A 72,089-nucleotide genomic window follows, 5' to 3' on the forward strand; every position below is an offset into this window, starting at 1 on the left:
GACCCATCTCGCTCATAAACAGCGATCTGAAACTACTGGCCAAAATATTGGCTACTAGATTACAAACCCACATACCCATACTGGTACATCCGGACCAAGTGGGGTTTGTGGGGGGGAGAGAAGCCCGAGATAACACCATCCGCACCCTCTCCCTGATACACGCCCACAATCGGCGACCGGAGGGCCTTCTCCTGCTGTCTACGGACGCGGAGAAGGCCTTCGACAGAGTGAACTGGACCTACCTCTTCCAAACCCTCACACGCACAGGACTAGGCCCGGGCATTATGGGGTGGATAAGAGCGCTATACACGCAACCGTCGGCCCGAGTAGTGGTCAATGGAGCACTAACAGCACCTTTTGACATACACAATGGCACCCGCCAGGGCTGCCCCCTATCGCCAATGCTCTTTGTCCTCGCCCTCGAGCCGTTCTTGGTAGCCATCAGAAACAACCCGGACATTAGCGGAATACCCTTAGGAAAAACACACCACAAAATAGCCGCATATGCCGACGACCTACTATTCTATGTAACCAATCCCGAAATAACACTCCCTAATATCCTTAAGGCCTTCCAAGAATTTGGCAGAATCTCCAACCTAAAGATTAATCTTACAAAATCCTCAATACTAAACATTTCGGTACCCTCACAGAGGGAACGGCCACTACGCCAACACTTTACACTACAATGGGCGAACCAAAAGATCAAATATTTAGGAATCTGGTTAACGCGAACTAGCGGGGACATGTACAGGGAAAACTTTATCCCTATCCACACTAAATTCCGGGAGGAAATGCGAGAATGGGCATACCCACATATCTCATGGTTGGGGAGAATTCAGGTAGTCAAGATGAACTTCCTCCCCCGGCTACTATACTTATTTCAGACCATCCCCATGATAGTCCCACGCGCATTCTTCGCATCACTGCGGACAGCCCTGGGTCAATATGTATGGAATGGTAAAAGACCCAGACTCAAACATACACTTTTGACACAGCCCAAGAACAAAGGGGGACTAGCCCTACCAGACTTCTTCCTCTATTACAAGGCATGCCACCTCCTACGGATCATTGAGTGGACTAAAACTGGGACACGAAAGCTGTGGAAGCAGGTAGAGACACACATGATAGGGACTCCCGTCGAGGCCCTACCGTGGCTACCCCCAAGACCACAGACGAAAGGGACGGAAGACCCCACATACACAAGAGCCACTCTCCAGGAATGGCATCGCGCCAAAGGTAGGCACAGCCTAACGACATACCCATCACCCCTACTCCCACTGACACACAACCCAGCTTTCCCCCCAGGAGCGGACCCGAAAGCATTTCGACCGCTGATCCAGGACCCCACACCTAGACTCCAACATGTTTACTCAGCCAGGGGCCTCAGCTCACTCAACGAACTGAGAGCGACCACGGAACACACACTCCTCATGCGCCTGAAACACAGACAAATACAGAGCTATATAGCCACTCTCCCACAAGGGGAGATACTAACGCGCCCCCTCACAGCCTTCGAAGAAATCAGCCTAAACCCAGACCCAATAGCCCATGGGGTATCTGTCATCTATACTATGCTCCTGACACAAACACCAGTGACACAACCGAACTTCAAAGGGAAATGGGAACATGATCTAAACCGCACCTTTACCGAGACTGAATGGGAAAAAATCTGCTATTTGACACACCACTGCTCCACCTACAGCAGAACGCAAGAGACGGCATATAAGCTACTGACTAGATGGTACCGCACCCCAACGACACTAAACGCTATAACACCAGATCAATCCCCATTATGTTGGAGATGTGGTAGGGCAAGGGGTACACTGCTACATATTTGGTGGGAGTGTGACAAAATAACCCCGTTCTGGCAGGGCATACATGCAATGACGAAACAATTTTCCGACAATCCCCCCCCCATGAACCCGGCTGAAATGCTACTACACCACACTAGAGTACCCCAATCCAAATACAAAAAAGCAATGACTATACGCATCCTCAACACGGCCAAAGCAATCATCCCACAATACTGGAAAACACCAGTGACACCATCACTAGAGGTATGGTTCACACAAATGGAAGAACTGAGGTCCCAGGAAGACCTCTATCACTCAGCCAAAGACACGCACCAATCATATCTCAACACTTGGACCCACTGGCTATTGTCGACAGCAACTCCGGACTTTAGAGACCGGCTGAGACACTAGTGAAACTAGGAGAGAAAGGGACAGACGCCTACCGACGACCTGACGGCAGACAGACAACGGACGACCCGACGACCTAAACCCTCCCCCTCCCCTCCCCTCCCCCCCCCCCCCTCAAGCCCCTGAAGGGACCACAACCAGAGAAGTAAGGACGTACTGCACGCAGAAGGCCAGCTAACGGACCACCCTAAGTCAACTACTGACATGGGTATCGCACCTACCGACGCACAAGGCATAGTAGGGCCACAAACCAGTACACAGATAGAACTAGACATACAGAAACCCTACTACAAGGGAGACAGGGAACCCAACACAAGACCGTAAGGAAATACCTGAACTACATCACCCCTTCCCCCCCCCCTCCCCCACACAGTAACCAGACAATCGGATAAGAGCATCAAAAGGATCTGCGAATCCATTTCAACAGGGGGCCTGCGAGCCCGCGTATCGACTATATGTGTTAACGTTGACAACTTTACAACCGGTTGCCACAAGGCACGGTACCTACTTACTAATAAGACATGCCTGTATTCGGAGACCTGCGAGTCCCACATTGTTACCTTTTGCTACTTTCTAATATTGTAATACCACTTCATATTATTGAAATACCAATAAAAATATATTTACAAAAAAAAAAAGAAAACTTACCGAAACAATAGATCGAAGAGGACCCTAATCAAACAAGCTTACAGTCTATAGGAGGTGGGGTATATAACACATTAGGACAGGAAATAGCAATCAAATAAGGTGGTAGTGAAGCATAGCTGGAGGAGAGAGTAAAGTGCTGCCCTTTAAGAGAGAGCAAGAGACAGGTATGTGAGGTAGCCGTTACTCTGGGAGGCCACAAGCTTTCCTAAAGAGATGGGTTTTAAGGCACTTCTTAAACGATTGAAGACTAGGGGAGAGTTTCATGGCAGTAGGCAGACTATTCCATAGGAAGGGAGCCGCTGACAAGAAGTCCTGCAAGTGTGCATTGGCCATACGGGTGTGAGCAGCGGACAGGAGATGGGCACAGGCAGAGCGGAGAGACCAAGGGGCAGACGTATGGATCTGTGAAGAGATATAAGAGGGGCTAGAAATGTTCAGTGCTTTATTGGTATGGGTTAGCACTTTGAATTGACTCCTATAGGATACAGGAAGCCAATGTAAGGACTGACAGAGGGGTGAGGTGTGAGAGGACCGACTAGAGAGGAAAATCAGTCTGGCAGCAGCATTCATTACAGACTGTAGCGGGGCAATACGGCTTTTGGGAAGACCAATTAGGAGAGAGTTACAATAATCAATGCAGGAAATTACTAGAGCATGAACAAGCTCCTTAGAAGCATCTTGCATAAGAAAGGGGCGGATGCGGGCTATGTTTTTAAGTGACACGTTGCAGGACAGCAGGGGAGAGGTCCGGGGAGGAGAGATATATCTGGGTGTCATCAGCATACAGGTGGTAGTGGAATCCAAATGAGGTAATAAATTTATCAAGAGAGGCAGTATAAAGAGAAAATAGAATGAGACCAAGGACAGAGCCTTGGGGGACTCCAACCGAAACAGGACGAGGGGAGGAGGTATTATTAGAAAAGGAGACACTGAATGAGCGTTGGGAGAGATAAGAGGAAAACCACGAGAGGACAGAGTCAGAGACCAAGTGATTGGAGAGTTTGAAGAAGGAGAGCATAATCAACGGTGTCAAAGGCAGCAGAGAGGTCAATAAGAATTAGTATGGAGTAGTGGCCTATAGATTTGCGATTAGGTCATTAGTAACTTTGATATGAGCAGTCTCAGTAGAGTGGAGAGTGCGGAAGCCAGATCGAAGAGGGTCAAGGAGAGCGTTGGAATTGAGGAAGTGAGGCATACGGGTAAAGACATGGCTTTCCAGAAGCTTTGAGGAAAAAGGGAGCAGGGATATGGGACGATAGAGGGGAAGGAAGGGTCAAGAGATGTTTTTTTTTCAGGATAGGTACTACTGTGGCATGTTTAAGGGCAGCAGGGACAACACCAGAAGAGAGAGTGCAGTTGAAGATGTGTGTTAAGGAAGGCACAAAACAGGGGGAGAGAGATCTGATAAGGTGAGATGGGACAGGATCGAGCAGGCAAGTGGTGGGGCGAGAGGAAAGGAGTAGCACAGCCACCTCTTGTTCAGTAGCCAGGGAGAAAGTCTGAAGGGTAGGAAAGGCATGATCAACGTGTGGTTGAGAAAGAGAACGGTAAGGTGGGGAAAATTCTTTCCTTAGCTGTTCAATCTTATAGGTAAAGTAGCATGCAAAACTATCTGCTGTAAGGTTAGTTTGGGAGGTGGCCACAGCAGGGGTAGGATGTTAGTGTCACCTCCCAGAATTACCTCCCACCTATCATTTTCGTGCGCCTCTGTCATAATAATATTCCATATTAATTAAGAATGATTGATCACTATTGAGCAAATCAAACTATTATAGATAGTCAAGATGGCGTCGGTACACAGTACTGAAAATGTTAATACGCATGCATAGCTTTTTAGATAGTTATGAGAACAGAGATAAAAAACGCACAGATCTGGCAAAACATTGTTGTGGGACTGAAAGTCTGGCCAACTGTAAGGTCCCATCCAACGCCTTTGCAAAGTTTTTCCTGGGCTGCACTGATAAGAAGATTTGGTGGAAAAGTACAGACTATTCACCCCATTGATTATTAATAACTTGTAAAAAGACGAGAGAATTTGGAACTCATTGGAGTACTATCCACCTGTAATACGGATGCGTATTGCTGGTTCTGCTGATTTCAAAGTAAGAGAGGATCTTCTTCAAGTCTGACTGCCAGTTCTCTCAGTCGAGTGCAGCAAGCCTCTCTTATGGTGATGTATTAAGCTGTTTCTTTGAGCTGTTCCTTTAAGCTGAAGTATTATTAATTAAGTCTTTGTTAGTCAATAAAGTTTGTATTGATTATTCATAAGTACTTGATGTCAGTGTGTTTCCCTTTCTCAAATACTCAATTCACTTATCTCGAATAGGGTTTTGGTGCCCACCAATATATTTAAAAATCTTAGGGTACTTGATTATTGCTTTTTGATATTGTTGCTTCATGAATTTAATAATTAGGCACAACAGCCTCCAGCACTGCTCACTTGCGTGCCGTTTAGGGATTCGGGGGACAGAGTGACGTCATTACCCGGCTCCCAGTACCACCTCAGGGACGCTAAGGTGTCCAGCTCTTGGCGTACCTCCTGACTATGGTGCACATTACCCCTTGGGTATGCATACCACAGGGTGAGAAACTATGTCCTAAATCATTACAATCTAGATATACCGGAAAGAGATGTATGTGAAATCTGCCATTGGACAGCATCCTACATATTTGGTCGGACTGCCCTTAGATTTGCTTATACTGTGACCAGGTCTTACTCACACCAAGCAAAATAACTCACTCACTTACAATGCAGAGTATAGAGATTATAAATCAGCTATGTCCATTAAAAATGATTCCAACCCCCAGACAATTATTTTCGATACTGTTAACAACTGCCAAAATAAGGATACCCTTAACGTGGACAAATTCCACCTCTTCCTCATACAGCGACGGAGTATCTTGAGTAGAGAAAATCTGCATGCATCTCTGAATGACAACAGACCCTATGTTAAAAAAAAAACAAAAAAAACTGTGTCTCTCTGGTTGTATGTACTTGACTGCCAGTTCGTATACTTACATCATACTATGGACCTATTTTCTGTCACTATACTTGTTCACAATTGGTCACCAATATCCTATACATAATTTCAAATCGAATAATAGTGTACAGTAGTCTGGTAGTATCCATATCCCTAACATCCATTGTTTTGTTTTTATTTCCCCCTTTTTACCACCCTCGTTTTGTTTGGTATATTATCCTCAGAAATGCTGAACTGCTGTTTTTGCAACGTGAGAGATTGTTTAAAAGGAACAATCAAAGCCAACCAGCCACTCCCCTGCCCAAGCCTTTCATTTTTTAGGATTTCAGATAGTGTATGGACAGGGTGCGCGTAGTGCTCAGCCAGCACTAGGAATCTCCCAAGTAACATAACTTGGTTTCAATAAAGTTGTTATGGTACCCAAACTTTCCATCCAAGTGTTCTAGCAGCATAGGAATAACACCTCAAGGACAACACGAAAATGTGATGTGTTGGAACACATGGGTGTGGGAGCTTCACTCCTCAAACAAACAACTCTCCAGCCTAAATCTCCCTACACCTGCAGTGGGCTGGTAATCCTAAAATACAATTAAATAAGAAAGTACACTCAGCCCTTAGCAAAAAACACAACCCCTGCTAAGATCTTTGAGAAAAAGACCAATATACACCCCTCAGCTAGCTATTAATAAATAAAGCTTTGTAAAACCCGCCCCCCAGCTCAGAGCACAACATGGCAGCGGCTCTCCCAACCCCAACAGGGATTCATAGCGCGGACTTTGCTGGGCGTGGACTGATGACGTCAGGGCGGTATGTGAGAGCGAGGCTTGGAACACATTGAAATCCAGTGAGCGGTCCGCGTGAATGGTTTGACACGAGAAGAGGAAAGCGGTGACCGCCCGGTGGGAGGAGGACAGGACAGTGAAGTAAGAGAAAGACCGGAGATGGCGGCAATCAGCGTGTGTTTAATTAAACAGACCGCCTTACCAGACACTGTGCTCTAAATATCGGCGCAGACAAAACATCAGCTGGTGTAACACATATAGTAACTGGATCTCAGAGCCACACTGCTAGCAGGCTTCCATTTATACTGCTCTGATAGCAGCACAGCTCTGATAGTATGCATGGTGTAGGGTAATGGGCTCCCTCACTAAATTAATGTAACTATTGCAGCTGTCCCTGGCTTAAACATAATGTGGCTCCATGTAATCAGCCAAAATATAGCAAAAGTCAATTGTTACACAGTGTGTGTGTCTAAGTTACGTTTGTAGGGATCTTTCGGTACAGTAATTTATGTGGTGGAAGCCCCAATTTTTTTTTTCCATTTTCTTTTCTTTTTGGGGCTCCACTCTAAACTCTTGATTTTCCAGATTCTGTATGCTTTCCCGCACACAAATATAACTTATTGATGATCCTTTGTGAAAAAAGGTGCCCTTCAATATGTTACCTATTTGTTTAAAGAATTATTATTAACATGAGTATAGCGCCAACTTATTCCGCTGCACTTTCCAATATTATGAATGGTGAAATTTTAACAATAAATGAGATCATTGCAAAATGTTATAGGAACAACAGGTTGATGAAGACCCTGCTCAAGCGAGATTACAAGCTAGAGGAGGTAAATCCGCAACAAAAACTGCATCATAAGTGGTAGCAACTATGCAACAAGGTGAGAAAGAAGCAGAACTAGAGATGACAGTGGAGTGTGGCCTTTTCAGAGAAATAGGTTTGTGAAAGTTACTCTGGGAGACCATGAGCTTTTTTCAAGAGCTTGGTTTTGAGGGACTTCTTAAATGATTGAAAAATATGGGGGGAATCTGATGGGGTTAGGCAGACTGTTCCAAAGGAAAACAGCTGTCTGCCAGAAGACTTACATGCGCAGATTTAGCATTAAAGTTGCAGCAGCGGAAAAACCAAGAAGTATACCTACGAATTGGTGAAGAAATGTAACAGGATCTAGAGCTGTTGAGAGCTTTATAGCAAAGGGTTAGCGTTTTGAATTGGCTCCTGTAGGGTGCAGGAAGCCAATGTAAAGCTTGACCGAGGGGGAGGTGTGAGAGGAGAATCAGCCTGGTGGCAGAATTCATTACAGACTGTAGTAAAGCAGTACAGTTTCTGGGGAGATCAATTAGGAGAGAATTACAGTAATCAATCTTGTGTAAGGAAAGGATGAACGCAGGCAGTGGTTCAAGGTGGAATCGGCAAAATGTGGCAACAGACTTTACATGAGGTGTAAATGTGAGACCGATCTTGCAAGGACAGGCTGATGCAGGTACCATCAACTTGCAGGGAGAGTGAAAGATGAGTACTAGTATTATAAGGAGGAAAAATAGGATGCCCCATTTTAGAAGGATTTCATAAAACGAGACGACATCCAGTCAGAGATGGAAGAAAGGCAACTGGTGACAGATTGTAGGAGAGTGGGAGAAAGATCAGGGAAGGAGAGCTAAATCTATCTGGGGGTGTCATCAGCATACAGATTGTAGCAGACTCCAATGGAGTTGGTAAGAGGCAGTGCAAAGCAAAAACAAAATGGGACCAATAACAGAGTCTTGGGGGACAGAGGCAGGACAAGTGGATGAGGTATCATTGGAAAAGGAGACTCTGAATGAACTTTGGGAGATAAAGGACAAGAACCAGGAGTTGGTGTTAGAGACCGCGGGATTGAGAGTTTGAAGGAGGACATGATCAACAGTCAAAGGCAGCAGAGAGGTCAAGAAGAATTGGTATAGAGAAGTGGCCTTTGAATTTAGCTGTGATTAGATCGTTTGTTCCGTTTAATCAGAGCAGTCTCAGTAAAAGGGCGGAAGACGGATTGAAGAGGGTTCAGGAGAGAGTTGGAATTGAGACAGCAAGTCAGGTAAGGAAAGACAAGTAGTTCCAGAAGTTTTGAGGAGTAATGTAGCAGGGATATTGGACAATAGTTGGAAAGAGAAGACTGGTCAAGAGATGACTTTTTAACGACTGGTACAACAGTAGCACGTTTAGGGGGAGCGGGGACAATGCCAGATGAAAGATGGCAGTTGAAGGTATGTGTTAAGGATGGCACAAGAAGGGTGAGAGGATGGGAAGCACAGCCGCTTCTGGTTCAGTAGTTTGGAAGAAGGGTAGGAAAGGCACGGTCCAAGAATCAAGATAATTAACCCAAAATACAATGCTTTGACTAGTTAGAGGGACACTAGACACCAGAACTACTTCAGTTCATTTTAACTGGGCATAGTTTTGAACCGCTTAAAGAAATATCGGAATCACCAGGACCGTTACAGCCTGTTGTAGTGACCATGGTGCCAGGAGTGTCTAGTATCCTCCAATTCTAATAGTCAAACTGTTTGCAAGAAGTTTGACAACTTTCCTTGAATTTTCCATGTACCCGCTGCCTTGTGTGTAGAGGTAAACTTCTACAGGGAGCTTCTATTGGTTCTACTGAGCTTAAGGCCTGTGTTGTGTAATGCCGGCTCTTTGGCAGAGAACTTCAGCTGAGTGCTCTCTGCCAACGAAAGCCTCCATGTACACCTGGACTAGGCTCCGTGCAAAGCTTCCCAGCAGTTTGGGCGCACACTAAGTAAGTTGTCAAACTGTTTGCAAAAAGTTTGACATTTTACCTGAGAGGGCACCAGTGTAATGGTACTTTTAAGAAGTCATTTAAAATATTTTATCTTAGTAATTTAAAAAAAATTCTGGTAGGTATTTATTCATTGCTAATGTCACCTTACATTTTTCTTTGTTTGTTGTGAGAGAAGTATTAAGACATGGTTATTTGCCAACGTGTGAGTGTTTGGAGTTTGTCAAATGAGAACTGAAAGCATGGCGGTTTTGCACATTTTTCATTTTAGCTATTTAAACCTAAATTGTGACGTTCTATCAATTCACACTAGTAAGTAACCCTTAATGAAATGTTCTTAACCTGATGCTCTCCTACTTCAATATCACCATGTTATTCTTCACTTGTTTCTTCAGCTTCTGATGACTTTAGCTTATGGTTTCTGGCAGATACCATATCATTTTTATATTTTCATACAGAGACTCAAATCACCGATTTAACAGAACTTTTCACAAGGTCCATCACGGATTTAGGCACAATAACATGCCTGCTCTCATAATCCATCGCAATGGATTTCTGTTGGGGAAATTCAAGACCAATGCTCATCCTTTGCTATTTTTGCTAGTACTTCCTTTCATGTATATCGTCATACTAGGTGTTTTTGTTTTTTCTTTAAAGGAGCACTCTTAACATTTTAAAATATATGTGCTAAAATTACTGTGTGTGTGTGTATGTATTTTAAAACGGGTGATCTTAAGCAGTAACTATTTACCAGACTTGTGCTGGGCAAATACAAATAGTTAATTCAAAGAAATTGTGGTTCAGGCAAATAATATGTCGATCTAGCATTTCAGAATTGCAGAATTCTGATGAACTCAATTTATTTGAATTCACAAGTATAATCTCTAACCAACCGCTGTTTATTTTTTTTGGATCTTATGTAATTTCATCATTTATTTATTTTATTTTTTGTTTGTTTGTTTTAGAAATGTCAGACTTGCAAAGTCAAAACACTTTCTTCATCGACACAACCATTAAGAGGAGGAAAGAAGCCAATGAGAAGAAAGTAATTTTGGCATGGGCTCTCCTGAATGCATCATTAGCAGGGATGCTTTACTCAGAAATGTGAGTCCAATGTTCCATTATATATATTTTTAAAAACGATTTTAAAGAAGTAGCACGACATAGATTTTTCATTCAAGAATATTCCTAATTATTGTATGTTGTTTGATTTATCATAGGTCCGGTAAAATGATTAGTTCATACTTCAGTGTTTCAGACTGGCCGCTGTGGTACATTGGTAAGTCAGATTTCCTGGTTTTTGTCATCAGCCAAAAATAGGTCAAGCCTTATAGAACATAATGTGCATCCATTTCAAAATATGGTGATGTAAACACCTACATGTTACCTCCTAATTTGATTTGGATTGGTGATAAAAATGTTCAAGAGACTGTTTTATGCTGATTTACCTCTGTCTCTCACATTAATTGTATATGAAAATACTATGGAGACAAAAAAAGATAATTGGGAAAGGTTTAAAGGGAAACTGTCACTTTTCTTGAGCTCTGCCTTTTTCTTTCATTGGTTAGTCAGGGTTAGTCATTCTCCATGTCAGTTATGCTTCCAGCTAAGCTACTTTGGAGTTAGATTTTAAATTCTCCTTCAATTCTCACTTTAATAAATAACCCAGAGTATGTAGAGTTGGAGAGACAGAATATATATTTAAAAGAAAAAAAAAAGCATCATATAAATGATTTCTCAATCCATTTTAGTTAGGGCACACTGCACTAGAAAAAAAATAAACCAAAGCATTGTTTAACACACGTAATAGGTGTTTTATTTCAATATCTTAATCATGAAATGGGCAAAAGTTTGTAGAAACTCAGTAGCTTGCCTTTTGGTTAGTCCCCACTCAGGGAGCGCCTTGTAATGCAATGCAAAGATCTGGAGTTGAAACTATACCATTTGTGGTATTTGTCTACTTTAAAAGATGCTAAGTGACAAAGGGAATTTGCAAAACCCTTTAAGCATGTATTGCATTTTAAAGAAGCAGACTAGAGACCATAACCACTACAGCTCTTTGGTGCAAAACATATGTGAAATTCTATAACCGATTAGTCCATCCAACTTTGAATGGCAGTGAAAGACTACGTGCCCTAGACCACGGCTTGACAAATCCCAGGCCGCGATGTCCTGGAACCTGGATTTGTCAGCCCGTCCCTCCGCTCTCGTGCAAATCTCTGCTCGCCAGGAGAAAGTGAAGGGAACTGTAATTATTTCTCCCGGTGCTAAGGCCAGGTAGGGCAATTGCAAGGTGACAGGATAAAGGTTTAACATAACTTGGCAGGGCAGAGCCCACAGCCTGTTTTTCCCATAACCAATGCAATCTGCTATAATGGTTATGGTGCTTAGAGTGCCTTTTAATTCCTGTGCGAAGACCAGTACTGAAACTGTATAAAATAATCTATTTTGTTGTTCGCCAGGATGTTTGATTACATTTAATTTTGCTTTACTAATTCTTCCCCCTTTTACCCTTCTTTCTCATCTCCAGAATTAGGTTTTGCATTTGTATTCAGCATGAATGCACTGTATGATTTTTGCCATTATTTCAAATACACAATGACCTCTCCGAGCCTTGCTATGAGTCCAACCCAGCAAAAGCTACTTGGAGTACCTGACTCGTGTAAGTGTGAACAAAATAATGGTAAAATATATGCCACTGCCTTTTAAATTCTACTCCTGCTGGTTGCCATTAGAAAATCGTCTAATTGGTGCTTCATAATTTTAATTCAGTTTTATTTATTTCATTGTATACTGTATTTGAAGTCTGACTAAATTAACACTATAGTGTTAGGAATACAAATGTGTATTACGAATGCTAGTGCCCTGGTGACCGCGTAGGTGGCTGGCCCCTAGCTATAGGGAGAAAAAAGTGCTGCTGTCCAAACTCCTGAGCTGAGGTCATTGAAATAAATGCAATATTTTTAAGCTGCATGGTGAATTTGGGATTTGGGGGGTGGATGGGGGTGGGGAGGGGGGTAAAGTGTTCTGGGGCACCTATAGTGTCCAATTTAATGGTTTTTATAAAGAAGCAATGAATTAGTAGTGTGTAGTGATTGCCACGCATCATAACTGAGTCATCATAACTGATCTCAGAAGAGGGGAAGCAGTTGAATTACAGGCAAGTTTAACTTAAGGACACGTGCCATGTCATGATTTCCTTTTATTCCAGAAGTTTGGTCCTTAAGGGGTTAAAGGATCAATCCATGCACTGTAACCACTAACATATTTTCTAATACAATCTACGTTTTCAGTTGTTAATGAAATCTTGTGATATGTCCTTATATATGCAGGAGATGTGCTGCTTGTAAGGATATCTATATTTTTATGTATTCCTTTTATATAGCAGCAGAACATGCACATGGGTGAAGACATCCATGGTAGACCGATAACCACTTATTGGACTTTAAAAATGTCCAGTAAGGAATATAACTCCTTCCCACTTGCAAGTTATAACTGATTCATCTCCTCATACCTCTGCTCAAACAAGTTGATGTCTGAGGGACATCTTGGTTAACTATATCCTTGCCAGGCATCAGAGTCTTCTGTGTGATGACTTATGTGAGCAGAGTTTAGCCTTTTAAGCAGTTTTCTGGAATGCATGTACATGTGATGTATTTGACTGAGAATCACAATGATGCTCTTGTAGTAGTTTGAAGGTATCAGTGTGTGTGCCAGAATCATGATGACATTTCATAAATGCTTCTGCAAGCCTATCTGACTGCAGGATGAGTGTCTGTATAGGAACAACATGTCACTCAGCCCCTCCACATAAGAGGTCTTTTTAGAAGAGGAACTATAATTTTTTTTTAAAAATATTTGACAGGTGATTCAAAATACAGCATGGCATTATTGGTATACGTTAAATCACCTGACATAGCAAGAGAAAACATCCCCATGAGAAATAGCCTGAACTTTTGAAGTTTTAGGTTAGCAAGAGTAAAGAACCATTAAAAAGCAGCTGCGCCAGTGCATCAGAAAATGTTTTGTGTTCAGTGAGTTCGAAAAGAATGCCTGTATGTATGTTGCAGGATTTAGTAAATGGGCAGATATGTAAGGGTCTACCCCTAACCAAAAGGAGGCAATGGGATGGGGGGGGGAAGGGGTATGAATACGTTCACTGATATGGGTGGACGTGTGAGAGTAAGAAAACCATGCACTTTAGGGGCTTGGCAATAAAGCCTTTTCAACCAAGGCAAACTTTAGATGTCAGCAATGCAAAACCGAAAGAAAAGAGTGACCAAGTGAAATAAACAAACAACAGAATAAATGAACAGTAGGAAGAACATGTAATCCCCAGAAACACAGGGCGTGAGAATTCACAGGGCAACTTCACCACTCCCTAACGCAGTATCCTTAGTCGGGTTTCTCCCTGAGTCCCCAGCATCCCCTTGGAACAAAAGTAGTCCCTAAACTGGGATCCCACTCATGGGTCGTGGGCTGAACAGTCATCTTAGGGCTGATGGTGTACAGGCCTAGTGACTGTAGGAATGTGAAGGGCTCTGCAGCCATAGAGAGCAGGTGGCTTGTTATGTGACCATAAGGGACCGGGACGTTCCTTACCGGTATTCTAGGCCTGCTCTCTGTAGTTTAGTGATAGGTGTGGGAGATCTGCGCCACTGTAGTGTGGCTATGGTTAGGTCTTGGTAGAAGGTTAGAGTTTCCTCTTCAAAACTGTATGGCGTCTTGCCTCGAAGAGCTGACATAAGGAGGCTTTTAGCATGTGTAGAAGGGCACCTAACTATAACCTCTATTTCCACGGTATGTGGAGCATGTTTGGCTCGCAGCATGCCCCGTTCAAGGCAATCGTCTTGGCCTGCGCAGACAGAAGTATTGATGCAACTAGACGACAAAGGCAATGTGGAAGTTCCTCATGAGTAATAGCATCAGGGGTGCCCCTTATTTCTATGTGGTTGCGCGTGTTGTGGTCTTCCATAATGGCCATTTGTGTAGTGACATATTGTGTAGTACCTTGGACATATTGGAGGTATCTGACTGGGTTTTGTAGAGTAGATAGGGCTGCTTGAAAGTCTGAGATGTCTCCATAGATCAAATTCGGTCTGAGAGCGTTTGAACGTCCACCTTGACGGCCTCAATATTGGCAGCAGGCAGTTTTTGCAGATCCTGCAGGAGATTATGAATGTCAAGTTAAGTGGCAATGGCAGAGGACTCTGGGATTAGGGTGCAATGTTCTGGAGTTGGCAGACCTCTGTTGATTAGGTGGGCTTTCAGTATCAAGTGAAGGTGGTAGCCTCTGTCTGTTCCGCGGCGGCCATCTTATGTTGCACCTAGTTTTTGAGTAATGCACCATGATCATTTTAAATTTGGTGACCGGAATAATGGCATCAATTAGTCGGAGCCCACCCAGAGGAAAGATACGGACTACTTTCTGTTCAAAGGGCAGGATAAGACTTGTTTTAGAGTGGTTTTGTGGTAGCCACAAAATGTGCATCTGCCTTGGCTGAACAGCATGCTCCGCTCAGGAGCTAAAATGTTTATATAGTAAAAGAACTCTTTATGGTAGGAGAGCCATCTACTACTTTAATACAATTAAGAAAAAGTACTTGAACAGTGCTGTCCATTCTTGCTACTCTGTATAAAAGATACTAGATTATAGATTTACAGGAAAAGTCTTCAACTTCTTTTTGTTGCATGTATGTCTAAATGTATCTTTTGTTTGTTGCACCTGATGTCATCCTTAAATTGTCACTGTGGAATATGTTGTAAAATAACTCCTAATTTATTACAGTTGTACAGGCCTCTCCACCACGAGATCTTGTGAAAAATGTTCCAATGTCTACGCCATCACCCAGCATGCAAGGCCAGAATGTGTTAAGCTTCAGTCCATCCCGATCACCTAGTGCCAACCCAAAGTTTTCTAATAGCTGCATTAGTGGGTACAGTCCTCCAATACAGACCATGTTGCCTAGTAGTGGTGGTTCCTTTTCATCTGCTTTGCCTTATTCATCAAATAGTAGCTTCTCCAAAGTAAGTGTACTCTAGAACTTGATTTAAGCATAAAATGCATATCACTGTTGAACTTCTGTCTGCATGCTCTAGCCCTAAACATGGCTGTTATATCATCAGTCTCGGAAAAACATTTCCTTGTGCTCCTGTTATACAAAGCAAATAAAACTTTTGTATTTTTAGTAGTTCTTTTCAAAAAGTTCACTTATTGAAGTAGAAACTTAATTTAATTATGCTTGTTTTGGTTTGTGTTTAAGCATAGTGTTATATGTTGATTAGGCTAGTATTAAAGGAATACTCTACCCAAGTAGTCTTGCATTTTTGCAAAGAATACCTTGCACCAATAATATGCATTTGCGTGGCTCATAACTGCAACAGAAAGTAAGTCACTGGAGTTATATCATCTCAATTCTGACCTACCTGCGTTAAACTTTGTCCTGGTCGTACTTGGTGTGTGTGTGTGTGTGCAGCTTGTGCACAACCTCCAACAGAGCCATTAACTATAGAAGCAGTGTTCTCTCTTATAAGACATACGTTTATGAAAAAAAATCAAACCCCATTTACCAGAATGAGTCTCCCAATGGGTTGGAAGAAAAGTTAGATAGAAACACCTGAAATGGTCATATTTCTTAGATGGGAATTCTGTATGTAGAATCCTGTTAAAGAAATGTCTCTGCCAATTATCATGTATGCTTAAATATTTATAAGATTTTTTTTTTTTATTTTATTATTATTTGTGGTCTTTGCTATTAGATGCAGAGTTACAGCCCTGCTCCAGGCTCACCGCAATATGCAAGCAATCATGGTCTCGCAGAAAGCAGTGGATTGAGGTCTCGATATCGTTCTTCACCATGTGCCTATAGTTCACCAAAAGACAAGGAAGATTATATGACAGATCTGAAGCTGTTGGAAACATTTCTTAGATCTGAAGAGGAGAAACAGCAACGCTCTCAAATTGGTATTACACTAGACTTAAGATGACGTTACAACTATCTGTGCTTTACTGAGCTAATTTGTTCCATACCTCAAGTCAGTTTACGTTAATCTGACAATCCAGTTGCCTTCATTTTAGGTAAAATTTGTCGGTTAGTCAAGAGGGGCGAGGAGAGATCAGGAGAGGACAGATTTGCGTGTCTTCCACATAGAAATGATATTGGAAGCCAGAGGAGCTAATGAGTTTACCAAGGGAGGCGGTGTAGATGGAGAACAGTAGGGGACTGAACCTTGGGGGACACCAGCAGAGAGGAGTTTGGGAGAAGAAGCAGAGCCAGAAAAAGAAACACTGGGAGAGGTAGGAGGAGCACCAGGATAGAGCAATATCTTGTAGACCGATATTGCGGAGGATGAGAAAAGACTGTTGATGATAAATGGTGTCAAAAGCCACAGAAAGGTCAAGGAGAATCGGGATACAGTAGTGACCACGAGATTTTGCAGTGAGTAGATCATTGGATACTTTGGTCAGTGCTTTTTCCACAGAGTGCTTAGCACGACTGAAGCGGGTCTAGCAGAGAATTGAACTTGAGTAAGTCTGTCAATCTCACATACACAACTCTTTCAAGGATCTTTGATGCAAAAAGTAGTAGCGAGATAGGACGGTAGTTGGATGGGGTGTTGGGGTCAAGGTTGGGCTTCTTTAGTATTGGGGTTACAGTTGCATATTTGATGGGCAATGTAAATCTGCCAGAGAGGAGAGAGAATTTTAGTAAGAGGTAAAGAAAGTGAAGAAGACAGAGTACAGATGAGATGTGAGGGAATACGATCTAGGGATCAGGTGGTGAGGCAGGAGGGTTGGAGCAGAGCAGAAACCTCTTCCGCTGTAGCAGGTGCTAATGAACATAGAACAGCAGAGGGAGTGAGGTTAGGGGAAGAAGAAATATGAGAGATCTCTTCTCTAATTGTAGAGATCTTGTCCGTGAAGTGTGTTGGAAAGTCTGAAGCGGTCAAGTTAGTAGATGGAGGAGGAACAATAGGGCGTAGAAAAGAGATAAATGTGTGAAATAGTAATTTGGGTTCGTGGGAGAGTGTGATTATGAGGGTATTGAAGTAACTTACTTTTGCAGAGAAAAGAGCCAAGCTGTATGAGCGCAGCATAAATTTATAGTGGAGAAAGTCAGACGCACAGTGAGACTTTCTCCAACAGCATTCAGCAATTCTGGAGCATTTTTGGAGGAATCGAGTCAGTTTGGTGTGCCAAGCTTGATTTTTGGGTCGCTTGCTGCATTTAAATGTATGAGGTGCCATGATGTCTAGTTGAGAGGAGAGGGTGGAATTGTAGGAGGTTGCAGAGCTAGGACAGGTGAGGTTTGAGATAGGTAAAAGAAGAGTTTGGAGGTGAGTGGGAAATGCTCTAGGTCAAGACATTGGAAGTTTCTGTGAGACTGATGTTCAGATGGTGGTGTCAATTGGGTCTTGGGTATGCCAATGTCAAAAGTCAGCAAATGGTGGTCCGATAGAGGAAAAAGAATACTGGAGAGATTAGAAGCAGTACAGTATATTATGAAACCTTAGGCTTATACTAAAGTGACAATTGCTGTATTTCAAATATGAAGTCAAAGTAGCCAACCTGGAAGCATAGCTGACTGGGAGACATTTCTGCTGCTTTGGTCTCGAATTTAAAATCCCAACAATTCTCTCTTTAGTAAATAACTCTAACAAATATTCTATGCTGTAGATTCAAGCCCTATCTCTTTTTAAAACTATTTATAAAAAAAAATAAAAAAAAAATTTGTATACGGCTGTGGGTTTAGTTTTAACTTTTGAATACTTTATACATTATATTTCCTTCATAATATTTTATATCTTCCCCCATAATAGGGATAGCGCACAAGCAACACAATATATTACTACTGGGTTTCTTTTTTCTTTTTGTTTTTTTAATTTTCCATGAATGAGTGTTATGTTTTGAGAACAGGCAAGGTGTCCTAAGAATACATTGCAAACTTATTCTGACGCAGTAGTGTTAAAATCGTGAGAAATAGTACCTTAGAATGGCATGAAACACCCATTTTAGGTTCAAGCATGGTTAAATCCCTTCTGGTATTGGGAAGATATCAATTCCTGGGGTTCTACTTAGTCATCTGGGACCCTTGAAATCATTGTGGCTAAGGGTGAGGACTACCCACAGGTCTGGGCATACTGTCAATCACTGATTACTGTGTGGCCTGCAGGGACTTCCTAAATCTGCTGTGATCGGGAAATCCGAAATAGCTAGCTAGAATTTTCCTAGAACACTGCTGAAATCAGCAAAAAGTGACATTGTTCAGTATGGTGGCACGGTGTCACTTCACAAAATAGCATCTATGGGGTATAGAGGGGCCTTTTAAAATGAGGGCATTTTGTTTTCTTTTGAACAAACATACATGGTCTATAAAACTTGCCATGCAAATAAATTTTCATTTGAAAAACATTAATTCTAATAAGCAGATTTTGCTTAAATTATTAATAGAATGGTTAAATGTAAAATTTGGAAATGGCTTTTTGTTAAATACCCTGGGGGAGGTGGACAAATGTTTGGTTTGAATACCATGACCTTGAATAGTGGTCCTATAACTGCCAATAATTACAATTCGAGATATGAGGCCTTTTATTATTGTGACTAAGTGAATGTACATTAACCCCTTAACGCCGTTACGGCATTCAATGCCGTCGCGCTTTATATTGGCTTTAAAGCCGTTGCGGCTTTCTGCGCCAGGAGGTAGGTAGGTAGATATAATATATATATATATATATATATATATATATATATATATATATATATATATATATATATATATATATATATATATATATTTATTTTTTATTTTATTTTAAAATATTGAAACAAAATTTTATATAAATTATATATCCATATGTAATTTCATTCTAACTGTATTTTGTTATTTAATATATATATATATATTTATTTATATTTATTGGTAACAAAATACACTTAGAATGACATTCTATATATAAAATACAAATAACCGTGTGTGTGTGTGTGTGTATATGTATATATATATATTTACATAAAAGATTACATTAGTATACACGTAGAATTTAAATACATATATGTGTATATTTAAGTAATCTTTTAACATAATTATGTGATTTCATTAATTAAAATTTGATTGACATGCCTGACAACACAGGGAGAAAGTGCTGAGAATTTAATTCGCAAGCACTATATTTGACCCTGTAACTCTCCAAGACACCATAAAACCTGTACATAGGGGGTGCTGTTTTACTCGGAAGACTTCGCTGAACTCAAATATTAGTGTTTCAAACTGGTAAATTGTATTACGACGATGATATTTTAAGTAAAAGTGACGTTTTTTGCATTTTTTTACAAACGAATAGCACTTTTATGGACTATATTATTGTTGTAATATGTTTTACTGTTTTAAAACACTAATATTTGTGTTTAGTGAAGTCTCCCGAGAAGAACAGTAGAGAGTCACATATAAGGCTTGCATTTCATTTTTTTCACATTTTTTTTTTTTTTCACATTGAAATTTGCCAGATTAGTTATGTTGTCTTTGAGAGCGTATGGTAGCCCAGGAATGAGAATTACCTCCATGATGGCATACCATTTGTAAAAGTAGACAACCCAAGGTATTGCAAGTGGGATATGTCCAGTCTTTCTTAGTAGCCACTTAGTCACAAACACTGGCCAAATATTCGTTGTTTGCTTTTTTCACACACAAACAAATATGAACGCTAACTTTGGCCAGTGTTTGTGACTAAGTGGCTACTAAAAAAGACTAAACATACCCCACTTTCAATAACTTGGCTTGTCTACTTTTTCAAATGGTATGCCATTAGGGGGGTAATTCTCATTACTGGGCTACCACACCGTCTCAAAGGTAACATTACTAATCTGGCAAATTTCAATTTGAAAATGGAACGTTCTAGATTTGACCCTGTAACTTTCCAAAACACCATAAAACCTGATAATGGGGGTACTGTTGTACTTGTGAGACATCGCTGATAACAAATATGTGCATTTTTTTTTTGCAGTAAAACCTAACAGTATTATGACATTCACAGCTAAAATGGCAGACGGAAATACAAATTTGAAGAAAAATCTTATTTTCTCACATTTTTTTTTACATTTTATTCATAATAATTTATGTTCCATATATGAAAAGTTATTGATAAATTAAAGCCTTGTTTCTCCTGAACAAAATTATATATAATAAGTGTGGGTGCACTTAATGTGACAGCGGTGAATTACGGTTGAACAGAGAGCGCAAATTCCAGTTTTTGTTTACGTTTTGTTTTGATCAGAACGTGCACTATTGACTCCGTCCTGAAGGGGTTAGGGATTTTGTTTTTTACTTGCACTTTTGTAAAAAGAAATGATATAAGTAATACTCCCGGGGGAAAAAAATATTTATTAAAATGTAATCATGCTTAATGTAAAAATGTTATATATAGATAGAGATATAGATAATTATTATTATTTTTTTTTCAAAATTCCATCGGTCCTTTTAAAAAATTATGTATAATAAGAGTTGGTGTACTTAATGAGAGTGGAATGTTAAACAAACATAGCACATATACCAGGTTTTGAAGTTGGGCAGTTGCCTTGGTAAACAAAAGTCCCCAAAACGCAAAACCTTTATTAATATGCACCACATTTTATCTATTAATTTTCCCTTCATTAGTGGTTTAATTTGACGTACAAAGTTGAAAACTTTTTTTTTTTTTTTTTTTTGTAGGTAGTCCAGATTCCACTTCACCTTCAAACAGTCCAACGTTTTGGAATTACAGTCGTTCCATAGGAGACTATGCCCACACTCTGACAAAGTTCCAGTACCAGCTAGCCTGCCGCTCTCAGGCACCATCTGCACATAAGGATGAAGTAGATCTTAGCTCCAAACAAGCAGCAGAAGAAGTAGGAATAAATTAATGATTGTTTATTTGCAAAACAAAATTGATATTTCACAATACATTTATTCTCTATTTACTAGAACAATGTGTTTTAGTTTTTGGTTTTATATATTTATATATCTCATCTTATAAGTATGTTCAGATTTCATTCCATACAATGTTCTTATGAAGTGTCCATGCCATTAAAGTACTACTTCAGTATGGAAACAGAAGAAAACCCCTTCTCTACTAGTCTGGTTCAACCAAATGGAGGGACTCAGATCGATAGAGGAGCTGACCCTGACATCCACGACTAACCCAACAATCTACACCGACATATGGACACAATGGATCCTAGAGACAGGAAAGGAAGACTTTCAACGTAAACTCCGATACGACCACCTACCTGATGCTGGCCACTAGGAATCCCTGTAGACTAAACAGAACCCAGACGTCAATAGACAACTGACTTGCCAGGACACCACCAAACATCCCGACCCCCCCCCTAACCCACAATGACGCCAGACCGGACACCTCTCACCCCTACCCCACCACACCAACCAAACTGACCGAGAGGGAGAGACGGGGGAATGGGCACCCCCGACCGCTTGAAGGGCTAAAGTTCCAGGAGGGAGACGGGGACTAAATGAGAACGAGGAAATCGTACTCGACCTACAGACGCAACACAGTGGGAATGTGATACACACGCAAAGGGTGACACGCAATCTACCCTATAACAACTGAGGGGAAGACTGATCCGATCCCTGACACAGAGGGCCTCAAGAGTTACCCCCTCCCCCACACCAGCCACCCGAAGAGTTGATACCGATAACATAAACACACAGGTACCTAATACACAGGCAACACACAACACCTACCCTAGAGTACGACAGGTAAAGAGACCTGTGAACGTGTGTTCTGGGGAGCGGAACTCGGGGGAGGGCCTGGGGGAGGAGGGGGGAGAGGAACAAGATGCTTAATCAGTGACTGAACTGTATCTTGAAATTGAGGCCTGCGCGCCCCCCCAAAAAAAAAGCCATGCACCTAATAATGGATCCGCGAGTCCAATGTAAGTTGAAAAGTAATGTATGCTCATGCACACCCCACTGTGCTTACTATGTAGGTTCGGTATACGGCACATCCCTTCCTAACACACTGATGCAAATGGAAACCTTCAACTTGCTGACATAATTTACAAATTGAAAATCTCAACCAAAACGAAACTTAAAAAAAAAAAAAAAAAAGAGATGGGAGACCTGCGCATCTCCAAAGTATGAAATACACATAACTGCTGAAACCTGCGAGTTTCGAAACGTACAAGTGAAATGTTAAAACTAAAGACTGCAAAATGGAGACCTGCGAGTCTCAATGTTACTTTTTCTATTCGAAAACAAATAAAAACATATTTACAAAAGTACTACTTCAGACACCCACAGTAAGATTTCAAACTGTTTTGCAGCATCCCTGCATCCAGTCTTCTCCAGCATGGCAAAGCAACTACATTCATTGACTCAGGGCACTCTGCTGCATAAAGCAATACGGCTTCCCTTTTTGGAAAAGGCCAGATGCAGTGGATGTGGTAATGGGCACCCGGTGGGACTTGTGTAAGTTGTCAAACCTTGCTAAAAAGGTTGGACACACTGATTGAAATAACTCTTGAATGGATGAAAGAACACTTATCCATATTTGTGTAGAGAAGTTGTCTTTCAGTTCATTCCCCCATAAGATGATATATGGCAATAGTTAATGCCGTATCCACATCATGTAGAGAGGCTTAGAGTGCTGGACGACATAACGCAAATAGAGGTTTAGCTATAGAGTAAACGTTGGAGTATTCCTTTAAGGCCAAGACTATAATCATTGTTGGGCCGCGTGACCATGAACTGTCAAATCATGCTAGGCTTTGTCAGACACACATGTTCCTTCCAGTGTGAGATGATGTGCTTACAGGAACACTATAGTTTTAGGAATACAAATGTTTATTCTGAAGACTATAGTGCTTGAGTAAATATTTAGGTTACTGGCCCCCGTCTTTGTGGAGTTAAAAGTTGTTTAACTTACATTTTCTCCATTGCAGCAACAGTCTCACTGCAGCAGTCTAAACAAATTTAATAATTATCAGTAAGAGGAAATACTTTGTCTTCAACATTTTCATCTTTCTAGATTGTGTGTGTGTGTGTGTGGTTGCAGGTTCAATTTTGAAAATTATTTTTTCTTTTTCTATAACTACAGGTTTGGGCACGAATCTTAATGAATCGGCATCTGTTGGACCATGTGGATTCATGCACTGCAAAATTGCGAAATGTAAACTTTTGAGAAATGTACACTATATATTTTTGTACTGTATAATATATATTTATCAGTGCCTCTGGCACCGTTGATACAACATTAATGTATTTGGTTTTGACTTTTTGCACCCAAAAAATAAATATTTTGGAGAATGTTGCACCAAGCTTGCCATCTTAGTCTCACCCCTCCAGAAAGACTTCCTTGTGAAATGTATGCACACAGCTCAATCACAGTGATCTGAACTATCCAGTATCCTATTGTATTTTTACAAAACTGTAATGTTTTACATTGTACGGTTACAACTAAAGGGCCACTGCACCCAGACCACTTCACCGAGATGAAAGGGCTCTTGGTGCCTTAGTAGCTAGTTTTGTTTTTTGTTTCCCTTTCTTTCCCCCTCCCCCGTTCTTTGAATTATACCTTATTTGCATTATTCTTTAGGTCGTGCCACTAGTATGCTCCACAAACTTTGAAATAAGGTTTAACTTATTTTAATCGCCTCTTTGTGACATCACAAGAGCCTGGGGGAGGTCCAATCAATGGCTTCTCATAGATTGAACCATTTAACCGGCTCAGAGCATATGTGTGCACTCTGAGCTGGCAGATGGAGTGGGCAAGAAGAGAAGGCCAGAGGAAGAATAAATTATTGAATGCGATAGGGAGGAGGGAGGGGAGATGCAAGCAGTGAATTTGTCGCCAGTGTGCAGTGCACACGAGTGACATGTAAAATATGCACAGAATTGACATTGGGCACTCTGGAACAGTCATGTATGCCTGCACACAACTGGAAATAACTCAAGTGTTTTCAAGTAGAAACACTGCACATCCAGAATCCTACCCCCATGACCATTACAGGGCAGAAGTGGTTATCGTGATTCTCTTATAAACTTTTATCTACCTGCTCTTGTGCAATATCTACAGGTGTGTCAGTAAATGATCTGTGTTTAAATTGGTTGTAACTGAATAGCATATAAAGGTGAAACATGTTTTAATATGAACATGTTTTATATAAGGGATACCTTCCTGTCTGTTGTCTATGTTCTGTAATCGGAAGCAACCTTCAATTACAGAGAACCTCAAGATTAATCGGATTATTCTGGTTATGATGATGCAATATTTGCAATGAGTATTTAGAGGACTTTCACAAAAAAACATAAATATGGCATGTTGGAAAGAAATGTATAGTGTATCATGTGATGAAACTTAACTTGATTGGTTGCTCTTTACTTCTTCAGTGGATTAATGAAACTATTCTGGTACCACTAGTCAGTGAAATGGATTCTCTGAACATGCAGATGAGAAGACTGGGATGCCCTGAATTACAGATAGGAGGTATGCATAGCTTTGAGATGTTAACACCTACATCTCTTTAACACCAAGCCACCCCTCTTAAGCCAATACAACTCACTATTACTGGAGAAATTCCTCCAGTCGAAGTTACAGCCAACACCAGCAGAGGGATTTTCACATGTACGTAAGCATTTCTGTAACTTGCATAGCTCATTCAACACTCTTCAAAATGTAAATGTGTATGTTGATTCATAATCCTGACACAATATAGCAGTTTGCTACCTAATCCATGACTAACCTCGATCTGATCACCGTATGTAATGTATTATCCGGCTGGACGAAAGGGGCCTGTTGGAGACACCCGATTATTGAGGGAATACCTATTGACCTCACTGATTATGTCCTGCTTTAAAATGGAAGTACAACATCGCTAATTCACATAACCATGTGCATCGTTCAGTTTGGGCGCTGGTCTCTGCTATTCAGTATGGGGCTACTAATTATGTCCCCAGGTTTCAATACAAATCTATGGCTCCCAGGTACCAATAGGGAAAGGGGCCTCTACTAGTTCAGAAGTCATTTGAAGGAATTCTGTTAATGTTTCATATTCTATTGTTTTCTTTTGCAGAATCTAGTATTAGCAGTTTGAAGCAAGCGGCTCTCTTAAAAGCCCCCCTTATCCCTACCCTCAATGTTATAGTGCAGTATCTGGACATCACTCCAAATCAAGAGTACCTTTTTGAGCGCATTAAAGGTAATTATTATTTTTGTATATGGTGCAATCTGAATAGACAAAAATAAAATACAGTAGGTGAGACCATGCATAAGTTAGTGACTCTCTATATATTTTGACAGTCACAGGTATTGCAGTAGACTTCTGTGTATTGTCTGAACGCAGAGAGACTTGCATTGAAAAATGTTGATCTATTTATTGTTTTTATAATAATGCTCAATATCAATAGAGTTAACAAAATAGAAGTTTTAAACAAAAATCAGATAACCAATAGAAAAATGTTAGCCTGGACTATTGAGCTAGTTTGTGTGCACTGCATGCTCACTGAATTTGTTTGGGTTACTTTTTATTGAAAAACTTTATTACTGGGAGTGAGACACGTGGATGTTGAAGTGATCAGTAGCTCATAATTTAGGTGTAAACTTTATTTTACCTCTTAATATTTACAAAGACTAATTATTCTTTCAGAGCTATCTCAAGGAGGATGCATGAGCTCCTTTCGGTGGAATGCAGGAGGAGATTTCAAAGGTCGCAAATGGGATACTGATCTACCTACAGACTCTGCAGTATGTTTGTTTTTGTTTTTTAACTATTTAAGTTTATCTATGAAGAAGGAAATAATTATATAAACACTATATAATACTTTTGAATTATTTGCATTGGTGCAAAATGCACAAGCCCATACAAAATATACCATTGTATGTCTTTCAGTATTTCTTTTAAAATTATTCTGTGAAAAAATGGGGATTTGGTCACCCGAAATGACCATATTTTACCATGCTCACTACGTTTTATATACCCCATTCATTTTTGGATTGATGCGGATTATCGGGATAGTTATGGTGTACGTGTATGTTTCTTCTGAAACTGCACATTTTTTATTACATTTATAGCAGTGTTAAAAAAAGTGAAAATGTATCCCTTGTGAGTATAAGTTCACCACGATGAGTGTGCAAGATCTGGTAGCCAGGTAAGACATTTCCTGCTGAGGAAATATGTCACATTAAGATTTTTCTCCATTATTCTATTTATTTTGTTTCCCCATATCTGCCAGATTGCGTTTGTTTTTAATACACATATAACTGAAAGACACGTATAAAAAGTGGAGCACTAAAATGGGATGTCTTGCCCTTTAAGAACAGTGATAAGTAGGCAGCAGAGCAGCATAAGCAAAAACAAAATATAGCTCAACTAGGAACACTCTTATAAAGCATAGCCTGTTAGCAATAAAAAGAATGCTGTATTGCTACATGCAAAAGCAAACCTCTGTGAATATTGAGCCATGTTTTCCAGCTCTGCTTCATGTGAGTGTTACTTTTTTTTGAGCTATAGATCACTGGTGGACTTTGTACCATTTGCAATATATCTTTTTATAGTTTTTTTTTTTTTGTTTTTTGTTTTTTAACTTAGATGTGCATTATTTTTTATTTTGGTGAGGGGAGTAAGATTAATCCTCACACAAGTATTTATGCGCTGCTAATTTGTGTCTAAGGGAGGGGGGCGTATTTGAAACCCTGCTGATTTTGAATGTTTACCCACTGAAAAAGAAACGAGCCGTTTAATTTTAATGGTAATTGTATTTTAATAGTGAGAGACAAAATAACAAAAACAAATCCAGAAAAACACGTGTCAAAAAAGTTATAAATTGATTTGCACGTCAATGTGCAAAATAAGTATTTGATCCCTTTGACTTAGTACTTGGTGGCAAAATCCTTGTTGGCAATCAGAGGTCAGACGTTTCTTGTAGTTGGCCACCAGGTTTGCACACATCTCAGGAAGGATTTTGTCCCACTCCTCTTTGCAGATCCTCTCCAAGTCATTAAGGTTTCGAGGCTGACGTTTGGCAACTCGAACCTTCAGCTCCCTCCACAGATTTTCTATGGGATTAAGGTCTAGACTGGCTAGGCCACTTCAGGACCTTAATGTGCTTTTTCTTGAGCCATCCCTTTTTCTTGGCTGTGTGTTTTGGGTCATTGTCATGTGCATTACTTTTAGCGGCATATATCCGTGACAGTCACTGGTAATGGATGGTGACACTACTCTGGTAGTATTCTCCAGGCCAGATCAGCCGATTCCCATAGTTGGCAGGGCTTATTTCACTCATTGACATGCAAATCAAGGTATGACTTTTTTGACATGTATTTTTTTTTTTTTTTTGTCTCCCTGTTAAAAATATACCTACCATTAAAATTATAGACTGATCTTTGTCAGTGGGCAAACGTTCAAAATCAGCAGGGGATCAAATACTTTTTTCCCCTCACTGTATGTTTTTGTTTGTCATGTTTGATATAAAGCATCACCCATTTGAATGTGGACCTAATTTTAAGCGTGCTTGTTTTTTTTTGGTTTTTTTGTTTTTGTTGTTACCGACAAGTCTCTCAAGTATAGATTCCAATACACTCTTAAATATCATAAGACAAGGTAGTGGCTTCTTTGTAATGTGTATATTTCCTACATCTGACAAAATCCCCCATAAACCTGTTACTCTTATGCATGCATGAGAGTGCAACTCTGACTTTGGCTACTGGCAGATGTCCACCAGGCAACACTCCCTGATTCCACAGCAGCGGGAAGCTCTGACCTAAGCCTGGGATGTTGTTGCTGTCAGTCTATAAGCTGGCCCTACACTGTAGAGCTTTTCTGAAGACAGCTGACCAGACTATTACTCCTCTCCTGGGAGCTGCAGAAAGGTGAAGAGCTGCGCGCCCAGCAGTCCCCAGGGATCAGTCAGACCAACCAATCTAAAGCGGTTTGAGTACTTACAATGAGGAGGCACCCAGCCACTTCTGGCATCATAACTACTACAGCTAGCTTTAGTTGTTATGGTGTTTGCTTTCTGGCACACCAAAAAATCTGGAAAAACAATCAACCATTTTCTGCAAGTTTTCAATTTTGGCAAATATGATTTCATTGCAATGCAAGTAACGTGCTGTGTTAATATATTTTCAATAGATCATCATGCATGTATTCTGCACATACCTTGATTCTCGATTGCCTCCTCACCCTAAGTATCCTGATGGAAAAACTTTCACTTCTCAGCATTTTGTCCAGACACCAGACAAACCAGGTTTGTGTTCACAGCTGTATGTTATGTTGTGCTAGAAATATATACTTGCTTGGTTTTTGTGTTCTTGTTGTTAGAATTTAAACATAAACCTAAGGAAACACAGTATTACAAATATTTATATTGTTGGGAAACATTGGTTTGCTGTATGCATATCCTATTTTTGACCTTTTTTCATTAAAGGGTTACTACAAATATAACCACTGCAGGATGCTGTAGTAGTAATAATACTAAGAATACCATGGTGACATTCTCCAGGAATGGGGCCAAATATTTTGCAACAGTTTGCTCTCTTACCTGGGTCCTGTCTTTCTCCAAGCCTAATATGCTAGCATCCAGCTACTACACAGCGGCAGTAGCCGAATGCTGATCCCATTGGTCATTCATTGAATTAATAATCCTTCCATTCGTGCAGAGAATATGCACGTTAATTGATATTGGTCAGTCGGGAAGTTTTGTTCTACACTGGCTGATGCTGCTGCTGGAGACATAAACATAAAATATTGTGATACTTTGATTATTTCTTTAATCTTACACTGTGGGTTACTATCTAGCATTTGCTGAATCCTAAAAGCATACAACGGTTCACAAAATAATTAAGTTTATATAAACACTAATTTTGAGCATTTTGAAGATATTTTGGATGCCAACGTATTACCAGTGGTGGAATACTTTGCCAATATTTTTCTATTGTTATAACCGCATAAAACCTTCACAGTAGTATTGGCTGCTATGTGTATGTTTATATTTTAGTGTATGCTCTCTATATAATGACCATTAAAAAAAATTGCATAGCAATGACCAATAAAAAAAAAATAGGCTCTCCTATCTAAAGCACTATGCTCCCTCGTCTGCCATCGTCCGCAAATAAATGTTTGAAGCACTTATAGCAATGTTCTTATATTGTATATTGACCCCTAAAGAGGAACCGGCTGCATGTCCTTAATGAGAAAGTATAATGCAAAGTTGGGCACTAATATTATTTTAAATGCTAAATAGCATAATTGTATAATTTGTTTCTCTGTAACACAAAACTTGGTATATGCAGGCTGTGAGTGCTGATCTTCAATAGCCACCAAGGTGCTATATGCAGTATAATGGGATAATTTAACATTTTATATATTACTTTTCAAGCAGTTCTATCTCAAATCCAAATGGTATAGTACAAAATCCAAAGTGGTTTACAATATTGCTAATACGTAACAAGGTTATAAAAATTATAGCTTATGGGGCGGGGCCTGACAATCAAGCTGGCCAGACGTGTTTGTCTGGCGCTCCGGCAAACCTGAGACTTTTCAAAGGGAATTGTGCTGTCTGAGAGCGGGGACCACGACGGAAACAAAAGCGAGACATACATACAGTCCCACTAACTCTGCTAAGCCTGCTATTGCCCGACGGGGACACCATGTCCCTGGCCTGGCGACCCTCAAAGACGCACGGCCTTCTGTCTGCGGGAGGCGGCAGATTTCCCCAGCGGAGGGAACATGCTCACTGAAGCCTCGTCGCCACCCCTCTGGACCAGTGGGGGATATCCCAGTCCCCACTGGAACGAAGCACCACCTTGCAGCAACAGACCCATCTACAGCAGACCCTGAGAGGCACATAAACACCCAGCGCGACGCTACCAAAATGGCCGCCGAGCCGCAATTAAGGCAGAACAACCTGGGCCTAACTGCTCAAGAATGGAGGGAAGCTTTTGAAGCCAAGTTTGATGCAATATGCCAGGCGTTCTAGCATAAAATTGAAGCAAGACCTTTCCTGCCAGCATCTCCTGCCAAGAGGGAGCCTGATGCTACCATCTCGTCTGCCCGATACTCTTCTGGGCTGCAAGCCTGCCAGGAGTTGACTCCATGCCATCCATACACCCAAGGGGGCGCCCAGAATGAGAAGAACCCGCGGGCCCACGAGCCGACCACAGAGATTGGGAGGCTTCATGGACACAAGGCAAGGGCTCTCACTAAGGCCCGGAGCCGCAGAGGTGGGAAATCGGGACACAGCGGGAACACCCGTACGAAATGGCGAACACACCAACGCAACGCATGCCCCCCTCATTCCCGTGGCAATCGACCACAAGGCCTGGCTGGGGAACACAATGTCGATCTGAGAACAATCATTCTGAGCAGCACCAACAATGCCACTTTGGGGGGACAACACCATTCCAGCTGCTGGCGTGGGCTAAGTAACGTTTAGCGATACTGAGCCACGAGGCTTGAGAAACCGCTGTTTTATATCACATTATATGATATCTTGTGTTTACTAGTCTTGTCATGTTTATTTTTCTTTATATTGCCCCTTATCACAAGCTCTACGTGTCTCAAAGACTCTGATTGCGGCTCCAGTGGGAACTTATTCCAGTCCATCTGTTGTTTAAGCATGATTAATACACTCAAGTAACACTTATTGATTAAGCAAGGTTATGCATAACTCCTAAAGCCTGTTTGATTATGCCTTAACATAACTATCAAACACAAAAAAGTGCAGTACTGCAATGAGCCACTACTATCTCTCGTGTAATGCTGGATATTGCTATTGTGGCATATCAACCCTATTTGTAACCAAATCGTTTTCTATACTATAAAATACTACATGTTAACTGCACTACCCTGATTTTTAAGCGAGATAAGAAGCCAGAGGACTGCCGTTGGGGTACCTCAGGCCTGTATGTACCCACCTTATGCACTGCAAAAATCTTAAATAAAATAAAAAAAAAAATGATAGCTTATGGTATTGGATGGTCCATATCTACTTTTTAGTTTAATTTCTATTGTAATGTAAAGTGTTGGTGCTGTGGAAGGAAAAGAGGCTACAATAAAATAGAATATATAATATTTTATGTATACCATATGTTCATCAATACCCATGAAACTCCTTTTGTCTAGTTTGCTATACACATATACGTAACATTAAGATTGATGTATTTTCATAACAATCTAAATTTTCTGTTATTGCTTTAGATATGTCAAAGGAAAATCTGTTTTGCATTTATCAGAGCAGCATCACTCCTCCCCATTATGAACTAATCTATCAGAAGCATGTCTACAACTTGCCAAAGGTATTTTTATGTTGTGTTGGTGTTTGTTTTTGCTTGTTTGTTCTAGAGTGAATGCTTTTCTACTTAATACAAATTGTATTGATTTGTATTTTTATTTTTTTAATTGGTTTATCAACAACTGTTACCCTACATCAGGCATAGGCAACCTTCAGCACTCCAGTTGTTTTGGACTACACCTCCATTGATGCTTTGCCAGCATTATGGGGGATGTAGTCCACAACATCTGCAGTGACAAAGGTTGCCTATAACTGCCCTACATTATTGCTAGTTAACCCTTGAATATTCTGGGTTGATAGTTGTTTGTTTTTATTTTTTGGTTATACACCCAAACATTGTTTAAAGGGACGCTATAGACACCCAGAACACTTCATTGCACTGTCCCTGTCCCCTTAACCCTGCAATGTTCATATTGCAGGGTTAACATTGCCTCGTGGAGCCACTTCCTCCTGTTTCATGGAGCTTAACTTGATGTTGGGCATCCTCACTTTGCTTGAGGACATCCAGCGTCTTTAAATCCCCCCCCCACCAGAGGGGGGGTACAGAATATGACAACTTTTTTAGACCGAACCACTTTTCACTACCTTGGGAGAAATCGACATTGTTCAAATGTCTCACCTCTTCTTTTTTGTGGGGATGGTTGTGGTTTATATTTTTTTATTTAAAATGGATGCTTAAAATGGCACTGCATATTCAGGGACTGGTCTTAAAGAAAATAGAGAGAATAATCTGTCCTAATGCTATAATAGAAAGAGAATCAATAAAATCCTTTATTAATAAAACTAAAAAAACACACACACACAAACTCGTTCACTTGCCACAACCCCTACTATTGTGGTTTCATTATGGCAGTGCGCAAGTCTAAATCTAAATATGCTATGTGAAGGTAATATACAATAGGAAGGGGAGTGAGAAAACCAATAAATAGACAGACAGATGCTGGGCATAAACCCATATCCGGGGTTAAGTAGTTACACCTCCACAAAAGTGGCTGTTCAGTGCACACAACACAGTGTTAGAGTTGTTATAAATGTATGCTAATCCTCAAAGTGACCTAAACACATACTCTATGCATGAGTGTGCTATATGAGGTACTGCATATAAAATCTCGGATGTATATACATAACCAGTGGAATAGCAAAGATCTAATAAGTGCCAAGATGTAAGAACAGCTATCTGGGTTACTGCCCAAAACCAGTAAAATACCAAACTACAGTCAAGCCAGTAGAGGCTAAAAAACTTTTAAATCTCCAGCGATATCTAAGTATGCTTTGGATATGTGATTAAACTCTGCTGACATCTCTCAGGAGATAGAAAAGGGTAACACACAATCTCGGTTAATAATACCTAAAAGACCCAGGATATATGTAGCAGAGAGTAGCGTAGGTAGTGTCTGACCAGCAGCCAGGTATGGCTGTAACTGGCAGACAATGTAGTTATGTTCGAGAGGACCACACACATATACCCATGTGACAGACAGATTAATGTTGTCTATTAGCAGAGTGCCAGAAGGGTAGAGGCTGATCTGTGCTTTCAGGGGCACCTGTCGGGTCTGCTAAATGATTAATTGGAGTAACGGATAATCACACTGTGTGGTCTGAAATCCCTAATCTGTGCCTTCAAGGGCACCTGTCTCTGGCTGATTAGTGAAGCTAACTAAGTAGCTAATCTATGGTATTGCTCAATAGAAGGTCAGAGTAACAATGTAGACGCAGTGATTGTCGTCACGACTGCACTAATATGTGCCTTAATGGGCACCTGACTGAAAGAGCTAAGCTGGTTGACTAATCAAGTAAGATTAATCTAATAAAAACGGTCCGTAAAGAGGTCCTGTGGTGTCGCTATTAAGTCAAGCATATCAGTGCAACATAGCAGGAAATATCATTATTTACACCAGAGAGGACCAAGTGTCAAGAGCCCCGACGCGGGTTTTGCCGAACTAAAGCTCATCAGGGTATTAACGGAGATTGTGTTGCCCTTTTCTATCTACCGAGAGATGTCAGCAGAGTACTGGTTTTTTTTTTGTTGTTTTTTTTTATTATTATTAATAAAGGATTTTATTGATTTTCTTTCTATTATAGCATTAGGACAGATTATTTCTATTTTCATTACGATCTACCCTAGGGTTACCCCCTAAATCTGATCCTGCTCTTTCATTTGGACCTATACTGGGCTACCACTTCTTTAAACTTCAGGGGACTAGTCTTACCCTTAACAGTTAAACCATATTTTTTTTTGTATGCATGGCAGTACCTTATTGGCCTTTGCAACTGGTAAATAACATTGCACATTTTTGCCTTGTCAACAATCTCTGTCCTGCACTGGCTGTGTTTTGCTCTAAATAAATAAAAATATCCGGTTTCTTCTGCTGCTGAAGACCAAATGCAGTGCAACACCCTGGTACGTTGTCAAGCAGCCAGCGAGCAAATACTTAAAGGACCAATCCACACCCCAAAACCACTTCAGCTTGGGTGATGAGTATCCTAGTTGAACCCCAGAGAAATAAACACTTTTATAACTTAACTAGGGAACTCAAACAGTCATGGAGGATTCCTTCCTGCTTCCATTACCTCCACTGAGCTAACAGAAGTGGCACGCAGATTCTGCTGGAGTGTGCCTGCCTCCCCCTCCCTCACAAACCTCAGACCAGCTTCTCTGTTACAGACGGGCGTGTGCACAAGCAGGCGTGAGCTTGCACATGACCACCAAGTCAGAAGCTTCTCAATGAGAAGTCTCTGGTTATTTTCCTGTGAAGAAAGTCTCTTCCAGGAAAAAGGACTTGCAAAGGCTGCAGTCATAAGAACTGCAGCTTTTGTAATCTTTTAAGCTATACCCCTAATGAATACATGCATGAAAATTCATCCACGTATGCATTGGGGGTATATATACTAAACCGTGATTTATTTATTTTTACTAGGTGGCAGTAAAGTGCTCCTTTTAAGAAAAATTAAATGACTAAAATAAAACAACCTGGGTTTACCTAAACTCCTGTTAACCAGAAAAGTCCTAGATATAATGCACCGAACGCTTCACACAAAAGTTGGAGATATTACGGTTAATAATGATTTGAGTGGTCCACTATTTGTAGCAATTTAAAAAAATAAATAAATTCGGGATTATTCTACCCTTAGTGATCGAATAATCTAAATTTTATTAAAGACAGGAAGGAGGCCTAATATTTGCTTTACTTTCTTTACTGTAACTCCCAGCAGCAAAGAAACAGTTAACAGTAAGTAAAAAAAATTAACCAATCAGTGTACAATAGAGTATGTCCAGTCATCAGGCTCCTCCCAATTCATCTTTCTTGATGCAGCCGACAGCCGCAGAGTCAACCATGTAAACCGAAACAGTAAAACGATAAATAGTTCAAAAGGAAGTCAACCATGTAAACGATGTGGGAACGTAGACCATTCCTCGAGATGTTAGTGAAGGGTTTTCACACTAGGAAAAAGGAGAGAGAGAGGTCGTGAAAGTATGGTTTCTTGGGTAAGAGAAAAACAATAATAATTACTTTAGCTGATATGTTTCCAACCAAGGTGTACAACCATATTCTGACAAGCCTTAAGTTATGAGTTAATGTGTGTAGTATCTGTAAAGGTAGTTGCAAGGAGAGGCCTGAAACGTAGATAATAAAATATTTAAGTCAATAGAGGTGTTGTGGGATACCTACCTAGTTGGGTTGGGTGCGTGTATTTGTGGGCGGGAAAATATTCGCCTCCTGTCTTTAATAAAATTTAGATTATTCGGTGACTAAGGTTAGAATAATCCCGAATTTGATGGCAAGACAGGAGGCTTCATATTTGCTTTTTTAAAGCGATGATATGATGGCATTAGATACATGAGGAGACTGTCTGTCTAAAATAGAAGGTTCTGAAGGTGGATTCTCTGGACCAATCTGCAGAGGTGAGGATCTCCGTTAGGGAACCCTCAGATGTAAATGCAGACGAGGCGGCCGCGCCTCTTACTGAGTGAGCACCAAAACATAGGTCGATGCCAGCTAGGGTTAGAAGCAATTTGATCCAACGAGCAATCATGGGACATGACGCTGGCTTTTGAGGTTGAACGTAGGACACCAGTAGGGGGCCCGTTTGTGGTCGAAGATCCTTGGTGCGGAGGATGTAGTGTCGGACGCAATTAGCTACGCAGAGCATGGGTTTGTCGTGAAAGTAAGGGTAGCTTACTGTAGATGAATTGGTTTTGGTGCGTCGGGTAATGGAGAAGTGTACTCCCTCAGGGGTAAAGTCCACCGCATGGACGTCAAATGCTCTGATGTCCGAGACTCTTCTAAACGATACCAAACAGAGCAATAGTGCCAGTTTGGCCGACAGTTGTCGAAGAGAAAGTTCTCCATTAGGGGGCCACGTCTCCAAAAAGGATAGTACCATAGTGACATCCCAAAATTGATTATATTTGGGGGCCGGGGGTCTCGTGAGGCACATGCCTCGCAGAAGTCTACATATGGAAGGGTGTTTACCAACCGCGGAGTTGTCAACGAGGCTATGGGCTGCCGAAATGGCTGAATGGAAAACGTTAATTGACCGATAGGACTTGCCCTGTTCAAAGAGTAATGCCAGGAAGTTCATAATGTCAATCAGAGAGGCTGAAAAGGGATCAACGTCCCTCTCCAAGCATCAGCTATTCCAACGTTGCCACGCTGAGAGATAAGAACGTCTTGTTCCTGGGGCCCAAGTGTCCCATAGCAGTTGTATGAGGTGGGTAGGAGTAGGGGGTAGTCCACTGACATCTCCAGGAGATAAGGGAACCATGGTTGGGTTCGCCACAGTGGGGTTACCAGAGTTATGGTGACGCCCTGTGTTCTGAGGTATTGTATCGTACGTGGAATCATGGAGAATGGCGGAAAGGCAAACGCTCCGGATGTTGGCCATGGTTGAAGAAAGGCATCCACTGCCAGGCACGCTGGGTCTGGGAGCCAGCTGAAGAATGTGTCCGTCTGACGGTTCAGGCGAGATGCAAACAGGTCCAGGTTGAATGGTCCTCTCAGGGCCTGTAGATGGTGAAAATTTGTGGGTCCAGTTGCCAGTCGCTGGAATCCCTCCAGTGGCGTGAGAACCAATCTGCGACGAGATTGTCGGACCCCGGGAGATATTCTGCACGAAGGGAGATATTCCTGTCCAGGCAGAATTGGTACAATTCCTTCGTAAGATCTGATAGCATCTTTGAACGTGAGCCACCTAGGCGGTTCACATATTGTACTGCTGAGACATTGTCCATCCTCAGTATGAGGCTGCAGTTGTAGGCTTCTTTGGCAAAACTGCGTATCGCGAAAGAACCAGCAATCAGTTCGAGGCAATTGATATGTAGTGCCTGTTCTGATGGGGACCAGAGGTCTCCGGTAGAACGTTCCGAGCAGGTGGCACCCCATCCGAGGAGGCTGGCATCCGATTCCAAAATGAAGTCGGGTTGCTGGCCGAAGATAGCCCTTTCGTTCCAAGCTTCCATATGTTGAAGCCACCAGTGAAGTTCTAATTGGACTTCGTCTGTGAGAAAGATCTGTTGGTCGTAAGATGGTGAGCGATGTTAGAAGTGTGTTCTCAAACGTTGCATCGCCCGATAGTGTAGCGGGGCTGGGAATATTGCCTGGATTGAGGCGGAGAGTAATCCGATTGTGCGGGCTAAATCCCTGAGTCGGAGGTGTGGCGAGGTCAGCAATCTCCGGATGTCCTTTTTTTATGGTTTTGATTTTTGTAGCAGTGAGTTGCAGGACTGCCTGAATTGAATCTATCTGAAATCCCAGAAACTGTACCGTCTGAGATGGATTTAGAGATGATTTTTGGAGGTTGATGATGAAACCCAAATTCTGGCGGAGGGCCGAAGTCATATCCGTATGGAGACGTAGAGTCTCTTTGTCTTGCGCCATAAGGAGGGTATCGTCCAAGTATATGATGGACCGAATTCCTTGTGAACGGAGGAGCGCCATCACAGGTTTCATTATTTTGGTGAAACACCAAGGTGCGGAGCACAGTCCGAAGGGGGGGCAGGTGAACTGCCATAGTGTCTTGCCCCAATTGAATTGGAGGAAAGTGCGATGTTCTGGCGTGATTGGTATCGTGAGGTATGCATCTTTGAGGTCGAAGCGGGAAAACCAATCTCCCTCGCTGAGGAGGTCTCGTAGGAGGTGGATGCCTTCCATCTTGAAGTGTCTGTATTTGATGAATTTGTTCAGTTCTCTCAGATTGATGACTGGTCGGAATTCTCCCGACTTTTTCTTGACTAAAAACATATTGCTGACGAAACCTTGTTGGGTGAGGGCCCGTTCGATGGCACCCTTGTTGACTAGGTCGTCGAGTTCGGCTTGAAGGGCCATGTCGTCTATTTGAGACATTTTGAGAGGGGTAGGCGAGAACACCTGAATTGGATCCTCTGTAAAGTCTAGGTGGAAGCCGGATACGGTCTGAAGGATCCTGCGTGAGTCGGTAGCACTGTTGGGAAAAATTTATTAATCGGCCTGCTATAGGTACATGAGAAAAATGAGTCCCTTACCTGTAGGAGTGCGACCGCGGAGGGAAGCAGATCCACGTCCTCTAATGGATCCACGAGAGGGGAAGAAGTGCTTGTGGTGGAAACGGGTATTGCCCGAGTTCCAATGTTCAGAAGGTTGAGGCCTATAGCCTGTAGAGGCAGCTCTGCCAGCCGTCCGGCCTCTGTAATGGCTAGCTCTCCCAGAAAAACGCTGGGACCTAAATACCTTTCGTAAGGAAGATTGCGCTTTTGTAAGCATAGTGAACACAGCCATGTGTTTACTTCTTTAATGAATTTGTCTCCAAAAAGCAAGTTGAAAAGATAAAGAGAAAACAAACAAACAAGAATAGTGTGTGTGTGTGTGTGTGTTTGTTTTTCCAATAAAGGTGAAGCGAGAATATTGAAAAAGAACTATAGGGGACAATGGGACGGGGGATAACAGTCGCAGGCATGAGGGTACCGTCCCAGGGCCCATTCCGCTACACTTAAATTTTCATAGAAGCGTAGGTTTATTTTGAAAAGTACAGTATTAAAAAAAAAGGAAAAAACAGCACCCCCTCTACTAAACCACAGCCCCCCTATATACTAAATCCCAGCACCTCCCTCTAGCCAACAAGCCGACTCCACTCACATTGCCACTGCCAGTAATTGACTCCGAGTTTGACATGCTTGTAATAGAGGGATTCTTGTTTTGTTTTCCTATTCTTTGTATTGTAGGAGCCTTTCCCGTGGTGGTTTTAGGGCAGATTTTATTTTATTTTTTAGATATTGTCCTTTCCTTGTAGTCCTTTTGCCTAAATGACTCTGATGGTGTACTCAGGTGCTGATCTGTCTTTTGTGTCAGAGCAAATGCGGTGATATCTGAAAGCCTCGCTGTAGATGATACCTTGTTTGGTGTGATTGTGATGGAAGCTGGAATTGTGAATTGTGAAGGTAGCTGTACCTGTCTGTGGGTACAGATGAATGAAGAATGCCATTGGTGACGGTTATTGTGCAGTCCAAGAAACTCACACTATAATTTGAAAAGTTTTTTTAAGGTTTGACGGTTGGAATGCATTGAATGATTTATGAAAGTGTATAAGGCTTTCTTCTTCTTCTGTCCATATTATGAAAATATCATGGATGTAACGGTATGTATATAGTTTGTGGGGCTGTGTACATAAAAAATCTGTTTTCTAGGTCCATCATGAAAAGATTTGGTTATTGGGGTGACCTATTTAGGAGGGAGGGGGTAATGGTGGTGTGGGAGGGGGGTAATAGTGAGGGAGGGGGTAGTGCTGGTGTGGGAAGGAGTATACTGGGGGGGATACTTTGAATATTAATTTATTTTATTTTTTTATACCTTGTGACAAACTTGTGAGCATTACATCTGTAACCAATGTTTTTGTGTGCTTGCCATTTCTTTATTGAATTGTATGCAATCTGCTGGATTTAAGCACCGGGCACATCATAGATCTTTGGACCCCTTAGTGTAGGGCCCTTGTAGATTTATTTTTGACATAAATCTATAATTCAACCTAAACATCCTACAGGTAGTGTGGTAGGTTACAATCAATTTTATTTACTCCTTTTTTTGTTGTTGTTTCTTTTTCAGGGAAGAAACAATCTATTTCATACTTTACTTATGTTCCTGTACATCATAAAGACAAAAGAATCTGGAATGCTTGGGTAAGTGGAATGCCAGCAATTTTGTTCTATTCTCTTTTTGATTCCGGCTATGCTTTATAATAGTGACTTATGACCCACTAGAACATTATTTATTTAAAAGTTGCACTGCTGAAGGCAACAGAAAATTGCATTAGGCTTGTCCAGTAAAAGCAAAAAAAAATAAAAAATCAAGAAACCAATGTGGTACTCCGCAGATGTGGCCAACATAGTAAAAAACACAAAGTAAGCATTTAATAATTCTACAAAAACCCGAGTGAGGAAGACCGAATGATCTATAAGATTAGGCAGAAAGAGGCTAAGCAAGTTATAAGAGCTTCCAAATCACACAGAAGAGAAAGTAGCACAGTCATTAAAAAAAAAAAGGGACAAGACATTTTTTAGATACATAAATTAGAAAAGGAAAGTAAAACAAGCATTAGTTAGATTAAAAACAAAAGAAGGAAGGTATGTAGAAGAGGATAAAGGTCTAGCTGATTGCCTCAATTATTATTTTTGTTTAGTATTTACAGATGAAAATGAAGGAAAGGGGCCTCAGTTAGGGAAAAGGACAAATGAGACATTTGTTACATGTGAGTTTACAGAGGAAGAGGTTCTATTTCAACTGTCAAAAGTAAAGACAAACAAGTAAATGGGACCTGATGGAATACACCCAAAGTTAAGCTCTTTTTAATAATGGTGTACTAGCAAATCCATTAACAGATTTATATAACCAATCATTGTTAAGAGTAGTCCCAGAAGATTGGAAGTTGGCAAATGATGTACTCATTCACAAGAAAGGTAGTAGGGAGGAGTTGGGCAACTATAGGCCAGTAAGCCTTACTTCTGTAGTGGGGAAAGTAATAGAAACCATGTTAAAGGATAGGATTGTTGAACATCTAAAATCACATGGATTTAAAGATCAGAGACATGGGTTTACTTCAGAGAGATCATGCCAAACTAATCTTATTGATTTTTTTGATTGGGTAACTAAAATAATAGATCAGGGTGGTACAGTAGACATTGCTTACCTAGATTTCAGTAAGGCTTTTGACACTGTTGCACATAGAAGGCTTATCAATAAACTGCAATCTTTGAGTTTGGATTCCAATATTGTTGAATGGGTAAGGCAGTGGCTGAGTGACAGGCAACAGAGGGTTGTAGTCAATGGGGTATATTCGAAGCATGGGCTTGTCACCAATGGGGTACCTCAGGGATCTGTACTTGGACCCATTCTCTTTAATATTTTTATTAGTGATATTGCTGAAGGTCTTGATGGTAAGGTATGTCTTTTTGCTGCTGATACTAAGATATGTAACCGGGTCGATGTTCCAAGGGGGATAAGCCAAATGGCAAATGATTTAAGTAAAAATGGTCAGAGTTGTGGCAACAGTGGCAATAAACAGATTTACAAAAAAAAAAGAGTTGTGGCAACTGACATTTAATGTGGATAAGTGCAAGATAATGCATCTTGGACGTAAAAACCCAAGGGCAGAGTACAGAATATTTGATAGAGTCCTAACCTCAACATCTGAGGAAAGGGATTTAGGGGTGATTATTTCTGATGACTTAAAGGTAGGCAGACAATGTAATAGAGCAGTAGGAAATGCTAGCAGAATGCTTGGTTGTATAGGGAGAGGTATTAGCAGTAGAAAGAGGGAAGTGCTCATGCCATTGTACAGAAAACTGGTGAGACTTCACTTGGAGTATTGTACACAGTACTGGAGACCGTATCTACAGAAGGATATTGATACCTTAGAGAGAGTTCAGAGAAGGGCTACTAAACTGGTTCATGGATTGCAGGATAAAACTTACAAGGAAAGGTTAAAGGAACTTAACATGTATAGCTTGGAGGAAAGACGAGACGAGAGGGTGGGATATGATAGAAACATTTAAATACATAAAGTAGGAGACTATATTTAAAAGAAGAAACACTACCACAACAAGAGGACATAGTCTTAAATTAGAGGGGCAAATGTTTAAAAATATCAGAAAGTATTACTTTACTGGGAGAGTAGTGGATACATGGAATAGCCTTCCAGCTGAAGTGGTAGAGGTTAATACAGTAAAGGAGTTTAGGGAAAGCAGTGGGATAGGCATAAGGCTATCCTAACCATTAGATAAGGCTAAGGACTAATGAAAGTATTTAGAAAATTGGGCAGACTAGATGGGCCAAATGGCTCTAATCTGCCGTCACATTCTATGTTTCTATTACATTTTAATTCCGTGGTGAGTAGGACTCATCCCATATTTTACAATGATATTAAGCACTCAAAGTGGCTAGTCAAAGATCAGGCAAAAAAGTAGAGGAAAAAGAAAACCGTCTTAAAACATGGCTTTTATTCGAAGATACTAAAACCCTCTTACAAAGATTATCCGTTAAAATATTTTAAGTGTAATAAGTGATATGGGATTACTATAAAAAAAAAAAACCTGAACAGTACAAAGCCTTAAATTCACTAAAGTATTTAGGAAAAAGTGTGCAATAATACACTGCGAGGTCGCATGGACTTTACTATTTTGGAAGTCATAATGCGGTCATCGCCTATGTGCATTAGGTCCTCCCCACCTGCTGGCGGCACTGGAATAGGGCAATTGATAAAGTGGCAAGGGGGAAGGCCAGCATGAAGGAGGGGGGGCACTACAGGGAGATATAGTGCTAGGAAAACAACTTTGTTTTTCTAGCACTATAGTTTCCCTTTAAGTTTTAAATTCACTTTGAATTCTCACTTGAACTTAAAGGCACTAACAGGGTTATTACTCTAAAAGTTACTACAGGGTTAAAACTCTCTTTGGGGGTGGGTGGGGTGTGTGTGAGATGTATAATATATGACTAATATATGTGATTTTCTGAATTGTTTTTCAGGAGAGTTAATCTTGGCTTATCGGGTGTGAACATCTTATGGATATTTGGCGATCTTTGATACTAGGCATAACCATTGTTTGAAGATTTTACTTTATTTTTCCACTTTTTGGAGGGTGTGGATGGGGATTTTATTTTAGTGTTTTTTTTTTTTTATGACAGCTGTATTTTTATAGTATCTAGATTTATTTATAATGGTTTTCAAGAGACAGTTTTCTTCTAGATTTTTTTATAGTTTTTGAGACCATCTTCTTAAGCACGATACCTGACAAGCACGTAGAAAGACCTTGCAGTAGTGTGATTTGTGGGAAATCAGTTTGAAAATATCTGCGCCAGCAAAAACTATGGGTTACATCTACATGTGCATCTACATACATTTTTCTCTAGCACCACTGAAACCATTTACAAACTTTTTAAAAGTGCAGACTGAACATTTTTAGACTTGGTTTTTGTTTTTTTCAGTGTATGTTAAATTAATTTTGCTATTTGTAACTTTTTTTTATTATTTCCCTTGCCAAATTCTATTTTTGAACTTTGGTTTGTATCTTTCATGTTTGACAGTACCCTACTAGGTCAATGATTACTGATACAATTCCAAATATAAATACATTTTAGTTTTTTTTGGGAACAAACGTAATTTCTCCATGCGAGTTCAGATAATTTATTTACAGATTTCCACTAATGTTACGCCATCTAAATGCCATATCTAAAATATACATCCTATATCTCTTTAATTTTTTTTTTTTCTAGTACTAAATAATTGACACAGAATTTAGTCTATAATACCATTTGTTAAATTACACACTTTTTTTTTATTTTTTCGTAACAAAAAAGGGTCTTGCTAGTAAACTGTTTTTTGGTTTGTTTTTGTTTGTTTTTTATTTAGCATCAGATTTAATTTATAAATTAAAGGCCAACATAGCAAAGTTGAAACAAATTTGCTCGCTCTGCAAAGTTGAAGATCTACCACACCCCCAAACTACTTTAGACAAAATTGATAATTGTGAAGTCACCTCTACTCGTGTATAAACCTCCATGTTTAAACTGGATTTGGCATTATTTATAGTGTTTAATGAAAAAAAGTTCTATAGAGTCAAGGAGCTGACCTTTCTTATAATTGTCTTTTATTTTTGAATATGAAAAACATGTAAAAAATACTATTATCCCTAATGCGGCAAACTGTGTAATATACCAGTGTTAATGTTTTGAATAAATCTGTTTGTATAATCTGCTATTTGTACTTCACAACTAAACAAAAATATAACATTTTTATACTATATAATGTTCTTTTAATTTATAAATAACTTGCTCTTATTGAGTTCAGATATTCCACAGTTACATTGTTAAAGATATAAACAGGCGTTTATAGATACATAGAAATCTAGGTTGGAAAGACTCCAGTTCAACCTTAAAACACTTCTTTTTATGCTGTAGATCCATTAGAAGGCAAAAAAAAACCAAAAACAATTTGAAGCAATAAACAGTTATGCAACACAAAAAGGAAAGAAACATCCTATTTGCTTTTATAATGGCAATACGACTTCCCATTTGATGAACAACCTGTCTGCATACATATTATTGGCTAAAGGATGACGGATGTATTATGCCATTCCCCTTACCCACTGCAGCGAACCTCAAGCAGCCAATCTGGCCCTTACGGGCCATGTGATTGTGATAACATTGCGATCTCATGACCGGATTGGCAGTGCGCATGAGTGCCTGGGTTGTCAGGCAGGTCCTCCAACCTGGAAATACAAGGGAAGAAACCAATTACACACTTAAAAAAAAATATTTTTCTATACAGTAAATGCTTGGATCATACATATGTGTACACTTTCAATCTAAGTATATTTTAATATATTGGAGGCTGTAGTCGGCTCTGAGTACATGCGCTTGTGCATGCTCTGAGCAGGTCCAGCTACACACACCTAGACTAGCTGTCCCGTGATGGCTGCCAGAAAACGCACCTTTTTTTTTTTTCCAGTACCCTAAACCAATATTTCTTTACTTGCTGACCTTTCTGCCACGACAATGTTAAGAAGGAGGGATTCCATCACAATTACTTAAATCTTGTGCAATCAAGGCATTTCATCAGAGAAGGGATTGCAAATCTCAAAGAAACATAGAATAATGACGGCAGTTTAGAACTGTTTGGCCCATCTAGTCTGCCCTATTTTCTAAATACGTTAATTAGTCCCTTTATCTTAAAGGAACACTATAGGGTCAAGAACACAAACATGTATTCCTGACCCTATAGTGTTAAAACCCCTAAATATAGTAAAATTGTACTTGTATTCAAGCTTGAAGCTGTAGCTCTGCAAGTTTGCCTCAGCAAGCTACCTGCTGACATCATCAGAAGTGGTGGCGTGATCCATTCACAATGCTTCTCCATAGGATTGGCTGCGACTGACAAGGAGACAGATCAGGGGCAGAGCCAGCACAATTCAAACAGCCCTGGCCAATCTGCATCTCCTCATAGAGATGACTTGAATCAATGAATCTCTATGAGGAAAGTTCAGTGTCTGCATGCAGAGGGAGGAGACACTGAATGTTTGCATGCATTTTAGGCAGCCATGACCCAAGAAGGATCTCTAACAGCTATCTGAGAAGTGGCCATTGAAGTTATCACTAGGCTGTAATGTAAACACTGCATTTTCTCTAAAAAGACAGTGTTTACTGCAAAAAGCCGGAAGGTAATGAATCTACTCACCAGAACAAATTCAATAAGCTGTAGTTGTTCTGGTGACTAAAGTGTCCCTTTAAGTTTAGGATAAAGGCCTGTAAAATCTTACGTGTCATTCCACCATTACAAAAGCCAAGAAAGAGCCTTGCCATCCAAAATCACACCAGTAAGTTGTCAGCTCACCCAAATGATATTATGTTTATATCCACATAGTGTTATTTTCCTTTTATCCACTTTTTTCTGAACCACAGGTATTTTGGGACTTAAAATGTATTGAGTCATCACAAACCTTTTCAAGTCCTAATGTGTTTAATGGCAACTAATTAGGGATTATTCTAGCCTCGGTGAGGGAATAATCTAAATTTTATTAAAGACAGGAGGCTTCATATTGCTTTACCTTCTTTACTGAAAACCTCCAGCAGCAAAGAAACAGTTAACAGAACTTTTCAAAACAACCAATCAGAACAAAACAGGCATCAGTATAAAACCACTGGGACAGACCCTCCCACTTCCTCTTTCTTTGATGAGGTCGAGCAGGAGAGCATGAAGGCCAAACGAAAACTGTATCCGGCACACTCAGATGAAAAACCGTCATATCCAGAACAATTTAGATCACACTGAAAAAGAAAAGAAACATCGTGAAAGTAAACTGCCACAGCAGAATGTCACACCATACACAATCAGCGCACTAATAGATCACAATCTGATAAATAAATGGACACTGATCACCAATTGTAGTCACAAAAAAGTGTTTAAGTAGTGAAATTTGGACCATACATTATATTGCATACATCGAAACCTCAATTAACATAAAAGCAAAACAACTCCCATTCCGGGGTGGGAATAACCATAAGGGTGGGAAATATTCGCCTCCTGTCTTTAATAAAATTTAGATTAGTCCCTCACCGAGGCTAGAATAATCCCTAATTTTATGTCAGGACAGGAGGCTTCATATTGCAATTTTAACGTCCAGACATAAAAACAGAAGAAACATGCGGACGCGGGCGAAAGTAAAAGGTACGGAATGTCGATTCTCTAGACCAGTCAGCAGCGTTGAGGATATCCACAAGGGACCCACCGGCTTCAAGAGCTGCTGACGCTGCAGCGCCCCGAACCGAATGTGCCCCAAATGAATTCGCCACGGCAGCCAATGAGAGGAGCCATCGAATCCAATGAGCGATCGTGGGTGCAGACACCGCCCCAAACGGTCGAACGTAGGAAATGAATAACTGACCATGGGTGGAAGGCCGACACAACGAAGTCACGGATATATATACGTCCGTAAACAACGTGCCACGCAGAGACGTGGTCTATCTGGGAAGTAGGGATAAGACACTGAAGACGAATTAGATTTCGTCCTGCGTGAAACAGAAACACCATCTGGAGAGAAAGAAAAGGATTCCACGTCAAAGGCCCGAGACCCGACGAAAGGATACGAGGCATAGTAGGAGAGCCAGCTTAGCCGAAAGCTGGCGTAAGGATAGATCCCCGTTATCAGGCCATTCCTCAAGGAAGCGTAAAACGAGCGATACGTCCCAAAATGAGGAATAACGAGAAGCAGGGGGTCTCGAAAGTCTCACACCTTGGAGTAGTCTGCAGACCAAGGGTTCCCTACCAACACCAGAACCTTGGAAAGGGACATGAGCCGCCGAGATAGCTGAGCGGAAGACATTGATAGTCCTATAAGACTTACCTTGCGAAAATAGTTCAGCCAGGAAATTTAGGACGGCCATAATAGGGGCCGTAAAGGGATCCAAACTCCTCTCCAGACACCAGGAGCGCCAGGCGTGTAAATATGATCTTCTGGTGCCAGGTGCCCAAGAGTCCCAGAGTAATTCTCTAGCTGTAGCCGATAGTCCCGACACATCCCAAGAACCCCGGAAACGGTCCAGGCCACCAGGGTTAGACGATCCTCCAACATCAACGGGTGCGGGTTCCCCACTGGTTCCTGTAGGAGAAATCTGGAGGCTGGTAGCACCAGCGGATCCCTGCACGATAACTCTAGTAGGAGAGGGAACCATGGTTGACTTCTCCAGAGAGGCGTCACCAGCACGATCGACACCTTCAGAAGCTTGAGACGATGTAGCGTCCGAAGGATCATGGAGAAGGGGGGAAACGCATACGCCCCCGATGGAAGCCATGATTGAAGGAATGCGTCCACAGCCATACTGAGGGGATCCGGTAGCCAGCTGAAGAACAGTTCCGTCTGTTGATTCGCCCTGGATGCAAATAGGTCCAGATGGAGGGGACCACGCATGAGGTCCAACTTCCGAAACACCCGAGGATGTAGTCGCCAGTCGCTGGAGTCCCTCCAGTGGCGGGAGAACCAGTCCGCTACGAGGTTGTCTTGTCCCGGAAGGTATTCTGCAACGATCGACAACTTCCTATCCAGACAATATTGGTACAGATCCTTCGTGAGGTCTGACAGCAGTTTGGATCGGGAACCTCCCAGTCGATTTATGTATCGGACAGCTGAGACGTTGTCCATGCGAAGAAGTAGTGAGCAATGACTCATCCCTTTGGTGAAACTGCGAATGGCAAACGACCCCGTAATCAGCTCCAGACAGTTGATGTGGAGAGCTTTTTCGTCCGGGGTCCAAAGACCGCCTGTCGCCACGCCATCGCAAGTAGCGTCCCAGCCTAGGCAGCTGGCGTCCGATTCCAGGACGAAATCCGGTTTGTTTCCGAAGATTGCCCTGCCGTTCCACGCCTCCATGTGTCAAAGCCACCAGTGCAGTTCCAGGCGGGCTTCGTCCGATAGCGACACAACCTGGTTGTAGGAGGCGGATGATCGAAGGTAACGAGCCTTCAGACGTTGGAGGGCCCGGTAGTGCAGGGGGCCTGGGAAAATGGCCTGAATGGAGGACGAGAGTAGACCTATCGTCCTGGCCAGATCTCGTAGGGTGGTCCTCGGATTGCGAGGTAGGCGTCTGATGTCCTTCCTGATGGCAGCCACCTTGGATACTGCAAGGCGGAGTAGCATCTGAACCGAGTCCACAACGAACCCGAGAAACTGGACCGATTGAGAGGGGGTCAGTTCCGACTTCTCCACATTGATGACGAAACCTAAGTCCTGGAGCAGGCGGGTAGTGAAAGCCGTCTGCTGGCGCAGAACGTCGGGATCTTGTGCCATCAACAGAATATCGTCCAGATAGACGATCGTTCTGATCCCCCTGGCTCTCGGCGTTGCCATGACCGGCTTCAACAGCTTGGTGAAACACTACGGAGCCGAGCTGAGGCCGAATGGGAGGCACGTGAACTGCCAAATGCGTTCCTGCCAGATGAACTGGAGAAAACACCTGTCCTCCTGATGGACCGGAACCGTGAGGTACGCGTCCTTCAGGTCTAAGCGCGTGAACCAGTCATTCTCGCGAAGCAGATCCCTGAGGAGATGGATGCCCTCCATCTTGAAATGTCGGTAGACGACATATCCGTTGAGGGCACGCAGATTGATTACAGGGCGGAAGTCCCCTGATTTCTTCCTTACCAGGAAGATATTGCTCAGGAAGCGAGGCGGGCCTGGCGCCCTCTCCACCGCTCCCTTGTCCAACAGGGCGCCTATCTCCGAATGGACCAGAGCCTCTCTGTCCATACGGATAGGTCGTGGGGCAGAGTTCTGGATCGGAGTTGACACGAAATCGATCCTGAAGCCAGACACGGTCTGTAGAACCCATGGGTCTCCAGTGATGGCCCCCCACTGAGGAGAAAAGTGAGACGATCTGCCCGCAATGGGTATGTGTGGTAAATAAGGCAGGACTCTTACCTGAGGCGTATCTTGCCCGTGTGGAGGAAGTCCCCCGGCCTCTGGCTGATCCTCGTGAGAACAATGGATGGTACTGGTACCGGGAGGAGCAGGACTCAGAGATGTGGGGCCTGTTGCCCATGACAAGCCCTGGAGGAAAAACGATTCCCGGCACGGAAGACTCTGCGGAGGGATTGTTGTGCCTTGTTCAAGGACGTGTAGATGGATACGTGCCGATTCAGTTCTTTCATGAAAGCGTCTCCGAACAGTAGACCTTTGGCCCAGCTCTTTGGGGGCTAAATCGGTCAATTTTCCATCCAGTTTGTAAAGTGCCGCTTTGCGACGTTCTGAGTTAAGCGCCACATTGGCATTCCCCAGGAGGCCGATTGCTCTCTGTGCCCACTCTCGGAGGAGGTAGGCGTCAACCGCTGGTCCGCTTTGTAGGGCGTCATCTGCCATGAGGAAGATCTGGGTCAGCGGGCCGCTGATGTCGAGGAGCTTGTCCTGGGCGGAGCGCAAGCCCTGTTCCGGGCTTTTGCGGGGGTCCTTCCCCGACCTATTCATAAAGGTTGCGAACACCGGATCAAAGTCAGGTGTATTGGCTACCTTATCAGTGTTGGGCGCGGGCATTCGGCCCGGAGCTTTGCCCTGACCTCTTTGTCCAATGGGCGACGTAGCCAGTAGCGGAGGAACTCTGCAATGTGGTCCGGGGGAGTCCACTCCGCAGAGCGAGGGTGCTTGAGGAGGCGTGGCTCGAAGAGCGGAAGGCCCGAGGGGTCTAAGATTTCACCGGGGTCATCGGCATGAGCGGTAGAGGCTTTCAGCAAGCCGGGTAGGGTAGAGCCCAGCACCGTCTCCCGTACGTATCGGGAGGAGTGGTCAGGAGCGCCTTCGCCGGGTGACGCGGAGCCTAATCCGCCGGCCCGGTATTCATCCAGGGTGTCGTAGCCTGGTTCCCCAGATAGTGCCCCTTCTTCAGGGCGGCCGCCTGATCGGTGCCCAGCCTGGCCAGTTTGTTGGCGGGCATCTTGCCTTTGTCAGTGGGGGCGCTGGGGCCCTTCCAAGGCCTCTTCCGTATTGAGCACAAGTCCGCTGAGCGTAGGGAACCCCCAGAGTCGGAGTCCCGTGCGCCAGAGGGACCGGGCATGGAACCCGCAGGGGCGGGCCCATGGAGGGCAGCGAGGGCCTTGGGTAAGGAATCCGCCATGGCGGCGCACAGCCATGCCTGGAGGCCTTCAGGGGCGTGGGAGACAGATTCGTCAGCCATGATAGTATTTACTGAAATAGAGGAAAGGTACAATCAGTGTGGTACCTAAATATGGCTGGCTGGGGGTCACCCAGCGTGCAAGAGGGGGTCACCCTCAGTTTACGCCTAGGGCCCAGGTAGTCTGGCCAGTAGGGAGGGGGTCACCCAGCCCATAACAGTGCTACAGCACGGTAGTATAGCCCAGTATAGGGCAGTTTAAGCAGGGACTGAGTCCCAATGATACAAGAAAAAGGGGGGTCACCCTTAAAGTGGCAGGTTAGTGTAGGCCAGCTGTTAGACAATCCACCTGCTATGGGGAAGGAAAAAAACACAGATGCAGCACACAGAAATCGAAACATATATACCAGCATAGGAAAAAACAGTGCATGCCTAGGGATGTGGAAGAACACTAACAGGCAGTCTGCACACCCCTGTCAGCTGTAGCCACAACCACCAGGGGGTACAGAGACCTCGATGGTCACAAGACCAGGGGGCAGGGGGGCTGAGGGAGACCGGGATCCGGCCGTCGGCAGCGCCCGGAGACCACGCGGCTCCGGCAAAATGGCCGCCGCGGCCGCAAATCGAGCGCGGCCTACCTCGCGGCCGGCCGCGCAAGGGAAGGCGCAGTCTAGAAAGCGGTCGGAGACCGCAAGCAGGCGCAGGGGGTGAGGGGGAAGGGTGGGAGAGGCGGGGAACCGAGAGGGTACCGCCGGACCGAACCGTGAGGGTGGCGATCGGAGGGGAGCCCCAGGGGAAGCCCAGAGCAGGGGAGGCAACCCCCAAACACCCAGAACCACGAGATGCGTCAGTAGGGAGCCACCTCAAAAGCCCAAAACAAGTACAGAAGGTCTTATATAAACAATACTGAGCAATAACAACCATGCAAATATATATAAAGAAAATACAGCCCAGAGCAGAGTCAACTCTGAGTTGGTGAATGCTCACCTGGAGGCAGCAGCAAAGAAAGAGGAAGTGGGAGGGTCTGTCCCAGTGGTTTTATACTGATGCCTGTTTTGTTCTGATTGGTTGTTTTGAAAAGTTCTGTTAACTGTTTCTTTGCTGCTGGAGGTTGTCAGCAAGGAAGGTAAAGCAATATGAAGTCTCCTGTCCTGACATAAAATTAAATTTCATGTTTGTTCTTTCTTATTACAAGACTGAAGTAAGAAAGGTTGAACTTCATGGACGCAAGTGTTTTGTTTTTTTAGCTTATGTAACTATGACAAGATGACATCTTTGAATGAATATTTCCACATCTTTATTGTTCTTACTGTAAATAACACATTATTCCTACTAATGACAGGTTGCCAGATAGCACTTTACAAATATCCAATTTCAGTACAAACTAATATCATATCCTTTCGAGACACCTTTTATTTTTTTATTTTTCTTCTATAGAAAACAAATGGGGTTTTTATAGCCTTTCTTCATAACCGTTTTCCCTCTCCCCTATTAAAAGAAGGATATTGCAGAACTTGAAGTGCAGAAGCGGGCTCCAACATTAAACCAGTGGCCAAATTTGCACTGCATAGTTAAAAAGAAACTATAGTGCACAAGAAAACAAAGTTGTTTTCCTGTTGCTATAGCGTCTCACCTCCTCCCCAGCCCCTCCCCCCCACACGATGAAAAATTCAATTTCCAATTTGATTATGTTCATACCAATCAAACTACAGCATGCCTACCCAATACATTTTACTCTTCAGGTGTTTTTCTGGATTCCCTTACCAAAAGGTTTCCATCTGAAAATCATTTGAAAATTAACTATATCTATCCATAGTGTCACACTGAAATTATTATAAAATAAAACCGTTCATCTTAGTAAAATTAAATTAACAAATCTGTAATTCCTAAGTGATTATACACTGTGACTGTTTTGAGACCATATCCATCTATCTGTTCATCATCATGTGAAGAGACACCAGACCAGTATGTATCATGTGCTATTTGTAATAATGGAAGATGGTATTTTGAGCCAGTATTATGCAATCTGCAACACAACATAATGCTGGCAGACTATATAGATGTATATAACTTCTACACTTCTTAAAACAAGTCTTGTCACGGTTTCCTCTCTAAAACAATGCAACCCATTCAATTGTTATGTATTTAAATCACTATATCTTGCCAGGAATGTGCATGGAACGATTCTTTTAATTTATTTCAGTCACTCTATGGGTGTGATATGAGGTTTTCTGCGGGGAGCTGTTCATGTGGTCTGAGTGGTGATCATGACTTTACAGTTAGCCAATTTTGCAGCAATTCAAGGTTGGTTACATTCTGTACTCTGCTTTTGGGTTTTTATGTCCAAGATGCATTATCGTGCACTTATCCACATTAACCCCTTTATGACGAGTGACGGGCGAGGTCCGTCACTCAGGGGAAACCCTTAACGGTGAAATTAACCCCGGATCGCCGCGATCGTGGGGTTAATGGTGCTCCGGTATGCCTCTGTATTAGAGGCAGACCTGGAGCACCGGATCGGGCTGTCCCAGCACATGTGCTCGCTCTGACAGCATGTCAGAGCGAGCACATGTGCTTAGTATACTCACCTTCCGCCTCCCTGCACTTCCGGGTTCACTGTGAAGTGCAGGGAGACGGATCAGTGCTGATCCTGCCCCCTGTGTAAAAAAAAAAAAAATAGTAAAGTTTTTATAAAATCCCACCCCCTTTATCAATTTTAATAAAAAATTAACCCCTTCCCTGCCAATTGATCCCTGACTACAGTGATCAATTGGCAGGGATTGCATTTTACTATGATCTGATTTTATTTATTATTTTTTTTATCCCTGAGGGTTAATTCTTTTTTATTTTTATTTTTTATTTTTTTAACCCTCAGGGGTTAAATTTATTTTATTAATTAAGTATTTTAAAATTATATATTTTAGCTAGCTGGGGAGAGTGGAAGTTAGTGGGGAATTGGAGGATTTGGTGTTAGGCTAACTAGGGGTTATCGTTAAAAAAAAGCTTTAAAATAAGCTATAAAAAAGTTAAATACATTTAAAAACGCTCATTACCACTACACCTGGAACAAATTAGAGAAAAAATGATCCCACGGTAAGGTTCAAAATATGCCTTTTCAATTACCCCAGGGTGTATTCTTTAATAAATAGTGTGTGTTTGTGGGGAAGTTTCAATAACCAACCATCTAAACTACTCCAAATTGGAACATGGACACAGTGTAAAACTTCAAAGTTAGAAAAAAAAAAACGTAATGGCTGCATCTCAAATGTGCCCCATCAACATCCACATATACCTGGCAAAGGTACATACGGGGGGTATTGCTGTACTCAGACCACATAGCTGAGCAACATATGAAGTATTATACAGTCGTAGCACACATAAGGTTTGCAAAATATACTGTGCAAACTCACTTTGTGTGTCAAAAAGGCAGAAAAAACGCTTATTACCACTACACTTGGTACAAGCTAGCGGAAAAATGATCCCACGCTAAGGTTCAAAATATGCCTTTTGAAATACCCTGGGGTGTCTACTTTAAGAAATGTTAGGCCTTTGTGGGGTAGTTTGAATTTAAAACCTGCGAAGATGCTTGGAAATTGCACATAGGCCCAGCGTCAAAGTTTGGTAAAAACTGATATGGCTTGGTCTCCTATATGGCACTGTAGCTAAACGAAATAGTGCCAAAGACATACAATGGGGGTGTCCTTTTACTCAGAAGACTTAGCTGAGCATAACTTGGGGGGGCTTGAACTTAGTGGCACAAATGAAATATACAAAATGCCCAGCAAAAATGCAATCCGGATGTAAAAAAATGCACAAAATTATTTTTTACCACATTCTTTGGCATATATTGGTGAAAAAATGGGGGCATGTTAAGGCACAATATGCACCTTATGAGATACCCTGGAATGTCTACTTTTACAAATGGTAGGCCTTTGTGGGTTTTTTTTGAACAGTCAAACTACTGTAATACCCCAAATGGAAGCATAGGCTCATTAAATCCGTCTCTCAAAATTCGACTGTGAATACTGAAAAGTAGTGTTGTCGCGAACCCGAAATTTTCGGTTCGCGAACGGTGAACGCGAACTTCCGCAAATGTTCGCGAACCGCCATTGACTTCAATGGGCAGGCGAATTTTAAAAACAACAGGGACTCTTTCTGGCCACAATAGTGATGGAAAAGTTGTTTCAAGGGGACTAACACCTGGACTGTGGCATGCCAGAGGGGGATCCATGGCAAAACTCCCGTGGAAAATTGCACAGTTGATGCAGAGTCTGCTTTTAATCCATAAAGGGCAGAAATCACCTAACATTGACACCTGTCCTCAAAGCCCAGCCCTGATACACACTGACACAGAGCAGAATAGAGACTGTTCCCCCTACATAGGGTCACTTGGCAGATATGGATTGACACCTGTCCTCAAAACCCCTGATACACACTGACACAGAGCAGAATAGGGACTGTTCCCCCTACATAGGGTCACTTGGCAGATATGGATTGACACCTGTCCTCAAAACCCCTGATACACACTGACACAGAGCAGAATAGGGACTGTTCCCCCTACATAGGGTCACTTGGCAGATATGGATTGACACCTGTCCTCAAAACCCCTGATACACACTGACACAGAGCAGAATAGAGACTGTTCCCTGTCCACAGAGACCATGATACACACTGACACAGAGCAGAATAGAGACTGTTCACCGTCCACAGAGACCATGATACACACTGACACAGAGCAGAATAGAGACTGTCCCCCCTACATAGGGTCACTTGGCAGGTATGGATTGACACCTGTCCTCAAAGTCCCTGATACACACTGACACAGAGCAGAATAGGGACTGTTCCTCCTACATAGGGTCACTTGGCAGATATGGATTGACACCTGTCCTCAAAACCCCTGATACACACTGACACAGAGCAGAATAGGGACTGTTCCCTGTCCACAGAGTCCATGATACACACTGACACAGAGCAGAATAGAGACTGTTCCCCGTCCACAGAGACCATGATACACACTGACACAGAGCAGAATAGGGACTGTTACCCCTACATAGGGTCACTTGGCAGGTATGGATTGACACCTGTCCTCAAAGCCCATGATACACACTGGGGGGAGCTACTGTCCTCCCCAACCCCTGCGCGGTGGGTGGGGGCCATAAATCACAATGGGGGGACCTACTGTCCTCCCCCCCTCGGCCCCCACCCCTGCGCGGTGGGTGGGGGCCATAAATCACCCCACAGTGTTTGGTTCTAATGAGTGCAACGTAAATGGCTGCACAGGAGCTGGCCAACTGGAGAATTCAAAAGAGAAAACATGCACTGGAACTAATCGAGAAAGAGGAAAGACAGCCATACCAGATTCAGATGACAAAGCTGACACACAAGGGGTTAATTGAAATTGATACCGTGCCCGATCAGAACTTGACCCTAGAGCAGGGGTAGGCAACCTTTTAGCAGCACTGTGCCGATATAGGATTGTGATGTCCCGTAGCGTGCCGGTCCTATTTTTCTTTATAAATCGAGGTGTGTATGCCGACGTATTCTGCTTGTTATTTTTACTGTAATTTCTTTGTATCGTTGTATTTGTGCGTATATATGCAGGGCTGTCTTTAATAATGACTGGACCCTGGGCAAAGCATTTGCTTAGGGCCCCCTGGACCCTGTCCCCCCTTCCCAGGCATGCAATCACGTCCTCCACTTTAACACAGTGGCGGACCTAAAGTAGAGAGGTGCAAGAATTCTTGGCGGTCTCCCTGTTGCACGGGTGATTAAAAGGTAGATCCCCATCTGTCGTGCAACTCCAGAATAGCATTTACAACTGGGGCTCGACCATTTACTCATGTTTGCAGGTCTGTTTTTAGCACTAAGCAGTTTTTGTGTGTTTTTGTGGAATATGTTTGTATGTGGTGTTGGCGTGATTGGACACACAGACACACAGACACACAGACACACACTTTAAAACTCACCCTCCAGTTTCCTACCTTTCCTGCTGGTGGCTGAAGGCGTTGGGAGTTGGGGTCTAGAGCTCTTGGCCAGCCCCCCTCCAATCTGCCTACTCTTCTTTCCTGCGCGCTCCTCTCTTTGTGGGAGGAAGTGATGCGTGGCCGTCACTTCCTCCCAGCCTGCTGCCGAAAAGCAAGGGGCCCGCTCACGCTGTTAAAGCACCTCAGCGTGTGACCGGGTCCCTGCTGACAGAAGCCCAGCGGGTGGTCCTTTGTGCATGGGCCACCCGGTGGGCCTCCTTAGTGTGCAGATTACCAGCCAGAGGGTTAGAAATAGTTGAGGCCAGCAGGGCTCACGGTGCAGCTGCCCAGTTTGCCCCGCGTTAAAGAAGGCCCTGCGTATACAAGCTATTATATTGTTTATGTTCATGAGTAGTTTATGGTATTGTGTATGATACATATGAATGTAAGCTGTGTATGGGTGCTGCTTGTGGAATTGTGTGTGTGTGTGTGTGTGTGGATGGATATGTCAAAGTGTGTGTTTGGTAGTGTGTGGGGGCTGTTTGGGGTATTGCATGTGGGGTTGTGTGCATGTATGTGGATTGTTAGTGGTGTTTCGTTTGTGCGGATTGTGTGTATGTTTGTGTGTGGGCTGTCCGTATTATTTGTATGAAGGGAGGGTTATTCTGCATTTCTGTGTATATCTAGCAGTGTGGGTGGCTTCCCTGGGTTCCAGTGGGGACTAGGCTGGCCAGGTACATGTCAAGGACAGGAGCTGCAACAGCAACTGCGAGCTGCTCTACTACAGAGTGGCTTCCTATTCACAAGTGCTGGGAGGAAGTAATCTGAGATCACTACCTCTACGTGCTGCAATGCATAAATTGAGAATTGTCCTTCACCACCTTTTCGGATTAGCAGATATATGAAGTTTTACTGGGACTCCTGATAGGCCAGAGCCTGTTTGGCTCTAGCAGCCTCGAGTGCCGTGCAAAGACACCTCGAGTGCCGTGCATGGCACTAGTGCCGTAGGTTGCCTACCCCTGCCCTAGAGGATCTGTCTGATTCTGTGTGGCAGCCTCAGGATTCTCAGCAGGATTGCATCTCAGAGAAAAGGGACACAACATCCCAACACAAGAGCCACCTTTTAGATCAGGACTGCCTTATATGCAAAGGGCTGATAAACCCCCCAGGTGATGCTGACTTAAGCCAATGGGTAATTACCAAGAAACCAGAGAAAATATGGAAACACCATATAACTAATGGCAATCAACATTCTTCATGCATTGAAAAGAAGAACAAGAAATTGTATGATCCAGATACTAGACTCACAGATCCAGCAGACTCAAGTGTGTGGAAGGGATTCCTTCACATGTTCTCTATAAAGCAGTTTAAAGTTACAGCCACGCCAGAGTCTGGTTATAGCAGTCATCTTTGCCAGGATTTACCAAAAGTGTTAACATCCGAAGGATGCATTTTGCAAGAGTCTGTTTGGGAATATGTGGATCGTATCTGGCCAGAGTGCACCAAGGACATGTGTGTGATCCGACTGAATCAAAGAACGTCAAGTGATGCAGTTTCATATGCTCGGCTGTATTCTTATCTTAATCGGAAGCTGAGATATGCAATCATCAGAAGTCATGGCATGGAGGCGTTCCTAGTGCCTCTACCTGCCGGCCAACCCATCCCTCAAAGATTGCGTCCTTTGGGAGGTCCAGGTTTGGAAGACAACCATCCTATTCTGCTTCTGATCTTGCTTCTTCCAAGCCATCCTTCCTGGACAGCTTATCCCAAAAAATCTTCCAAGAAACATAAAGAAGGTTTGGATATCCCAGATGATATTTTCTCTGACATATTAGCAGATGTTGAACGAGAGGAGAGACAAATGGCCAAGCAAGGGCTCCCTCCTCCAGGTTTCCCAAATTTTGAGCAGTGGAATCAGAATTCTGAGGATACAGGAGAGGAAGTTGGCATGCCTGAGATCATGAATATGCTCCAAAATTTGAGCAATGGCCTTCAGTTCCCAGGAGAATTCTCTGTAATTATAGGAGAGAGTCAGGGTGCTAATATTATGCCACCTCTCCATGTGCCAAATACTGTTCCAGCAGGTCTCCCATATCCATCTTTTCCATTGTATCCAGAAGCAGCCTACCCTGGCTGGCATGGTATGTTGCCCCCTACTCATGCAGTAAATCCATTGTCCATTGACCCAGCCAATCTCTTCTCTTACCCGCTTTCACAAATAATACCACCTAACTTCTTATCTGATCAACATTTTACTGCAGGACCTCAACCTTTTGCATAAATGTTGTAGTTTTGTTATATTTACGTTTTTTGTTTTTTTTTAACTGTTGTGTTTTAGCGAAATATTGAAAAAAATACATGTAATGTGCTGAACATCAAAGCTGAAATTTTAATTTGTCTCAGTAAGTTGAAAGCCATACTTTCTATGGGAGTTTCAAATGTTCAATAATTGTTTTCTGAAGAAAGCATAACTGTCTGTTTTTAGCAAGCAACAACCCCATATTAAGCTGTTTATTCACTGAACATCTATTTGTACTGAATTGAAAACTGAATGACAAAATGTAGGCAGAAAACGAATGATTTGAATATATTCTTCAAATACCAGAATTTTTTAATTTGTTTTTTAGTTCACTACTATTCTGTGTTTAGTAATGTATAAGTGTGCCAGATGTGACAAGTTTACATAGGTTAATTATAGCCACTGTTATATCTGGGCTACAAATACATGCATTTTGGCAAACACCTCAAAGCCCATGTAAGCTTTGTGTTGTTGAATTTCAGTGATTTCTTTTATGTTGCATGTGTACAGTTGTACTGTAAAATGGGTAAAGCATGGGATATGTTTTTACATTTGTATACTAAAAATTTTAATATACGTTGAAGAAAAAAAAAAAAGGACGCATGAGCCTACAGGCATTGCGCATGAGCATCCAGTAACGTGGCAAAAAAATTCCCAGCTCCCCAGAGGCTGTCCTAGCACCCCGGTCATACAAATATTCATTAACATCTTTTTCTTGTTGGAGCAGGCGGTCGAACATTAGGAGTGTTGAATTCCAACGTGTAGGGCTGTCGCAAATCAAGCGCCTCACTGGCATGTTGTTTCGCCGCTGGATATCGGCAAAGTGAGCCATGGCCGTGTAGGAACGCCTGAAATGGCCACACACCTTCCTGGCCTGCTTCAGGACGTCCTGTAAGCCTGTGTACTTATGCACAAAGCGTTGTACGATCAGATTACACACATGTGCCATGCACGGCACATGTGTCAACTTGCCCAACTTCAATGCCGCTATCAAATTTTTTCCATTGTCACACACCACTTTGCCGATATCCAGTTGCTGCGGAGTCAGCCACTTTTCCACCTGTGCGTTCAGGGCGGACAGGAGTGCTTGTCCGGTGTGACTCTCTGCTTTCAAGCAAGTCAAACCCAAGACGGTGTGACACTGCCGTATCCGGGATGTGGAATAGTACCTGGGGAGCTGGGGGGGTGCCGTTGATGTGGAGCAAGAAGCAGCGGCACAAGAGGACTCAGCGGAGGAGGTTATGGAAGAGGATGGAGTAGGAGGAGTAGAGGAGGTGGCAGCAGGACTGCCTGCAATTCGTGGCGGTGTCACCAACTCCTCTGCAATGCCACGCATTCCTTGCTTGTCAGCCGTCAGCAGGTTTACCCAATGCGCAGTGTAGGTGATATACCTGCCCTGACCATGCTTTGCAGACCAGGTATCAGTGGTCAGATGGACCCTTGCCCCAACACTGTGTGCCAGACATGCCATGACTTCCTTTTGCACAATCGAGTACAAGTTGGGGATTGCCTTTTGTGAAAAGAAATTCCGTCCGGGTACCTTCCACTGCGGTGTCCCAATAGCTACAAATTTTTTGAACGCCTCAGACTCAACCAGATTGTATGGTAAAAGCTGGCGGGCTAATAGTTCGGACAAGCCAGCTGTCAGACGCTGGGCAAGGGGGTGACTTGGTGACATTGGCTTCTTACGCTCAAACATGTCCTTGACAGAAACACAGGACTGTGGGCAGATGAGCGGGAACTGCTCAAGGCGGTAGACGGAGTGGCGGATGGTTGAGAGGGGGCAAGAAGGACAGCAGTGGTTGACGTGGCTGAAGATGCTGGACCAGGAGGAGGATGGCGGCTTAGAGTAGGCGTGCTGCTTGTACTCATGTGTTGATCCCATAGGCATTTGTGATGTGAGATCATGTGCCTACGCAAAGCAGTTGTACCTAGGTGGGTGTTGGACCTCCCACGACTCAGTTTCCTTTGGCACAGGTTGCAAATGGCATCGCTGTTGTCAGAGGCAGACACACAAAAAAAATGCCACACTGCTGAGCTCTGCAATGACGGCATTCTGGTGGTGGACACAGCATGCGTTGATTGGCGTGCTGTCGGGCTGACCCCGGGTGCCGATGCATGCTGTCTGACTGTGCCACTAGCTCCTTGCGACGACCCCCCCTGCTTCCAACTCGTCTCCTCCTCCTCTCTGTCTCCCCATCTGAACTTTCGCCCTGTTCTTCTTCTTGCCGAGCGGGCACCCACGTGACATCCATGGACGCATCGTCATCATCAACCGCTTCGCTTGTATCTGACAACTCAGAAAAGGAAGCAGCAGCGGGTACAACATCATCATCATCATACCGTACCTCCATGTGTTTAATGCTGCCTGCCTGAGACATATCCCTGTTATCTACATCCTCTAGCAATAATGGTTGCGCATCACTCATTTCTTCAAACGGGTGTGTGAATAACTCCTCTGACATACCAAGTAAAGCGGCTGTGGTGCTAGTTTTGGTGGTGGCGGCAGGCGGGTGAGTGCTATCTTGAGAGGTGCCTGAAGCTAAGCTGGAGGAGGATAGTGCGTCAAGGTTCCGAGCGGAGGCTGTACAAGATTGGGTGTCCTGTGTTAGCCAGTCAACTATGTCCTCAGAACTTTTCAAGTTCAGGGTACGTGGCTTCTGAAAACTGGGCATTATTCTAGGGCAAAAGGGAATCACAGCACCACGACCACGACGGCCCCTGCGGGGTGGCCTGCCTCTGCCTGTCATTTTTTTTGGGAATAGTGGTACTATGCGTGCAAGCTACTGTGAGACCAGATATGATTGGCAATGTGCACTGGAACAGTTCTGCAGAGCACACACTGTAGGCCTGAGACACCCTCTTGAAGACAAGTAACTGCTATTCAATCTATAACAGTGAAAAATAAATTTTGGTTTTAAAAGCACGCTATAGAGACACCAGATATGATTGGCAATGTGCACTGGAACAGTTCTGCAGAGCACACGCTGAAGGAAGGACTGACAGAGCCGCTTGAAGACAAGTAACTGCTATTCAATCTATAACAGTGAAAAAAAATTTTGGTTTTAAAAGCACGCTATAGAGACACCAGATATGATTGGCAATGTGCACTGGAACAGTTCTGCAGAGCACACACTGTAGGCCTGAGACACCCGCTTGAAGACAAGTAACTGCTATTCAATCTATAACAGTGAAAAACAAATTTTGGTTTTAAAAGCACGCTATAGAGACACCAGATATGATTGGCAATGTGCACTGGAACAGTTCTGCAGAGCACACACTGTAGGCCTGAGACACCCGCTTGAAGACAAGTAACTGCTATTCAATCTATAACAGTGAAAAACAAATTTTGGTTTTAAAAGCACGCTATAGAGACACCAGATATGATTGGCAATGTGCACTGGAACAGTTCTGCAGAGCACACACTGTAGGCCTGAGACACCCGCTTGAAGACAAGTAACTGCTATTCAATCTATAACAGTGAAAAACTAATTTTGGTTTTAAAAGCACGCTATAGAGACACCAGATATGATTGGCAATGTGCACTGGAACAGTTCTGCAGAGCACACGCTGAAGGAAGGACTGACAGAGCCGCTTGAAGACAAGTAACTGCTATTCAATCTATGACAGTGAAAAACAAATTTTGGTTTTAAAAGCACGCTATAGAGACACCAAATATGATTGGCAACTGTCAAAGCACGCTGGAACAGGTCTACAGAGCACACGCTGAAGTAGGCCTGACACCCAGACGCTTGCAGACAACTAACTGATCTTCTATTACAGTGAAAAAAAATGATTTCTTTAAAATCTAAAGCTTAAGCTATTGTTAAAACAGATATGAGTGGTGGCACTGACTGTGCAAATGGGCAAGGCATCCAACCTGACACAGAAGCTGGCAGGCAGGCAACTGCTCTTCTATTACAGTGAAAACAAATTATTTATTTTAAATCTAAAGCTTAACCAATTGTTAAAACAGATATGAGTGGTGGCACTGGGCAAGTAGGCACAGTATCCAATGTGAACCTCACACAGAAGCTGGCAGGCAGGCAACTGCTCTTCTATTACAGTGAAAAAAAAATATTTATTTTAAATGTAAAGCTTAACCAATTGTTAAAACAGATATGAGTGGTGGCACTGGGCAAGTAGGCACAGTATCCAATGTGAACCTCACACAGAAGCTGGCAGGCAGGCAACTGCTCTTCTATTACAGTGGAAACAAAATTTTGGTTGTAAAAGCACGCTATAGAGACACCAGATATGAGTGGCAACTGTCAAAGTACGCTGGCAGGCTTGTGCAGGGCACACGCTGAAGGAAGGCCTGACAGAGCCGCTTGAAGGACACTGACTGTCTGCTATTAGCTTACACTGGAAACCTTTTTTCTTTGTAAAAGCACGCTAAAGAGACACCAGATATGATTGGCAACTGTCAAAGCACGCTGGCACAGGTCTGCAGAGCACACGCTGAAGTAGGCCTGACACCCAGACGCTTGCAGACAACTAACTGATCTTCTATTACAGTGAAAAAAAATGATTTCTTTAAAATCTAAAGCTTAAGCTATTGTTAAAACAGATATGAGTGGTGGCACTGACTGTGCAAATGGGCAAGGCATCCAACCTGACACAGAAGCTGGCAGGCAGGCAACTGCTCTTCTATTACAGTGAAAACAAATAATTTATTTTAAATCTAAAGCTTAACCAATTGTTAAAACAGATATGAGTGGTGGCACTGGGCAAGTGGGCACAGTATCCAATGTGAACCTCACACAGAAGCTGGCAGGCAGGCAACTGCTCTTCTATTACATTGAAAAAAAAATATTTATTTTAAATGTAAAGCTTAACCTATTGTTAAAACAGATATGAGTGGTGGCACTGGGCAAGTAGGCACAGTATCCAATGTGAACCTCACACAGAAGCTGGCAGGCAGGCACCTGCAATTACATTACACAGGAAAAAAAAAAATAAGCAGCCTGATGTTATAGCCCTAAAAAGGGCTTTTTGGGGTGCTGTCCTTACAGCAGAGATCAGATGAGTCCTACAGGATTGTAGTGGACACTGAATACCCTAGCCTAGCTATCAATTTCCCTATCTAATCAGCAGCAGCTAAACTTTCCCTCCTCTCACTAAGCATGCATCTTCCGAATGAATCGAAAATGGATGCTGGGAGGGAGGTTGGAGGGTGTGGAAGGGAGGGAGTGCTGCTGATTGGCTGGAATGTGTCTGCTGACCGAGAGGCACAGGGTCAAAGTTTGCCCAATGATGACGAATAGGGGGCAGATCGAACTGTGCATGTGTCCGCCCGCCGCGGCCAACGCGAACACGCTAATTTTTGCCGGGAACTGTTCGCCGGCGGACAGTTCGGTACATCACTACTGAAAAGGAAAGGTCTCCTATATGGCACTGTAGCTTCACGAAATAGTGCCAAAGACATACAATGGGGGTGTCATTTTACTCAGCAGATTTAACTGAACACAAAAATTAACTTTGTACAGGAATAGCACACACCAACTTTACAAAATAAACATTTATTTATTTATTTATTTATAAAATATTTTACCAGGAAAGATACATTGAGATTTCTCTCGTTTTCAAGTATGTCCTGGGTCCACAAATCATTGCATTGTTACAGTTAGTGTACAATAAAATACAAATACAATATTAATATACAATATATACAAAATTTAAAATAGAACAGGTAGGAAATATATAATCAACCATGACAGGTATATTCTGTTTTGAGGTATGTAGAGAGGGATCTCTTAAAGGACTTTAAGCATAGGGAAGATTTAAATTTTTGCGGGAGGTCGTTCCACAAATGCGGTGCTCTGTAGGAGGAGGAGGATCGGGCTGCTTTCTTTTTATATTGAGGTAGACTAAGTAAAGTGTTGGTACTGCATCGGAGGTTGTAGGAAGTGGGAACAGCCGGGGAAAGCATTGCATTCAGGTAGGGTGGGAGTTTCCCAGAAAAGCTCTTAAACACAAGGCTGGAAAGATGAAGGGTGCGTCTGGATTCCAGCGACAGCCAATTTGAGAAGTTCTTTGTTATAGGTTTGTGTGCCAAAACCCACAAAAAACTAAATTTTACTCCAATATTTAGCAGAGGTTGGCGGTGAAATGGCTACGTAGAAAGTGTCAAAACAACCTTAGGTAAATAGCCTGTGATGTCTACTTTATTTAAATATATACTTTTGTGTGGCAATTTTGTTTTCTTTTATGGCTATTAAGCTTACAAGACAAACATACCAAATTCTAAAATCGCTCTACATTAAGTTTATTTTACTTCTTGTGCTTTGTAACCTGTAACTACGAAAAAAAACTTAAAATCCCAGACACATTATATATTCTGTAAATCAGAACAACTAAATGAATTTATTTTTAATTACTTTCCTTAACCTGCACTAATTGTGCACACATTATTATTGCAAAAACTGTAAAAAAAAAAATGATTTTTTTTTTTTTGCATTTTTCTTTTTTTTATAATAAATAAGCATTTGTATGTATATATATATATATATATATATATATATATATATATATATATATATATATATATATATATATATATATGTGTGTGTTACATCAAATTAAAGCCCTTTCTGTCCTTTAAAAAACGGTATATAATATGCGTCGGTGCAATAAATTAGTAAAATGCAAATTGCAGTTGAACGCAAACAGTAAAAAATTATGTTGTCATTAAGTGAAAGACAAGCTTCTGAAGCTCTGTCCTTAAGGGGTTAAATGTCAGTTGCCACAACTCTCAACAACAATGAAACCATTTTTCTAGATTACCTAAATCATTTGCCATTTGGCTTATCCCTCCTGGAACATCAACCCTGTTACATATCTTAGTATCATCAGCAAAAACACATACCTTACCATCAAGACCTGCAATATCACTAATAAAAATATTAATGAGAATGGGTCCAAGTACAGATCCCTGAGGTACCCCACTGGTGACAAGACCAAGCTTTGAATATACTCCATTGACTACAACCCTCTGTTGCCTGTCACTCAGCCACTGCCTTACCCATTCAACAATATTGGAATCCAAACTTAAAGATTGCAGTTTATTTATAAACCTTCTATGTGCAACAGTGTCAAAAGCCTTACTGAAATCTAGGTAAACAATGTCTATTGCACCACCGTGATCTATTATTTTAGTTACCCAATCAAAAAAATCAATAATATTAGTTTGGCATGATCTCCCTGAAGTAAACCCATGTCTCTGATCTTGAAATCCATGTGATTTTAAATGTTCAACAATCCAATCCTCCCTACTACCTTTCTTGTGAATGAGCACATCATTTGCTAACTTGCCATCTTCTGGGACGACTACTGTTAACAATGATTGGTTAAATAAATCTGTTAATGGTTTTACTAGTATACCACTAAGCTCTTTTTAGTTACATAGTTACATATCTGAAAAGAGACTTGCGTCCATCAAGTTCAGCCTTCCTCACATTTGTTTTTTGCTGTTGATCCAAAAGAAGGCAAAAAAACCCAGTCTGAAGCATAATTTTGCAATAAGCTAGGGAAAAAAATCCTTCTTGACCCTATAAAGAAGACGTTCACAAAACAACTTTAGTGAAAAGATCTAAAAAAGATATCAGACAATACTGCTATTGCAATCTCCAGTGGATTTGTGCCTGTTCTGTCTGGCTGCAAGACCTGTCCCTTTCATCACAACCTTGAAGTTACAGGACTCTGCAAATCACTAAATTTTTATAATAAAGAAAAAAAAATGTAAGGATCATAATGGGGGACACCTCCTTTTTCCTTACCAAGTCACTCCCCTTTGTGTGTTTTGGCGCAGGGGGATGTTGCTGTCCAATAGAGCTTTAGTTCATTATATATTTATTTACATCTTCCTGGTATTACGAGCCCTGTCGTGGTTTCTGTTACCCGAAAATGCTTTTTGAGATTATTTTTTTATTTTCCTGTTACTGAACATGCTTTGTTCTGCCTATTCTGTTTATCTGGTATCCTTGAGCTTGGCTTATCTGTGTTTATGTATACTTCTATAATTTTTGACCTCTGCTTGTTTTCTACTTTACAAATTTTGCTAATCTTAGGCATCACGTTAAGCCAGGTCACCCCATCATGACAAATACAATAGAGTGCGAGAAGAGAGTGTAAGTTATCTAAGAAAGAACAATAAAATAAAACAGTAAAAAGTAAATACACACAGTCCATCAATTTACCAATGACCATAGTAGGATACATAATATCCTAAAAACTAGACCGTGTAGAGCAAGAATGTCAAACTCGGAGGCCGCATTGGCCCACAATGAATATCTTTGCGGCCCGACGAGACACGAGTTTGACATGTTAAGGCAGAGTAGGCACTTGCTCTCCACATATTGCAGGTGCTTACTCTGCTAAAATTTACCCGGTCAGGGAGGAGAAGTTGCTGGCAGCAGCGAGGGAGCTCAGTCATCCTGCTCCTCACTGCTACTCTGCACGCGCTGTCTGTGGTGGAGTTGGTATATGACATCATTCCGGCATCACTAAAGTGCACGCGTGAGGTGCAAGAAGGGAGACACCAGGGAGAGACCCCACACCAGCTCCCAAAGGTAGGGAACAATAAATAAAATGTTGTGCGTGTGTGCAAGAATGTGTGTGTGTGTCTGTCAGTGTGTGTGTGTTGGTCAGTATTGCAATGGCCGCGGCTGGACAGTGGAGGACGTGGAGGTGTACAGAGGCACGCAACGCCATGTCACGTTCCGACGTGACATCATGTGCTCCATCTTCACAGGGTTTCAAGGAGTAGCAGGAGGATCCGCTTTGGAACAGGGTGTGGACGGGGCGATTGGGGGTATATCAGAGGCTGGACTCTGAAGTTGCATACTGGCAGCGGCAATGTGAGTGGAGTCTGCTTGTTGGCTAATGTTGTTTTTTTTATTTTTTTTAAACAAAGGGACAGGGTTTAGTAGAGGGGGGTGCTGCGATTTAGTATAGAGGGGGTACAAGGATTTATTATATGGGGGGGACTAGGGTTTAGTAGAGGGTGATGCTTTTTTTATTATTATTATTTTTATAATGTTCTTTTCAAAACAAACCTACTATTCTATGAAAGATTTAAGTTTGTTTTTTTTTTTTTCTGGCTCACATAAACTTAAACCTTGTTTATTTGGCCCGTGCTAGCCTTTGAGTTTGACGTGCTTGGTGTAGAGCAGGCATAGGCAACCTTCGGCGCTCCAGATGTTTTGGACTACACCTCCTATGATGCTTTGCCAGCATTATGGGTGTAAGAGCATTATGGGGGAAGTAGTCCACAAAATCTGGGGTGCCAAAGGTTGCCTACTCCTGGTATAGAGTAATGCATCTAAATTGTTCAGACCAAAATAATAATGGCTTTTATTTCAGCTGTCAACAAAAATAACTGTTTTGGATGCACAACATAATATTACTTGGGGGGGGTGGTGGGGCCTGCCCGCCGACGGGATCAGACGTGCTCTGTCTGAGCTCCCGCTTCAGGAGCCGAAAATCGGCACTAACTGGAGGTCAACCGCGACTATCAACCCACACAGGTGACCACAATGACCCCCAGCCACTGGGGTACGCGGGGATACCACCCAAGACTCTGTCTGGCACCGACAGTAACCTGACAAGGGCCCGGAGCTCGTTGGAGCTTGAGCTGGGACGAGACGGTCGCTCTCCCGGGTCTCTGGCCAGTGTTTCGCTTCCCCCCCCCCTGGACTGGGGGGGTCATACCGGTCTGCAAGGGCACCAAACAACGCACCAATCTGGGCCCAAAAACCACCCTGGCGAGGAACATCCACAGGGCAACACTCCACAAGATTGCCGCCGCATGCCAGCTATGTGTGCAAAATGCCAGTATGATCGGGCTGACCGAAGGGGAGCTTACCCAGCACCATCAGACCACCATGACAGCCTGCCCCAGGTTTATGTTGGCGGACTACACTGGGCAAATCAAGGTACAGGCTGCGGGCATCAACCAGGGAGAAATGGGGTGTACAAAGAGCAGGACCCTACCGAACAGCCCCTATAAAGCAGACCCACAGGGGCCACCAAACCCTAGAGCTGCGAGCCCCGATAAGACAGGCCAGTGGGACCGGAACACCAAACCACTCACCCTGCACCCTGCTAGAATTAGCCCACCCCACCAGCCCGGGCCTATGACACCACAACTACCGCCACATGCCAACGGAACAGCGCAGGACGACGTCACGCATTCACTTTGAACCTCAGAGACAAGAGAGATGAATAGGAGTGTAGAGACTACTATGGTTCCTCTGGGCTTCTGCAAATTCAGACCATGTTACCATCCAAAATGACAAACATGTCACCCGGGGATATAAAGATATAACCTTGCAGATTAGTGTGCACAAGACCCAATAAGAAGGAAGTGATCTTTGAAAATTCTATTCATAGGCTGGTGATGACAGGAAAACCACAAACCTACAGTGTCAGCTTAGAACCTTGCGACAGTAATGGATAATGTGTATTGTATCATTTAAGAAGGTATATGGGAAACCCCTAAAACATATGTTACAGTTTGAATTTTAAAAAGTCAGTTTGTTAATCATTATGATCAAAATTACTGAATATTGAATGAAAGAAGTAACTTTGTTGTGTATTCTAAGTGAGTAGAAGAAAGAAATAAATATTACACCCCAAAGCTGAGACAAAGTTAAGACAAAGATTCTAGGACAACCTTGTGTTTTTATGTTTATCTGTGTATGTCGATATTTGATTCCTTTATACTTATATGATATGCACTGAGGGAATGTGGCTTGTTAGGTGTGTGCATAAGTGGATGATCTTGTATGTTTATTTCTGGTTAAAAGCAGGGGACACATTAATGTGGCTTAGGACCAGGTCTGGATTTCTCACTAGGCAGATCATGACTGAGGCCAGAATGGATTACTCAGAAATTACAGGTGTGTACACACTGACACACACACAGTTACACGCACACACTGCAGCATTTAATACTACACATGTTGCTACCCACACTGTTGCAGACACGCAGTGTGTGTCATACATGGCATCTAGTGCTTTTGGGTTATGTATTGAGTGTGGCTAAATTCAACAGAGGTAAGAGTCAAAGCATATACCCAATGTAGGTGGCCTAGTAACCAGAGGGGTAAGTAAGTTACATGGTACCCAGGGTGGAAATGTTTTTTGGAACTGCAAATGGTAAATGGAACTGTAAATACAAAAAAAATATGCATCACCTGAACCCACGTTTGTTATGGAAATTACACACACTGTCATTCATATACAAATACATTCATATTCACATGTACTTATATTCATGTACACACATACATTCATATACACACACTTATGCCAAAAATAGGATAAGCGCTAAAAGGTCATCTGGAAGATCTACTGTACATTATATCCCTGATGGGGATTATACCACCCAAGCGCTAATGTTTGAGTGGTGCTACTGCTTTATTAAATCTGCGAAGGCTATTTTTTTATCTTTTTATTCATTATTGTATGTATCACAGTGAGCACTGTTGTCTGTTTTTTATATGTTTTATACATACATCTGTATGCTGAGAAACTGACCTATAGAGCTACATAACATATCAGTGGGGATTGTACCGCTACATGCTGTTTTAATCAGAGTTGGTTTATTGCTCTATTAAATGTGAGTGCTATAGCATATATATTTCTGTTGTGTGTCCTGCACCTAGCACTTGACAATCTGCATTATCACTGGTTATACTCTGTTTTATTGCATTTGCTTCCAATTATCTGAAGTCTGGATGGCTATCGGCATGGAAATTCTCAAACATTTGTGGATTTATTGGACTATATATTTGGCGCAAACCTATATTTGTGTTTTATATACACAAACCTGGACACAGGGCCGGCGCGTCCATAAGGCGGCACAGGCGGCAGCCTTAGATTGCACCGGCCCAGGTGCGCAAATGTCTGGGTTGCCAGGAGGAGGGAAGCACACAGCACCTCTCTCCTGCCGGTCACTTCTCGTGGCGTGGCAGAGCGCCTGCAACTCCGTCCAGCTTGACTTCCGCTCTTGGCATGCCGTGGACTGTGTGGAGGGGGCGGGGATATGAAGACGTCATATCTCTGCTCCTTCTGTAGTACACAGCGCGGTTGGCGCCGGCCCCCTTCTTATCAGCAAGAAGACTGGAGCAGGAGAAGGCAGAGAGGAGGGGGGCTGGCTCAGACAGCACTCTGGATCCCAGGTAAGCCACCCTCCTGAACTCACAAGGTAGGAAACAGGAGGGTGGCTAGAAAAGTGTATATTTTGACCAGCATGTGTGTGTGTGTGTGTGTGTGTGTGTGTATCTGCATGTCTTTCAGTGTTTCTTTGTTTGTATCTGTATGTCTGTCTATCAGTGTGTATCTGTATGTCTGTCAGTGTGTGTCTGTATGTCAGTGTGTGTATATGTCTGTCAGTTTGTCTGTCTATCTGAATGTGTATCAGTTTGTGTATATTTGTATCTGTGTGTCTGTATGTGTGTCAGTGTGTGTATCTTAGTGTATGTGTATCACAGTGTGTTAGTGTATGTGTATATGTGCATACATCTCAGCATTCAAATGCCAACACTACACACAAATACACCCCTGCATTCAAATGTCAACAGTACATACAAACACACATCTATATTAGACATCAAAATTATATATAAACACACCCCTGCATTCAAAAGCCAACACTACACATAAATGCATGCTTGCATTCAAACGCAAACACTACATACAAAAAAAACCCTACATTCACACAAACATAATCCTTACAAAAACATGCTTACAATTCCAACACACAAATACTGGTCAGTGCTAAATACAATCCTGCAAACATGGAGAATTGGTAGAGCCCCAGCTTTCAAAGCATTGTTGAAGTTGCACGACAGATGGGGATCTATCTTTTAGCCACTCTCTGTACATACACATACAGTCATACAGAGACATACAGTCTTTATGTCTCTGTATAACTGTGTCTGTATGTCTCTTTATGTCTGTGTCTATATGAATGTATGTCTGTTTTTGTATGACAGTGTACCTGTAAGTGTAGATTGTATGACTGTGTTTGTTTGATTGTGTGCCTTTTATGACTGTGTCTGTATATCTTTGTGACTGTGTGCCTGAATAACTAAGTCTGTGTGCTTGTATGGTTGTGTGTCTGTATGTCTGTGTATTTGTGCATATATGTATTTTTGCCTGTATCTATGTCTATATGGGAAGAGAGATAGATAAGGCCTGTGGGGGGGAATAGAACGAGACACAAAGGGGCTGGCAGGGAAGTAAGAAATACATAAGAGGGGTTGTAAAAGACACACTAAAGGGTGTGTAAGGCACAAAGGGGCAAACTGGGTTAGACATTCGAGAGAGGGCATATGAAACAATTGAGGGTATGAAATTCAAAAGGGGGGCTACGAGACACAGAGGTGAAGATGCATTTTTGGTGGGGATAGGGGGGTAGAAAGAGACACAAAGGGGCTGGCGGGGAAGTAAGAAATACATTAGAGGGGTTGTAAAAGACACACTAAAGGGGGTGTAAGGCACAAAGGGGCAAACTGGGTAAGACATTCAAGAGA

At 42.4% G+C, this 72,089-nt stretch overlaps 1 protein-coding gene across 1 annotated transcript; it reads left to right on the forward strand.

The window, feature by feature from the left end:
• The first annotated feature begins 6,647 nt into the window (after positions 1-6,647).
• TMEM209 (transmembrane protein 209) lies at positions 6,648-43,335 on the forward strand. The gene is made up of 15 exons (XM_063445468.1): positions 6,648-6,753; positions 10,355-10,493; positions 10,610-10,668; positions 11,920-12,051; positions 15,178-15,416; positions 16,149-16,353; positions 21,095-21,270; positions 23,478-23,549; positions 24,770-24,866; positions 25,453-25,578; positions 26,026-26,123; positions 28,510-28,624; positions 31,576-31,673; positions 39,745-39,818; positions 42,661-43,335. Exons 2-15 carry the CDS (start codon positions 10,357-10,359, stop codon positions 42,716-42,718), a joined length of 1,686 nt encoding a protein of 561 aa, XP_063301538.1. The 5' UTR covers positions 6,648-6,753; positions 10,355-10,356; the 3' UTR covers positions 42,719-43,335.
• The last annotated feature ends 28,754 nt before the right edge of the window (positions 43,336-72,089 follow it).

The sequence above is a fragment of the Pelobates fuscus genome, chromosome 3, assembly GCF_036172605.1.
Source record: "Pelobates fuscus isolate aPelFus1 chromosome 3, aPelFus1.pri, whole genome shotgun sequence".
Lineage (NCBI taxonomy): Eukaryota > Metazoa > Chordata > Amphibia > Anura > Pelobatidae > Pelobates > Pelobates fuscus.

Coding starts and splice junctions, on each gene's coding strand:
- TMEM209 (XM_063445468.1), top strand. CDS start 10,357: ATGTCAGACTTGCAAAGTCAAAACACTTTCTTCATCGACACAACCATT. Junction 21,271..23,477: donor CCAAACAAGCAGCAGAAGAA/GTAGGAATAAAT, acceptor CTATAACTACAG/GTTTGGGCACGAATCTTAAT. Junction 31,674..39,744: donor ATGTCTACAACTTGCCAAAG/GTATTTTTATGT, acceptor TTTCTTTTTCAG/GGAAGAAACAATCTATTTCA.